Source organism: Setaria viridis, chromosome 2 (assembly GCF_005286985.2).
Source record: "Setaria viridis chromosome 2, Setaria_viridis_v4.0, whole genome shotgun sequence".
Lineage (NCBI taxonomy): Eukaryota > Viridiplantae > Streptophyta > Magnoliopsida > Poales > Poaceae > Setaria > Setaria viridis.
In genome coordinates, this window is record NC_048264.2 from 40,753,999 (window position 1) to 40,824,351 (window position 70,353).

The 70,353-nt window shown below is 47.4% G+C and overlaps 5 protein-coding genes and 1 long non-coding RNA gene across 7 annotated transcripts in view; 3 read left to right on the forward strand and 3 right to left on the reverse strand.

Moving 5' to 3' along the window:
• Positions 1-10,018: 10,018 nt before the first annotated feature.
• LOC117846285 (rab GTPase-activating protein 22) lies at positions 10,019-15,120 on the forward strand. Its single transcript, XM_034727427.2, has 11 exons — positions 10,019-11,058; positions 11,809-11,904; positions 12,029-12,132; positions 12,648-12,907; positions 12,994-13,116; positions 13,191-13,279; positions 13,369-13,474; positions 13,568-13,665; positions 14,086-14,361; positions 14,498-14,581; positions 14,783-15,120. The coding sequence occupies exons 1-11, from the start codon at positions 10,957-10,959 to the stop codon at positions 14,801-14,803; spliced, it is 1,359 nt and encodes a 452-aa protein (XP_034583318.1). The 5' UTR covers positions 10,019-10,956; the 3' UTR covers positions 14,804-15,120.
• A 587-nt stretch (positions 15,121-15,707) lies between these two features.
• On the reverse strand, positions 15,708-19,512 carry LOC117846184 (COBRA-like protein 10). Its single transcript, XM_034727299.2, has one exon. It carries the CDS (start codon positions 18,819-18,821, stop codon positions 16,791-16,793), a length of 2,031 nt encoding a protein of 676 aa, XP_034583190.1. The 5' UTR covers positions 18,822-19,512; the 3' UTR covers positions 15,708-16,790.
• A 1,730-nt stretch (positions 19,513-21,242) lies between these two features.
• Positions 21,243-24,531, forward strand: LOC117845953 (protein ACCELERATED CELL DEATH 6). Of its 2 annotated transcripts, none has more exons than XM_034727036.2 (3): positions 21,243-21,985; positions 22,959-23,491; positions 23,626-24,531. In XM_034727036.2, the coding sequence occupies exons 1-3, from the start codon at positions 21,280-21,282 to the stop codon at positions 24,358-24,360; spliced, it is 1,974 nt and encodes a 657-aa protein (XP_034582927.1). In that variant the 5' UTR covers positions 21,243-21,279; the 3' UTR covers positions 24,361-24,531. The 2 variants fall into 2 exon arrangements, with proteins under 2 accessions (XP_034582927.1, XP_034582928.1); XM_034727037.2 differs by having other exon boundaries at positions 23,635-24,531.
• A 3,469-nt stretch (positions 24,532-28,000) lies between these two features.
• On the forward strand, positions 28,001-31,253 carry LOC117846550 (uncharacterized). Its single transcript, XR_004638345.2, has 3 exons — positions 28,001-28,313; positions 29,595-30,592; positions 30,676-31,253. It is a non-coding gene; the product is annotated as an uncharacterized lncRNA (long non-coding RNA).
• Positions 31,254-63,518: 32,265 nt separating this feature from the next.
• LOC117844409 (GDSL esterase/lipase At4g10955) lies at positions 63,519-64,993 on the reverse strand. The gene has a single exon (XM_072291983.1). The coding sequence runs from the start codon at positions 64,667-64,669 to the stop codon at positions 63,650-63,652; it is 1,020 nt and encodes a 339-aa protein (XP_072148084.1). The 5' UTR covers positions 64,670-64,993; the 3' UTR covers positions 63,519-63,649.
• A 3,460-nt stretch (positions 64,994-68,453) lies between these two features.
• Positions 68,454-70,353, reverse strand: part of LOC117845552 (GDSL esterase/lipase At4g10955) — a 2,642-nt gene continuing 742 nt past the window's right edge. The window contains exon 2 of the mRNA XM_034726614.2: positions 68,454-69,682. Coding sequence (XP_034582505.1) covers positions 68,560-69,682 — 1,123 coding nt within the window. The 3' untranslated portion in view covers positions 68,454-68,559. The remainder of the gene's footprint in view (positions 69,683-70,353) is intronic.

Below are 70,353 nucleotides of genomic sequence, written 5' to 3' on the forward strand. Positions count from 1 at the left end.
TCTTGAATCCTGATATGACTAGGTTTGGGGTTAACAGTGTGGTTGATCATGTATCTGATTTAATGGCTAACCCTGCTCACAATTCTAGTGAAGTTTGTGTTGATTCTCAGGAGCAAAACACATCAAATATTGATGTACCGAAGGTCCCTGCGGATGGCGTGGAACACCATGCTGATACGAGCACGGTCCCTGGCAGCATATCATGCTCGGGGATCCATTCCTAGAAGTACGCCTGCGTTTGCTCCCCAACAATCTACACCGAACGAGTCTCCTCCTACCACGTCTCAGGTGCCCAGCGGTGCGGTCCCGCCTGGATCCCATGCTGGCCAATTCGATGCTGCGCGGCAGGGGGACAGGGTGGCAGCACCAACGCCATTTGGTCTCCCAGCACCGGAGCCATCATTACTTGCACTGGAGGAGTTTTTATCTCAAGGATCCTCTGCGGCAAGAGCTGATGCAGCTGAAGCTACACGGTCACGAACACGTCCGTAGGGTGGCATTAGAAAACCAAAGGTATATACCGATGGCACCATTAAGTATGGTTGTTTTACTTCTTCTGGTGAGCCCCACAATTTAGAGGAAGCGTTGCATGATGTTAATTGGAAAGCTGCTATGGATTTAGAGCACTCAACCTTAATGAAAAATAGAACATGGCATCTTGTCCCTCCTCGAAAAGGAAGAAATGTTATAGGATTTAAGTGGGTTTATAAGATTAAAAGGAAGTCTGATGGCAGTTTAGATCGATACAAGGCTCGCTTTGTTGCAAAGGGCTTTAAGCAGAGGTATGGTGTAGACTATGAGGATATACCTTTAGTCCTGTTGATAAACATGCCACTATTCGTATTATTCTTTCCATTGCCATGTCTCGAGGATGGAGCTTACGACAACTTGATGTTCAGAATGCTTTTCTCCATGGTGTCTTAGAGGAAGAGATTTACATGCAACAACCACCAGGGTATGAAGATTTGTCAAGACCTAGCTATGTTTGCAAACTTGATAAGGTGTTGTATGGCTTAAAATAGGCTCCCAGAGCCTGGTACTCACGGTTGAGCACTAAGCTAAGAATCCATGGCTTCAAAGCTTCCAAAGCTGATACGTCCCTATTTTTCTTTAATAAAGGAAATATCATATGTTTGTGCTTGTTTATGTTGACGACATCATTGTTGTAAGACCCACACTGAAGGCAACTATGGCTCTATTGGATGATCTCAAAGAAGAGTTTGCATTAAAGTATCTCGGAAACCTTCACCACTTCCTTGGGATTGAGGTCAATAAGGTACGTGGTGGCATCATTCTTACACAAGACAACTATGCATCAGATTTGTTGAAAAGAGTAGGCATGTCAGATTGCAAACCAATAAGTACACCTCTCTCTATAAGTGAAAAACTATCTCTCCATGAAGGAACACCTCTTGGTGAAAAAGATACAACTCAATATAGAAGTGTAGTTGGTGCTTTACAGTATTTAAACTTGATAAGACCGGACTTTGCTTTTCCAGTTAATAAGGTTTGTCAATTTCTTCATGCTCCTACTACAACACATTGGGCTGCAGTGAAGCGGATCCTCAGGTATATAAAACAATGTACTGATTTGGGACTCAATATAGTCAGGTCAGACTCTACTTTATTCAGTGCATTCTCTAATGCAGATTGGGCTGGCAGTCTAGATGACAGGAAATCTACAGGGGGATTCGCAGTATTTTTGGGCACAAATCTAGTGACATGGAGTGCTAGGAAACAACCCACAGTGTCAAGGTCAAGCACAAAATCTAAATACAAGGCCCTAGCTAATGCCACGACAGAAATTATATGGGTGCAAGCTTTGTTATTTGAGTTAGGGATAAACAGCCCAAGAGCAGCAAAGTTGTGGTGTGATAATATGGGAGCCAAATATTTGTCAGCCAATCCCGTTTTTCATGCTAGAACAAAGCACATTGTGGTAGATTAACATTTTGTGAGAGAGCGGGTGTCTCAGAAACTACTTGACATAGATTATGTTCCAACTGGAGATCAGGTTGCAGACGGATTTACAAAGGCTCTATCGGTCCAGCTCCTAGAGAACTTCAAAGTCAATCTTAACCTAGCACGGTTATGATTGAGGGCGGCTATTAGAAGATATAGTTTCCTACGTGTTGTGTCTTGTAATCTCATAACAACCTGAGACATGCATTTGGCCAAGAGATCTTGCATAGCTGTGTAGATAGAATTAGTTGTTGTAATCTCTTGTAAAACAAGATCTCTTGGCTGGCACTCCAAGTTTGTTACATCCTGTAAATCTTGCGCCATTCAAAGCGTCCATATAAACACATAGGGCGACCCTCCAACGAAGGCATGCTTTCAACCAATTGCCCTTTGATTTTCACACACACCAAGATAGGTGGCGAGGGTAGAGAGGATCCCTAAAGGTAGCACTATAGGTAAGTTAAAGGTCGATCTCTCGGGTCAAGATACTCACTTCGGGCACCGGCTTACCCTGAATTAGTCAGGCACCTCCAGCCAACGGCTCTACGCTATATCCAAACGTGGAGGATTACAAAGGACGGACAGGGCTGTCACTACCTGCTGCCTACCTCTAGCAACCCGTGGGATATAAGGCAAATGAAGGATAACCCTTAGCCTACACCACGTCTACGCTACTGATTACTACTACAGTCTCACTACGTCTGGATCCCCGTAGCAAACTATAGCACTGTATAAATACAGAGCGACAAACCCGCGAGTGAGAGAACTGATCTCACTTAAATATAAGCGCTACTAGTGTATACTATATCAAGATCTCAAGGCATACATGAGAGCATACAAGCCTATACTATGATAGCAAGGGTATATGACTAGCATACGAGCATATAAGCCAAGCATATAAACATAGTGAGGATATAAGACTAATGCATAAGAACCAAGTATAACACTATAAGAAGGAATCTCGAATACTAACTCACTTTACTCAGAAGGAAGCCAGCATCCATAGAGGTACAAGCTGAGAGGAGAGTGCCGACACCTCGGCACTTCTCCCGAACTACCCCTCACTCTCCCCCTACTCTAAGCACTAGCTAGGCAACACTTCGCCTTTGTAATAAAGCTCTAAACTACTCTTGAGTGGCGTTGGTGGTGTGTCTTGAAATAAGACCCCTCCCCTTCTATTTATATGCACTTGGGGTCAGTTCCCGAGGGGAACTTTCGAGGAATCTTCCTTAACCAACATTGCAAGGTCGGTAACTGGCGACCACCCTGGGTTCGGCCGAACCAGGGGTTCGGCCGCCTCTAGCAATCGCCTTTGGCTGGGTGGCTGCCAGGTGGGTCCTCACTTGGGTACGGGGTGTTTTGTGGTGAATCTAATCGGTTTACTCCTGTTTGTGGGCCCTTCAATCTGTGTGTTTGCTCATGATTGGTTGAGAGTGTGTTTTCTTGCTCTTGAGGTGTGTTTTCTCCTTTAATGGACCTGCATACAAATATTCACCAACACTTGTGGAATTCATTAGTAATAACTCCTACCACTACTGTTGATGATCATCTTTTATGTGTTTATGTAGGAGTTGATGGCATGGATTTGGTACTTAAGAGCCGTCAACTGACGGACGCATTTCCTATCCACAAAATATAGGAGCCACACACTAGTGGGACTATCTTGAGTTCGCTAGAAGGTTTACTCTAATTAAGTGTATGTCCAAGGGCCAGTTTGTTTCCCTCCTAGATTATATAAGTTGGATTATGATCAAGAGTAGTAGAGTAAAAGATCATCGTGGGGACAAAAATAATTTGAAATAAACTATCCAAGATTAGCTTATTTCAGATTATTTGTGGTCACCATGTGATCCTAAGGTGGTCTTTTATCATAGTACATATGACCTATAATTTAATTTATTTATACAATTTAGGTGGATTATAATCTTATATGACAGTACGTCATTTTAAGAACACTTTGATGCAAGTGGATTTGCCAACGAGATCACGAGCGCATATCAGCTGGCAATAAGAAAATTTACTCCTCTTTTCCGAATCAACTCGAAACGTATTATATGGCAACCACACGACTACACTGCTAGGCGGGTGATTGAGTAGTGTGCTTCCTTTATTTTACTTTGCCAAACTTCATTCTTTACAGTTGACTAGGTGACTAGAGATACATTATAAGGTAACACTAGCACCAAAGCCAAGAACAAGACACATCATTAACATTATTATGAAGATAATTAATTAAGCTTAATTGATCACTACCTGAGCAGGTTTGAATGGATCGAGGAACAAGATATGGAATATTCCATCTGAGGATCCGGACCACACATATGTCATCAGCTTCCTAAGTTTTCGTCTTTTCGTTTCCGCTGGTGGATGCAGGGTAGGATCGTGTCTCGGGAAAGCTGGTACGGTGGTGCCTATCGTTGATGCTTCGCGATCATCACAGAGTTAGTAGAGCGACAAGATCAGGTTGGCCGAGGACTATTGTTGTTAGAAAAATGCACGTTTTTATTTTGGGTGCCGTATAGTTGGGCATGTATCATCATGCCCCCTCTTTTCATCGTATACATCGAGCAGCCTAAACTTCTTCGTGCAACTTGGCTTTTGAGTAGTCTGCTGCAGGGTCGTCGATCGTCACACTCGATCGGTGCAGCATTTGCGTCGGGCTCGGGCACAGCACACAGCTGTAGTAGAAGAACACAGGCAAAGTGTTGACGACCAAAACTGACGGGTTTGGAAGGAGCTCCTCTGCACGCTACACGTTCAATGCTCATGTATTTAGCGTGGCATATTTCCGCGTAACACAAAGTTCCTGACGAGCGAGACTGAAACTGAAAATTAATTTATTTCTATTTCAATGATTACCTTTCGAATTGAATTTGACATAAAATTTGGTTCGTGCGGTCCTAGAGGCAGGAGATAATTTCTTTTTAAAAAAATATTTAAAGGCACTAGCGTGAACGTAGGCGGCAAAACGAAATTACTATCCGTTTCTGCGCGCAATAAGGGTTGAGGCACGGCCGTTTCTTGTCGTTTGGGGAGAGAGATCACGCGGCCGGACTTGTCTACGCCAGAGCGCCACCGGACAAGCAAGGCCGCTTGCATGCGGCATGCGGCCGAGCACCTCTCTCTAGGCCCACGAGCGCGGTGGCGGCCTGGTGGGCTGCCGGCGGAGCACGCATGGCGGCGAGCCGGCGTGTCGCCGCCAGTCAGTGTTGTAATATGTGCGCCGCGATAAGCGAAGCCAGACAGCCCGCTGCACTGGAGGTCCTGACTTGTGGAAGCTGGTTAAGCTTCATGGCTTTAAAAGTCCATCAGGCCCACCGCGCTGATTTCTACTATTAACGGCCCACGAATCTCATACAAGTCTTGTTCCCGGCACATGCGGTGCGGCAGTAGATAAGATTCTATTTATTTTTTCCTTTCCCCATTCTTCTAATTATAATATCTATTAGCTAATTACTTACCAGATGTACGATGACGTCAATTTCAACCCAAAGTGTTTAATCAACATTTTGGATTAAAAATACTATTCATCATTCTAATTATACTATTTTAGCATTTTTACATAAAATTAAACTAACACGTTTAAACTGTTAAACTAATATAGTCAACATTTTAAAGTACTAGGTTCAACATTTTCTCAACTTTAGTTCAACGATTCGGATAAACTAGATCAACATTTTGTATGGAAATGTTGAAGTAGCGTGTCTAAAATGTTGAAATAGTACAATCTGAATGTTGATTTTCAAAATATATTAGGAAAATAAAAATATACTTATATTGGATCTTATTCTGTTGCATTAATTCCAAACAACAGGGTGGTTCAAATGGATTTCAAATTGGAGTGACGGTTTAAGAGAAAATTATATTTGAAGTTTGAAATCCAAATTAGATTCTCATCCGCGTCCTCCGCTCAGTTGTTAACACCTGTTCGTCAGATTTCCACCAGCGCCTGTGAACCCGCTTCGCATCCAAGAAAATTCACAATCTCAGTCGTTGTACGGATCTCCAATCAGAAAAGCCAAGTAACAAAATAAATTTCGGAAGTCATATAGGTTGCCTGCGCTTCACTAGAATTTTTTTTATTTTTTTATTTTTTATTTTAGCATTTTGCAAAAATATATAGTCGGATGAAAAAATTGCAAAACTAGTCTACTGTCGCCGGCTGGACCAGCGATAAGGCGCTTCCACCAGCCCAGGCGGCGGTTGGGCCGGCGGAAGAGCTTTACCGCGGCCCAGCCGGCGGTAACGGTACACCCCTCCGCACCATATTTTCAAAAAATATTTTTGGATCTAAAACTTGTGTCGATTATTTGAGCACCAATATGACATCAAATGAAAAAAGTTTTAACTAAAAAGTTGTAGAGATCTACAATTTTCATATAAAGTTTATCTCCATCCAAGTTGATATGAATTAGTTATGATTTTTTAAAAATATGGTGCGGAGGGGTGTACCATTACCCGCCAGCAGCAAAGCTCTTCCGCCGGCCCAACCGCCGCCTGGGCCGGCGGAAGCGCCTTACTGCCGACCCAGCCGGCGACAGTAGACTAGTTTTGCAATTTTTTCATCCGACTATATATTTTTACAAAATAGTAAAATAAAAAATAAAAAAAGTTCACTTCACTAGCCACCCGGCAAATAGGCCCAGCTTGTTCCGAAAGACGTTAGTGGGCGGGCTTGGTCATGTTTTTAGCTCGAAACATTCTGAGCTTCTTGCCAGCCCGGCCCGAGCCTAACCTGGTCCGCATTTTGCTCGGTCTACTCATAACATGTGGATTATTTTTAGCATAAATCACGAAAGTTGAAGAGGTAATAATTGAAGACCAATTCTGAGCCATAGATTTCATGCATAGACTAATAATACTAGGAAGGGAGGCGCGCGACGCCGCGCCTACTTCGTCCATGTGCATTACGCTTGCATGGTCGTCTCGAGGATTTACGATTTTTGTTGGTTTGATAGCTAGTGCTACGAACGCTAATGGGCTATGCAAATTACGTTTTCAATTCTTATAGTACTCTTTACATATTTATTTTTAATATTTGAATGAAAGGTATGGAAGAAGTAGAGCTACTCCCTCTGTCCCAAATTATAATTCGTTTTGATTTTTCTAAATGCATAACTTTTGTTATGCACCTAGATATATATTATATCTAGATACATAGCAAAAGCTATGTATCTAGAAATGCCAAAACGAATAGTAATTTGGGACGGAGGGAGTACAACATATGTAGCAATGTAGATGACAGAAGGTACATACAGACATCAAAGAGGTTCTTCGTTATGTTTCCATTTGCGATTTAGGGAGCATACATTCAACGTATATCATTGCGAAAACGACCTCGATCAAACGGAGTAGGTACAGTAGTCCTAGAAAAGATAGATCAGTGATCCAAATCCTGGACAAAAGAGAATTAGCTAACTTTAGGCAGTGCAAGCCACATCAACTGAATGAATAATGTGGATCTAGTTCTCTTGCCTCATTGATTTTTCCAAGTGTTCGTTGAGGATGATAACACAAAGCTGAGGCAATCATAGTTTAGTTGGTATTTTGGTGTACTGCAATTAAAAAGGGCGAAAATTTTCAGAGGTTAAATGAGGGAGGCTGGTCTCTTGTACAGGATTTTTTTTTTGAACGAACGGCACGGGCTGTGCCATTTCTATTAATATAGAAGAGATTTACATGTTTATTTTAAAGACAAGGATAAAGGAAAACTCGACGCCAGCAAAGCGCCCGCCTATACTACGTATACCGTATAAGGTTATACCCCCTCAAGTAAGGCTGCCATGTGTTTCGCGCAGGTACAGGCCTTGTACAGGATATTGTTAGGTAACATATGAGGCTACGGATAAATGGGAATTAATGGGCGACTAAATTGAAATAGTTCAAAGCATCTAACTAGAAGGGGAAATTTCTGCAAACAGACTACATCAAATTATTACACCATGGAACCTGCTATCAGCGAAGAAATATCTTAATTAGGACTTAGGAGATGAAGGAAGGTGTAGAAGTACAAAAAGACTGGTACAATCAGATACAAACTTCAAGGTCTGTAAACACATACAATCTGTAAAATATGCAAAGAGGCACACAAGTGCAGGTACAAATAGAAAGGCTCATCATCATGAAAATAACTTTGGAACCCCACGCACTTTGAATCGACACTGTTTTAATAAACTACTCTAAGGAACTGAGAGTAGATAGTTATGTTAACATGGACTGACTAAGGTTCACATGGATAGATGCATACGATGAAACTCCTGCTGGTTAACAATCCGCACACTCCTGAAAAAAGGCGAAACAAAAAGCAATGTAAAGGTCATTCGCTTGCCATCTCTGTTTTTTTTTTCCTTTTTGAGAAAACGAAAGAGGGAAAAATAGATAGAGGTCACCAACAACAACCATGGTGGTCTGAGACGCCTAGCACAACAGCACAGTGCTACGGACCTTTGGAGTCTGCATTGATCTATCGATCAGGAACCTACCACAGAGGCCAACTCTGACGACACTAATTGTTTATGTATGCTCCAAGCACCTTTAGAACTGAATTAAGTTTAGATAAATTGAACATTTAAACCTATCATCATGAAATCTCCAACAAAAGCTACTACATGCCGTAAAGGATTTTTGTTGCTCTTAGAACCCCACTTGCAATTGGACTATTGGAGGCCACCATGGAGAAACAGAACAATTATTGGCAAGGTTGCTTCAGAGCACACACAGCAAGAATTTGTCAAGCAACTTGTGTATGCTACAGCTCCAACCTCCAGCTCCACATCGATTACATTCTGCACGCATACGATTGGAACTTCCTACGATCCTTCCGAATGTGCAGAAAAATTGAAAGCAGAGGAGGATAATGAGCCATGTCCTAGCAATGCAACAAAGACAGAGGGATGCATGGCGTATGGTTTGCATACACGCAGAAGGTACAGAGATCGTTAGCGGAGCGGACGGCGGCCTCGATGTCGATCCCAGTTCCCAAAGCCTTCGGCTGCGTCCACAACGGAGAGATGAGCGCACGGGAGGAAGCAGTACTGTAGCAGCTACAACCTGCAAAACCAAGGAAGATGCAGCTTACAGTTTCCCCTCAAAGACCGCTCGCGGCAGCACGCTGCTCTTGCCGCATGGCCGTGACTGGCAGCATCAGGTTGGCTCTAGCGGGGGATACCAAATTAAGGTGCTGCCTCAACATCTCCCGAGATGATGGCAAGGAGCGCATTGGTTGGAAGAGGGGGAAGGCTGTTAGCGTGCGGAGGCTTCGATTTCTTCGCGACGCAAGGACGACGCCTTGCGTTGGAGGCACGCGAACTGGCGGACATGCGGCAATCAACGCCGGCCGGCCGGCGTCGACGGCGCGATTGGCTACCAGCGCAATGCTGAAGCCACGTGGCGAGCAACTACCTATATTACACCATTTGTGTTTTAAATTTTGAAGGTTCTTTAATAATTGAGGACCGATGTTCCTTTTATGAAGATGTAGGAAGATGGAGCTTACATGTAAGAAAAAAAAACATACGGCTATGTTTAGCCAAGATCTCCACGATCATCATCTTCAAGGTGCGTCAGAACTCGTTCTTTTGGGCAAACAGAAATATATAGGAATATATAAGAAAATGTGTACATGACATGAAACTGCATTGCTATCTGAGGTCCTCTAACGCGACTTACCTAGTCACCTGTTCGAAAATGTTAATAAGGGTCTATTTGGTAGGTCTCCACTCCTCCAAATAGCCAGCTGTGGGTTGTGATTCCTCTTACGAAAAGCTGAAACCGTTTGTTTGGCAAAACTTTTCTCTTATTTTTTTTTCATGAATGAATAAAAAAGGTTAAATTTATGTTGTTCTCTTGGCTATTTACTTGGTTGTAGTGTGATTTTATCAATCTGTAGTGTGATTTCTTGTGAAATGAAAAGGACTAATTAATATAATTAGAGATTAACTAATACGGAGTATTTCTTTGTTTCTCTGTTTATTTTTTCTTCCCTTTATTATATTTTTTTCCTTATCCGATCATGCTGCACATCTATCCTCCACCGCTCCTTTCTTCGTCAGCTTCGGCCCACCGCGCGCGCACATCCGCAGCAGCGGCTGCTCCGCCCCTGCCGCTGCTTCGCTGCTGCTGCAGGTGCCCTACCGAGTACCGACGCCGCTACTCGGCTATATTGCTACTGCCCCGCCACCCCGCGCAGCGTCGTCGGCAGCCGCGCTGATCTCCATGCGCCACCGCCGCCCCGCGCTATGCCGTCGGCCACGGCGCTGCCCTCCAGGCGAGGCGAGGTAGGTGGCATGGTAGGGAGTTGGGAAAGCATCTTGGGGTGTGGTTTCCGCAAATTTCATGGGCAATTTGTTTTTTTTTTTTGGAAATGATTTTATGGGCACTCTGGTACTAGCGCTTGCGGGGATGGGCAGGAGCCAAGAATTTCATGTTCAATTTTGGGCTCCGGCCGGCCGTCAAGCTGAAAAGCAAAGCCCGTTAGTTAAAGCAGTTAACGGCCATACCTACCCACGAAATCTGACGCTGGCGTGTACCTGTCCATTTCCGACAACGCGAACTCGTAGTACCGTCCAACTATGGGCAAAGACCAAAGAATGCCCGGGGAAGCCGGCGAGCTGGGGGAGCCTGGCGGCAGCTTGGAACCGGTCGTCCTCCTCCTCCCACCCCTCCCTCCCCGTCGCTCCCGACCTCCTCCTCCTCCTAATTTAACCCCACCCGGCCTCCCCGGCTCGCCCCGACCCCGTCCCCCCTTAACCTCACCTTCCTCCTCCTCCTGCGGTCCCCACTCCCAGGAGGCAGGCAGGCTGGTTCGAGGGGGGATCGGCTCCGCGTCATCCCGCTTCATCCTGGTTGCTTCTTGGGTCAATCTTGGAAGGCCAATCGGTTGTTGGGGGTCCTTGCTGAACGCACGCCAAGGTGTTGCTATCATTCGTTCCAAGCGTCTTCGTTGGATTTGACCTCTTGGCCTTTGTGGCGTGCTGCCGTTGATTGAGCTCGAAGATGCTGAAGTGGGGGCTCAGCAGCGGCACGCCCGCGGATTCCTACTACGAGGTCCGGTCGGATTGCACGGACGATGTGCCCAAGAGCAAGTTCAAGATCAAGGTCTGTTTTTTTTTCCTCCCCCTTCATCCCTCGGTCTTTTATTTCGTTCTCTATCTGTTAGTTTAGTTATTGTTGTGTGACCATGCACATTAGACTATTTAGAATTTGGCCAATTTCGTGTTCAGGGTAAAAAACAAAGAATTTGGCTGCTACAGTTTTGGTGTGATAAAGGACGACAGAAACTATCGTCTAATAAAACTCGCAGCAAATCTCTTGCCGCCCTTTCAAAAAAAAAAGAATGACAAAAACGAAGCTTAATTGAACAGATGGAAAATTTATGGGTGCATTGCTTCAATAAGGCATAAATATATCTTCAATTTGCTGTTTAAGTTGGTGATTAATAAAGAACAAATGTTTTTTGTGCAATATTAACACTATCAAGCTTCATCTTTTTCTTAATACAATATCATTTCCTTTCAGCCTCATTAGCGCCTGACAAACGAGCTCATTCAATGCGTTCAGCTCTGTCATATCTCTTTTGTGCTGCGGAAGTCCAGTTGCTCTGCTTATGAAATAGTTACCATTAGTTCAATTCAAAGACAAAGAGACTGGGTGCATGCTTACCTGCTCCTACCCCTATACCATACCTGCTTGAAATATTCATAGCATCTTTTACTCGGAGAAAGTGTCCTTTTAGAATGCTAGGACAACCGTTGATGGTTAATGTCACTCCTGGTTTTTGTCTACAAAACAGTCCTCTCTTGTTCTGAGCAACTCTATCTTATATATTTCAGTATTTCTTCGTTTCAGGCTGGCAAAACGTTAAGTGCCCGGAAATGGCAGGCTGCATTTAGTGCTGATGGCTGTCTTGATATTGCCTCAGTCCTAAGACGGATACAAACAGGAGTAAGATTCCTCATTTTTGGAGTTCTTGTTTCTCAGTTTCATATCTGCCCCTTGTCCTACAGATGTTTCTTCTACGAATTATGATCCTGTAATATTTATACCAATCAATGTGATCTACTTTTAGGGTGTGCATCCAACAGTCAGGGGGGAGGTTTGGGAATTCTTACTTGGCTGTTTCGATCCCAGAAGTACCTTCGATGAGAGGGAAGAGATCAGGCAAATACGCAGGTACTTACTTCCTCAAAAGAGCATATGGACCATTTCTTATTTGATAGGCTTTTTTTTTGTTCTCCTTAAGAGATTTGTAAGTATTTTCCACCTTAAAGTTAAAGGGTGTGACAGTAATGCCGGTCGAATCACCAATTAAACAGTTGCTTTTCCAACTAGTTGTTCCACATTTGACCATCATTTCATTTTCTATTTTTCTTTTATTATTAAAGATAATTATTTCTTCCAAGAAATGGTAATGTGATCCCTATTGTATAGGCAAATAAATAATTGTCAGTATCATCAAGAGTATTTTAGGTTTTCGTACCCTTTTCGGATGGCAAGCTTCAGTTTGTACATAGTTATCATAGAAAGTAATTGTTCTTCATCAGTTCCTTTGTATTATCCTAGCATTGAAGACCCTTTTTCCAATACTCTGTAATAATTTATTGTTATTTTTTATTTTTAGGAATAAAAAATCATTAATAAAACATGATGTTCACTTAGCCTGAAATTTTCCCTTACAAACCACACAGGTTACAGTATGCCAGATGGAAGGAAGACTGTCGAGAGATGGATTCTCATGTTGGTAGTGGTAAAATTATCACAGCACCACTTATCACCGAGGATGGCAGAGCTATTAAGGATCCTCTGGTTTTACTTGAGGCTACTTCTGACAAGAACACTTCAGAAGGTACTCCGGCTACCAGAAGAAATGAAATTGAAGTAGATGAATCCGCAGAACGCATTACAGATAAGCAAATTATTGAGTGGAAGCTGACACTACATCAAATTGGTATGCTTTAGCCCTTCTATCCTTTTTCTCTACTTCCTTGAACCCTTTTCTCCCTATTTTTTGTTGATCTTTGAAAATCAATATAGGGCTTGATGTGCTACGCACTGATCGCACCATGGTGTTCTATGAGAACAAAGAAAACCTTTCCAAGTTGTGGGATATTCTAGCCGTGTATGCATGGATTGACAAAGATGTTGGTTACTGTCAAGGTCAGCTACATCTGACATGCAGAGGAAACTCTCAAATAAGCTTACAGGTGTACTAACGTTTATACCTCAAACAGGAATGAGTGATTTATGCTCACCAATGATAGTGCTACTCAAGGATGAAGCAGATGCATTTTGGTGCTTTGAGAAATTGATGCGTAGATTGGTAGGTCTTTCTTTTTTTGTAAATCTTCTTGTGATACATTTCTTTCATCTTTGGCATCATTCTGATTACTCTGATGTTTAAATTTGAAGCGAGGAAATTTCAAATGCACAGATCAATCTGTGGGAGTTGCCAACCAACTTCAACACCTTGCGTCTATTATTCAGGTTCTTGACCCAAAGCTACATGACCATTTAGGTAAAAAATGGGTATCAATGAAATTGTCAAAAATCCATCTTCTTTTTTCCAGTTTTACCAACAGTTTTTAACTGTTTTGAGTCCTTCACTCAGAAACTCTCGGTGGAGGTGACTACCTTTTCGCGTTCCGTATGTTCATGGTACTATTTCGGCGTGAAGTATCATTTGGAGACTCCTTATACCTCTGGGAGGTATGAAGCTACCATAGCAATACAATATCATGAATATATATAGAACCAGATAATTGATTATGTCTATTGGTTCTTCTCAGTGATTTTTTATCTACATGATTATAAGGCATACCCCTTTATGGAAAGTACTTCAATTGAGCATTCCATTCTTCTTTACAGGTGTATCCCTGTTTCCACATGTTATGTATAGTCATCAAACCAGACCAACGTAATGCCATGCCTTAGTTGTTTGCATGGTTGCGTGTTTTGTGTGCGCTTGCATAGTTGCGTGAACATAACATTGTCGTCATATCTTACGAGTTAGAAGCACATCTCCTGTTTTTCTTTTAATGTTAAGCATGCAGTGCCACTGTATATTATTAGCATCCAAATGAGTCTGTTAATTTTAACTCATGTTCTCTCAATCAAACCTGTCAACAGATGATGTGGGCTCTGGAATACGACCCAGATATATTCTTCGCAGCATGTGAAGAAGCAGGCGCAGTACATAAAAATAAAGTTTCTAAATCCAAACTGAGAGGACTGCGCCATTTTGGCAAGTGGGATAAGGATAAAGATAAGGAAAATACAAAGAATGGGTCTGATGATGGTGAAGATGGTCCTGTTCCAATTTCAGTTTTCATGGTTGCAAGTGTTCTGAAGGAAAAGAGAGAAAAGCTGTTACAAGAAGCTAGAGGACTGGATGATCTTATCAGGGTGAGAGGCACAACCTATCTATTCCTTTCTTTCCAAAATTTGATCATTCTTTCCACCTGTAGTTGGCAAATGACAACTTCAATCTATGACCGGGTTGTACATCTACAATGTAACTCTTGCTTTCCTTTCCTTTTAGATATTGAATGATGTAAATGGGAATTTAGATGCCAAGAAAGCCTGCGCAGGAGCATTGAAACTTCACAAGAAATATTTGAAAAAGGTAAGCGACCATCATGTTAGCAGTAAAGTGAATTAGTTTAAAAGTTGGCTAAACTTGTTTTCCAAAGCATGTCTATTTCAGAACCTGGAAGGTGTAACAAAGTGATAATACGTTTTTTTTGTGAAACAAAGTGATAATATATGTTGTGAATTAATTTTCTGGCATAACCGACTAAGTACAATACACTTGTTCCGTTGACAGGTCCAAGCAAAGAAACCTTAAAGGTGCCATGGAACATACCTCCCCAATGGGTTATTCTAACCATTTGAAAGTACACGACCATTTTCTACACACAATTTTGAGTGAAGTTTAACAGGACACAGATGGTAATCATCTGAACATGTCCTCATATACACTGACCCTGATGTTACCAGGCTAGTGGGTTGAGTACAGGATGAGTGCAACCGGTTGTATGTATCTCACGTTCGTTGTACTCCAGAATTTTGTTGGCTGTACAGACAGAAGGCGGTGCGGGTAGCATGCCTTGCCTACATAATTATTTCAATACAAGTTGAAATGAGCAACACCTTGCGGCAGAACTATGTTTCAAGAAAGTTGTGCCCATACTGTGAGAGTTGTAACAGTGCATGATCTTGAATGTTCTTGTTGAAGTATAGCCAAAGAGAATGTCAAGTAGGATGGCGGAGGTGTCTTAGCTATTTGTGTCGAAGTTTATCGCTACAAATTCAAACAACTTAATAATAGTAAAAGCGTGAAAGAAAATCTTAGAACTTAAAAGAAGCAGTGTTGTAACTTAATAACAGTATTATCAGTTCCAACAAAAGTCGGCTTAGATCTTGCTTATGCCCAAACCATTTTTATGACACTTCGATGTTCCTAAGTAAAAGTAAAAAACCATTTCACTCAGTAAGGAAGTATATTATATGTCTGCATCGGAAAAATGTTCCAACTTAATTAAATAGGAAAATGTTCAAAAACATACGAGTAATTCCTTCTGTAAATGTAACTTGTGTAAAAGCAAATTTAAGTCATACTATACATAGGGGTATGGTAAAATAAAGAAGAGGTTGAAAATAGGATGAGAGGAGGCAAAGGCCACGCATGGCTAGATATGGACACGAATCTCTTGTGTGTTTTTTAGTTGACGAGCGGCTCGGTGCTTCGTTCGACCTTAGGCAAGCGCAGCTTGAACGAACGAAAATTTTCGGGTTCGTGCTGATTAGCTAGCTAGAGAGATGCATGTGAGAGGTGAGTTGAATCGGTCAGAAAGTAGATTATGTGGAGCAGACAGCATGACTTAATAGAAGTTATGTGACTTTTCACAAAACAGCAGTGATATCTTATATGCATGTCACGTTTATAGAATCAGGTTCTTGGTATGTACTACTTTAGAGGACAAAGAGAAGATTCAGGTTGCATGCTGGGCTTTAGAGACAATGATGATGGCAATGTTTCACCAATCATAGATGGCGATTTAGGAGTAGGATTTGTGCTTGACACAATGCCTTCCATTTCCATCAAACTAGCATGGTTTTCCTTGTTTTCCATTGGCATCACGAGTCGTGTGATGCTTTCAGCCTAGTGCTTTTATGATGTAAAACTATCAGTAGGCCAGCAAGGTGCTTTTCAGAAGTAAGGGGGAATTTTAAGATCAACTAACGTCGATATGCTGCTGGCTCTGCTTTGAACTCTAACATCACACCTACCACCAGTGCCTGAATTCTATAGATTGACAGTAACTCATGGCTTCATGACATGTTAGTTCTAGGGAGGAGATGGAGACTGGACATATAATGTGAACTAATTCTGCAGAATATACATACGCATTTTATAAGCTTGTGTACACCAAAGAAACTGAAGTAAAAATGGAAACCCAGTGAGCATAAACATTCAACGAATACCACAGCCTTGAAATGTTACATGCCCTCCTCCCCTTACAGCCCTGAACATACCACATGACCATGACAACCATTTCTTGCATCAAAACCTGCAAATTCATCTTCTCCAGCCTCCCACCCTTCACATGATGGATGAATTGAGCCTCTGTTTTCACTTGGGATGCTTTTGTGTACATGTGCAAACTGCACCTCCTTCATTAATTAGTGGATCGTTGTAATCTCTGAACTCAAGTGGAAACAGACCCCTCCAATCGGAATTCGGAATGCGTTCAGGCAGATGCAGCACTATAAGTAAGGCAATCAATTGATCTACACAGCTCCCATGAATGTATTATACTGTCCGCTCATCATCATAGGCGCCAGGAATCCACAAGCGCCACAAGCATCACCAGCGCCGCCGCCATGGCGACCTGGCCGAGGCTCACCGTCCCAGCCCGCCGGCGCGCGCTGGACACCTTGGGTATCCTGTCGGGGAGCGCGCACTCCTCGCCGTCGAAGTAGACCCTCTTGGGGAACCCTTCCCCCTTGGCGATGTTGATGTTTGGCGCGTCCTTCCTCTTGAAGGAGATGACGGACTGCTGCTTCCCTGGCACCCTGGGGTCCGCCGGCGTCTTGCCGTCGGTGATGGGCTCGAGGTAAGCGAGCCCCGGCACGCCCTGCATGAAGATGGTGTTGTTGAAGGGCGCGTCCATCCTGGTGCCGTTGAAGGAGTAGACGTTCTCGTATCCGCTGTAGTGGTCGCCCATGGTGACGGCGGCGAACCAGTCCTTGAACGTGTAGTCCTGCCAGTTGAAGATGGTCATGCGCACCGACCAGCCGGACTTGTAGTTGTTGATGACGTGCCAGTTGATGCTGAGGCCGCAGCTGTCGGCGCAGGGCATCGGGTTGGGCACCCGCCAGTGCTTGATCTTGGCCCATGCCCTGGCCTTGGCCGTCCGGTTCTCGAACGGGATGAGCAGCGCCTCGGGCGGGAGCAGCATGGCGCGCGCGTCCGGGTCGCACGTCGCCGTGTCGTTGCCGCAGCCGCAGGCGCAGGTGTTGCAGGGCACCACCGAGTCGTTGTAGAAGGCGGAGAAGGAGACGCAGCACTTGGATGCCCGGCGCTTGGGGCGCGTGATGTTGCAGGCCACCTGCCACGACGCGACGGCTGGGGTGGAGGACAGGAGCCCCGTCGGGTCCGGGAACTCCTGGGGGCTCACCCGGATGGGCTGCCCGCACGTGTACTGCGGGTTGAGCTTCCCGGAGATCTTCCACCCCTGCGGCGGGTACAGCGCCGTGCGGTTCAGGTCGGGGGGCATCTTGAACACCTGCATCTGGAACATGGCCCGGGACTTGGACGGGTCCATGGTCGGCGGCAGGAGGGTGCCGTTCTTGCAGCAGAAGGGGACGTTGCCGACGTCCTTGTCCTTCTCCCGCTCCGGCGGCAGGTCCACGATGACGGGGCGCTTCTCGCAGTTGAAGACGGGGGTGAAGTCGAGGTCCTTGTAGTAGCCGGCGGCGGGGCTGTAGACGCAGGCGGGGCCTTCCTTGAGGAGCGTGTAGGCGCCCTTCATGCTGTAGATGAACTCGCCGCGCTTCCACTCCCAGGTGAGGTTCCAGTTGTCCAGCCGGCTGATGGGGCTCCAGTTGTCGATGGTCACCTGCGCCATGTAGCTGTTGGCGTTCGACTGCAGCACGTCGTAGGCGAAGGTGAGGTCGCCCTTCTGCCGCGCCACGTACCGCGTGCTGTTGGCCTTCTTCGCCTTGAACTTGCGGTCCTTGACGCAGCACACGTACATCACGCCGTCTTTGTGGTTGGGCGCCGGGCACCGGAAGCCGGCCGGGTTGGTGAGCTTGATGGTCTTGGGCATGGGCTTGCCGGGGGGCTTCACGCCGAACTGGGTGCCCGTGATCTCGATCTTGCTCTCGATCAGCGACGTCTCGCCGGCGGTGTCGATGGAGTTGAGGAGGTCGGCCATGGGGTACCCCGCGAAGGTGACGCCGCCGGAGACGTTGGCGGGGAGGTCGGAGCCGTCGAGGAGCACGGCGCCGCCGACGGACACGAGGATCTCCTTGTGCTGGAACCCCACGAACATCTGCCACGCCTTGAGGTCCTCGGCCATGGTGTTGAGCACCGTCGCCGTCGCCTTGAACGCGTACGGCTGCGCCGTCGCGTTCTTCAGGTGCGGGTACTCCTTGGTGCGCTCCATGAACGTGTACGACAGGAACACGCCGTTGCACGACTCCTGCGCCTTGTACTGCGGCTTCTTCTTCTCGTCCTCCTCGTCGTCGCCGCCTCCGTCGTTATAGTCCTGCGCCACGGCGGCGGTAACCACGGCGAGCAGCGTCACCGCCAGGAGCGCCCACCGCCGCCGGAGCGGCTTCGGCGCTGCCATGACCATTCAACTCGATCGCTCCAAGAACGACAACGGCGCCGACGATGGAACCAGATAGCAAGCGTCCGAGCAAATAATGAATGGATTGGATCGTAGGAGGCAAGAAGGAAGGCGGCTCCCTCGCTGGATCGACGGGGGAGGCCAGGCGTGGTGGGAAGCAAATGCGTTCCAACGGGGGAGGAGGCGCATGAAGGTATAATTAGGCATGCAGGTTTTGTGCGAGCTTTGCTAAAATTGAGGAGGTTCTCGAGCGCGTGCGCTGCTTCCATCGATGGACGCCAACGCTTGTGGTTGGGTTGCGTTGTCTCCTGGAGGAAGACGGGAAGACCGTGTCAAATGGCCGCATTTGGACACCGGAATTGGCGCGGGAGCGTCTCCCGTTATAACGGGAAGGTCGTGCGCGCGCCAAGTTTCCAATACAAATTTTCTGGCAGAAACTGGAGAGCACACGGCACTCCCCACGCCTGCATGCAAACTTCCTGTAACAATTTGAACTCTCCTGCTCTCGATTTGCATGTCCGTGAATGGTGTAGTTCTACACTTGTCACCCAAGGCGTGTCAATGTTTTTTGCCTTTTATAACAAAGATATCCATTTTATTTTTTTAACAAAATATAGAAACTTTGAAACTTAAACTCTGACGAATTTTCGCAGACAACTTGATTAGTTAGCTTGGGCGGTGGGTGTTTTAATCGTCACATCGTGCAATTATTCTTCAAAGAAAAAAGAAAAAAAAAGAGAAAGGGCCCATCGGTTTCCGTGGCCCAACTTGAAACGAAAATGGGGCCGTGTACGCTCTGGTGGTGGACCTAGCCCGGCCAGCAAGGACCTTAATTTTCGTGAATCCTAAACTTTTTTTTTCAACTTTAGTATTTGAGATTCATACTATGGAGGAGCAAGTCAATCATGAATATAATCCTTGTAAACTGTTAGATCGGCCTATCTGAAATATTGAGTTAGTTTTTCTGATTGTTGATAACTCTCTTATTTGAGTGCCCTTTCCCTATCCAAGTAGCATATGTTCTTGAGTCCTTCCTAACAAGAGCCCAGAGATTAAAAGGCATTATCTAGAACTCTACTCCCAACTAGCGTGACTCCGAGGTAAACTCTACTCCTAATTTGCCAACCCTCTTGCTAATTGGCGGCACCAAACTGATTCCGGTCATCTGTATAGCATATTTGTACATGACATGAGGGTATGTTTTCGAGAACACCTTACTCTAAATTCATTTGGTATACGACACAGAGGGATAGACCCAAGATATGCCCCCACTTAGATTCTAGATTAACCGACGACGCCGACGGTTAGGCAGTCGCTAACGGATGGTCGCGCTAGCTCCCACCTGACTTGGATGGGCGGCTGGCAGTGCCCGCGTGGCGACATCGGTTCCTGCTGTCCACGACACCGGAGGCTAGGGCTGAAACACGCTGGAAACGTGCGAGTCCCGCGCGTCCTCCGGCTCAAGGTCGTGCCGGCATCTTTTCCATCTGGCCGGCCGGCATCATGGCCATCGAGGACCCCGGAAGAGCGGAGAGAAAAGCCACGCACGACGGCCGTGCCTTTTGCCGCCTCGCCGCGTGCACCCTGTTCCGACACGGACCGCACCCACCACCTCCCGGTCCCGGTGGACAAAAAAAATTATTGGCGTCTCCATGCGGGTGGTTAAAATGGAAAGCACGTTGCTGTACGTGCGGAGAACAAAACCACGTGGTTTTCCCCGCTGTCCCTGCGGGCTCTGTTTGTACCATCCTTCTTGTTTTCGAGGATTCTGTTCGTGCTATCATGATAACTAGTACTGCAGGACTTGCACTGTATTGTAATCGACGGCTGTAAGGGATGAGCATCCAACACTGTTGGAATCGACGAATCGTATGTCTTGCTAGCTAGATCGTGCAACAAGACGTGTCTGCCAACAATTATACAGGAGTATACTACTCCACTTTCAAATAGCATATTGGCCGGCTTTATCTATTTACTATGAAGACACACATATTCGGTGAGGACCTGGTGTACTACTAGAAAATATAATTTAAAACCCACTATCAAATGCTATTTCTTTAAAAAGATACTAGGAGTATACTAATGGGATAATACTAGTGGTCTACAATGATTGTATTTTAACGACAAGAAAATATTAAATTCACTTACCTAGAAGGATGGCTGAGATCATGGCGCCGAAACTAGCAGCCTATCGCCAATTTTCACCGTGACACCATTCTATTTCAAAAAAAAAAAAATCACCATGACACCATCTGTATGTTCCACGTAAAGTCAGAGAAAGAAATGGGACCCTGAACATAATTATGAACATCACCGAGGGTCTAACACCAAGTAAATTCCATCTGCTGTACGCTTCGCAGTTCACATCAAAGTTCGAAGCAAAGCAGGTCATCAGTGGCATAAATCCAAAATAAAAACACCCACCCCCCCTCCCCCTGCTCCACCACCGACGCCCGCTCGCACGATGGCCTCGCCGGAGCCGGCGGAGGCCTCGCCGCCGTCCACGCCTACCACCACCGCGTCCCCCTGCCCGACCCCGCGCCCGCTGCCTGCTGCTGCCGCGCTGCCGACCATGGGCCCCGCGCTGCTCCGCGCGGCGCGCAGCGGCGACGAGCGCCGGCTCGTCAAGGCGCTCCTGGCGGACCCTGCCGCCCCGGACCTCGAGTCGGCCGCCACGGCGGGGGGGAACACGCTCCTCCACGTTGCGGCCGCGGGCGGGCACGCGGACCTCGCGTCGCTCCTCCTCCGCCGCGCCCCGCGCCTCCTCGCCGCGCGCAACGCCGCGCTCGACACCCCGCTCCACCTCGCGGCGCGCGCCGGGGCGCACAAGGTCGTCGCGCTCCTCGTCGCCTCCTCCTCCTCCCTGCGCGCACTGGCCCGGGCCACGAACAGGCGCGGGGAGACGGCGCTGCACGACGCCGTGCGGGGCAGCCACGAGGCCGCCGCGCGCGCGCTCGCCGCCGCGGACCCGGGGCTCGTGGGGCTGTGCGGCGGCGCCGGGGAGTCGCCGTTCTACATGGCGGCGGCGGCCGGGTCCCAGGGGATGGTGCGCTTGCTCTTGAGGACATATAGGAATGCGGAGGCGGAGGAGGAGGAGGTGCCCGTACTGGCTTCGAGCACGGGTCCGGGAGGCCGCACGGTGATGCACGCCGCCGTGCTAACGAGCTACGGTAAGTTCCTCCTGACTGCTAGTTCATGTTGCTCTGTTTATGACGAGTTAATGAGCAATTTGGAGTGCATTAAGATCTAGTGGGTCAGGTTTAGATATGCTAGTTTGTCAATTGGGGATTGAGGTACTGTGGGAAGCTTGGCTGAAATCTGGAAATACTTCTTTCGATAGAATGATCGAACTATGCGGTGGTTGGATTCATGGATTGAGTTGAATTTAGCCGTTCGTTTCAAAGCAATGATGCCCCTTTTTCTAAAGCTAGTGGTGGATGGAGTATGAGTCGGATGATTGGATTCTCTGTTTGATGTGATGATTCACGTTCACTTTATCACGCATTGAACTTTAGTGTATACCTATCTAAACTCAAACAGTTCAAATTGCTATAAGCTAGTGATAGCGATTTTGGTTAGGGTTGTCTTGGCAGCACACAGTGAGTATCATGCTGTGAGCCTGTGAGTTGTGACATTATGATTATTCTGTAGTCGATTATCAGATTATGTGGGGCTGCACATTTAGTGCTTATGAAATAGGTTTTGGCACAAATACTTATGGGTAACATTGAGTTTTGGGTGGGCAGTGAGCACTCATCAAATGGCCAGGGTGGCATATTATATATTAATCCTACTGTCCTACATGTGAATCATGAGATAGAAGATAAATAAAGGTACATGTGAAAAGAACCTTGTTGAAAAGGACATGTAAGCATGGACAGACATAGGCTTAAGTAGTATATCATGGACGGTTCTATTATTGAAGAAGTTTTTTTGAATGCTAGTTATTTGCTCAAGGAATGAGGAGTTAACAGGCTGACAAAAGTTATAGATTTTTTTATTGAACCTTATAAAAGATGAACCGTTTTTGTTGAAAATTACGCATAATCGATCAAATTTAGGTGTGATTACGTCATTACTCGAGAAAAAGTTATTTTATACTTCCATGCACCTGACATATTCACTGAAGTTCTTTCATAATAGAAATGACACAGGAATTGCTGCAGTGGAACCCAGCTCTTGTGAAAGAAGTTGATGAGTCAGGCAGTACTCCTCTCCACTACATTGCGTCTGTTGGAAATATTTCCACAATGAAGCTCTTATTGCGCCATGACACTTCTCCAGCATATATGTCAGATTCCAATGGTTTATGTCCCGTACATATTGCTGCTAAAATGGGATATGGTCAACTCATCTATGAACTCTGTAGATTCTGCCCAGATTGTGACGAATTGCTTGACAGCAGAGGAAGAAATTTCCTACATATTGCTATTGAGAATAAGAAATGGAAAGTTGTTTGGCGTTTCTCTGGTACTGCAGAGCTTGTAAGAATGGCAAATGTCATGGATTCTGAAGGCAACACGCCCCTGCATCTTGCTGTAAAGAATGCAGACCAGATGATAGTGAGTCTTCTAATGGCAACAAAAGGTGTACTGCCAAATATAGTGAACAACCAGGGCCTCACTGCCTTAGATCTTGCAGTACTGGCAACTGACAAAGGCATAAGTTATACACTGGTAAGCTTCACCGAATCACCCGGGACTACATTCTTCTTTGCATCTTCTAATTCATGCTATGGTTTGATTTAAAATTTGTTTCTTTTGTAAATTGTATCATTTGCTTTCCTGAAAGGTTGATTTTCTTCTGGTAGAATCCACAGGTCATCATTCTCCGCTGTTTGGCATGGACTGGAGCTGTTCTTAGTCCTCGTCGCCTTGATCATTTCATAGATGAATTTGGCATTGGGAAAACTTCTGGGAACGAGCTAAAGAAATTTACCAACATTGCACAGAATTTAATTGTTGGCTCCGTGCTTGTCTCAACAGTCACATTTGCAGCAGTTTTCACTCTGCCCGGTGGCTACATATCGGATGGACATCCACATGCCGGCGCACCAATTTTGTCACACAGATATACCTTCAAGGCATTCGTGATGGCAAACACTCTTGCATTTGTTGGCTCCACGCTGTCCACCATTTGGCTCACGTATGCAGGGTCAGAACATGTCCATCCGCTGCTTCGTGCAATCTACATGTTCCTCTCTGTAATTTCGATGGAGCAGGCGACGAGAAGTATGGTTATAGGATTCGCATTGGGTGCCTATGTTGTTTTGAGCCCGGTCAGCGAGCGGATCGCCATTGTGGTCTGCATGTCTACCTTCATGACCTTATTGCTTCGCAACCCATCTAGTTGGCAGCTATGGTTCTTGTTCATGCCGATAAAGCGGCGATTGGGTTGGAAAGGAGCGTTTAAGACCCACTTGCCACAGGAAACGAGGAGCCGTCTTACAATTGGTGTTGGCTCCAATTTTGCCTGTCTATTCCTGCGGAGGATGCTTGGTACGATATTTACTTACAGCTTCATCTTTCTGTTAGCATTGCTATGATGAGAACTGCAATAGTGTGCCTTGGTGTACCATTCCCGTTTCTTTAAAGAGTTGCATGAGTTGTATATACAAGTTCTTCAAGTTGCACGAGTGCTCGCCTATTTGCCGAACTCACTGTGATTCTAACTTCTGATCGACAATGGAGAAAAGAAAAGAAAAACTTCTGGTTAACTATATATCTGCACATGCCTCTATACATGATACACAGGATATACCGTTAAATACATGATACACGAAAACATGAATTTTTTTTGTGGGTACAGAAAAAAAAATGAATTCAATTGATATGACATCAAACAGTACATATATAAATGCACATCGCAATTGAGTAATGAGTATTTGGCACCAAGCGAAGGCATATGCAACAGCATCCAGAGTTTACACTGTACGATAGCCGTATTGCCTGGAGCTCAAGTTTAGGTGGTTGTCCGGTTCCCACCACTGCTGGAGGCTGTGAGAGCCGAATGCGCCGCTGGTCTTGGTCGAGTTCTTTTCCACAGCCTCGCGGATGGCAAAAGGTGTGGCTGTACTCTGCTCTAGTTCCTCCTCATCGCTCATGATGGTGTTGGTGCCACGAAAGGATGGGTTCAAGGTTAAAATTTGCATATCTGAATAATCAGGTCTCTGAACTGATCTTCTAACCGGTTAGATCGATTTGGTCAAAGTACTCCAAATGTAAATTGAACTTCACCATTATGTATCTCTCATCGAGTAGATCAAAATGTATATGTAGAATGTTCGATTTGGAATTCGGATGAGAGAGTTATGATCTCGGGAAGATTTGCACATAGGAAATCGGTTAGATCGGTTCCCAGGATGGTCAGACCGGTTGGTCTGTGTAGTCCGAGTTAGAAGTTGTATTTTGACACCGGATTTGTTAGTGTTTCGACTCCTAATGGGGCAAGACTTCCCCACCCTATAAATATAAAGGGCCACGGCCGATTGACGACATCCAATCGATCAAAACCATTATCAATCTATTATTTTGCCTTTTTACCTTTTCTCTTTGCCCTAGCTTTTCTAATCCCCATCTGCTGTTCTTCCTTCGTCTCTACAACGTCTGAGGACGTTCTAGGTTGCCTGCCGACCCTGAAACAATCCAAGGTGCGTCTGCCCTGATAGGTCCCTCTCGGGCGGGCGTTTGTTGGTTTTTTTCGCTCGCCGGCGAAACCGGTCTGACCGGCCCGTGTAGAGGAGCTGCAAGGTGATTTTAATGCCAACAGGAGGTGGTCACGGAGTGACAGTTCCATCGCTTCCTCGGCGAGCCATCGGAACTCCGGGGGAACTCGGTCTAGAATCTCCTGCCGCTGCTCCAAGTAGTCGATGAAGCCTTGGCAGATGATGTCCCTCCGGTGCAGGAACAGCTCCGGCACCCAATCTTCCAGCCGCTGGAACAGCCCCTCCATTCTTCTCACATGGGACCTCAGGAACGTGCTCCCAAATGCTGCCTTCACCGTGCACTTGGCGACGCACAGATCCCTCCTTGCCGCGTCCGACATGCGCAGCAACTCGGCCAGCGGCGCCAGCGACAGGAGCGGCGGGTTGAAGAGGAACGTCGGGAGGTAGCACCCTTCCTGGTTGCCATGTTGCGCCCCACGTCCAGCGCTATCGACGCGCCGAGCGAGTGGCCCGCGAGCCAGACGCCGTCACTTGCGCCATTGGTGATCTTCTTCAGGAGCTGCTCGACCTGCTCACGGGCCTTGCGGAAGCGGCGGCATATGTGCTGCTTGTTGAGCGCGATGCTGCCGTCGAGGTAGATGTCGTGAAGCGCTGCGGGGTCCCGTAGCATGGTGCCCCGGAAGGCGACAATGTAGTGTGGAGCCTACGGGTGGCGCCCCGCGGCCCCCGGCGGCTCGTACTCGTAGATGGCGCCATAGATGAAGCTCCGGTTGGCTCCGACGAAGAGGTCGCAGGAGAAACAATCGCACTCGAGCGTTTGAAGCAGGCGGAAGTGGAAGCTCGTCCACCACGCCGGCGCTAGCGCCTGCTTATTCTCCCGCGTGTTCCTCAGCCTCCCCTTTTCTCGATCGCTCTCCAGACCATAAGTCCCTTTAACAATGCAGGCTGCCACGCACCGGCGATGCTCGCTGCTGCACCTGAAGTCATGTTGCGTGTATAGCAATGCGTAAGAACTCTAGCTCTTTCGTAGAACCGGTACGAGTAAAAATTAGGTAATGAATAGCGCGTGAAGGCGTGCGTGCATGATATTGATCGAGAGTGCATACCAGTCGGTCTCAATCATCGTCGGAGGAGAAGAACCAACGCCAGCTCTCGCCATCATAAGCTTCGGGCCGGATTCGGCGAATACATCCCCTGAATCCATTGTTCAGTGCGAGAGGATCGGATCCGAGGCACCGGCAACTAGCGATGACCGTAGGCCAGCAGCAACAATCAGCAAGAGATCAAAGCAACAACCAACAAGTGTAGTCGCGACTCGCGAGCAATGCAAATACAATGCGTCTGTGCTTTTGCTTTGCCGTGAAAAGCCTAGGCCTGTGTGCAGCACATTTATACACTGCTGACGTACAGACGGTGTTCAGTGTTCTTCTCCTGCGCAAGTTGCAATGAAGTTAACAGTAAAAATAAGTCCACTAGGAGCTAGGGTTCAGTTACAAGCACGAGTGCAATGAACTCGAGGAGGAGAAAGGGGCTGAACCAGTACGAGTACATGATTGTGAGGCCCTGTCAAAATCATACGTTAAATGAAATTTGGTTGACCCCTTCGTTACGTACTTACGTTGTGCTGCATGCTTAAAAACCAGTCAAAAGACTGTCAGAGCACGGTTCGTTTCAAAAAAAAAAAATTGTCAGAGCACGGTTACCACAAGTGGGGCATCAAACATACAGGCATACAGCGATCAGCAGTCCACCGTACCGTACCGTGGGTTGGTAAGACAAGGGTTGTCGGCCGGTAAGGGTTTAATTTAGCAATTGGCATGTACTGCATACATGCAAAAAATTGTCTAATTATTGCTTGAACTCAACCGTGGCCTCCCTCTAGCCTTTGATGTAAAAAGTCAAATGAAACTTATACATACATACATACATACATACATACATACATACATACATACATACATACATACATACATACATACATACATACATACATACATACATACATACATACATACATATATATATATATATATATATATATTCATTCGTATTCGTATACATGCAACACCTACGTATTCGTAGGTGTTGCACGGCATTGATCGGAATTTATTACTCCCTCTGTATTGAAATATTTGTTGTTGTTAACTTTTTTTCGCAACGTTTGACCATTCGTCTTATTCAAAAATTATTAAAAACATATGAAAAATAAGCCGATGTTAAAATACTTTTGATGATAAAATAAATCATAAACAAAATAAATAATACCTACATAATTTTTTGAATAAGACAAATGGTCAAAAGTCAAAAGGGAGTATTTAGTATCGTTGCTTTGTTTCCTTTTGCTGCCGTTGACCCATAAGCAGCTACTATTTTATGAGCAGGAAAAGGGCAGGGTCTTGTTAGGGCACCAGCAATGTATGGGTGCACCCTGGTCCTAAGGTGGGACCCACCATGGATTTAACATCAACTAACACCAGAGCCGCAACGCAGTGAACCAGCACCTGAGTCCATGCGTGGGACCCATCTAGCTAAAAAATTCCCCGACTCCTTTTCCCGTCGTTGCTTCCCGCGGGTTCTCGTCCAGTCCTTCCCTATCCCGCACACCGCCTGTCCGCCTCCGTCCTCATCCGCTCAAGGATCCCGATCCGCGCCGCTGGCCGCGGCCGTCCGAGCCGCCACCACCGGCGCCAAGCATCCGACTCCAGCTTGGCCACGGCAACCCCAAACGCGGCAGGCGAATCTTTTGGCTGGGCCTAGGAGGGCGACGGCGACGCTCGAGATCTAGCCCAGCGAGGGGCCGCGCCGCTCCCACGCAGGTGCTCCGCCGCTTCGAGGTGATTTGTTCTGTGCGATATATACGTATTACGCTGCCTACTTGCTAGGATGTGATTTGTTCTGTGCGATGTCTGTGCAATGCATAGATGTGATTTGTTCCTTTTGTTCTGATAGCCTGATTGTTGACTTATATATACTGCCATAGCAGATGAAGTTTTCTCCATAAACATGTCGAGCAATGGAATATGTGCCATGTTAATCTAATTTAGAGATACATTAACCAATGTCAATACAATTTCTTATTAATTTAGGAATACAACAACTCTGATGAAAAATTTGGAAATTACAAGATACTTGCAAGGACTGGGACACATTAAACTACACAGGTTGTGTTCTAAGTTTGCTGACCACCAAATTTTTGCCATATATGTTCCACCAAATCTGACTGGAGACGTTTGTGCGCCTCTTTATCATGAATAGTATCATTGATCTCTAGGATTCTACTAAATCCATGTATTGGTCCATGGTCAAGTCCTGTTATTGGTCTGGTAGATCATCCTTCTTCATATGTGTCATCTTGATGCAACTGATAGGAGTTTCTCTCATCCTCAATTATCATATTATGTAGAATAATACATACCATAATAATATCTTCTAGCTCTTTCCTGTCCCAAAGACGTGCAGCGTGACGTATAATGGCCCAACGTTTTTGTAGAATCCCAAAAGCACACACGACATGGTCCAGTACTGCACTTTGACTTTCAGTTCCATCGTCTTGATGCGCTCAACGGTGTACCTGTATGCAGGGGCCGAACTGCAGACCATGCTGGGGTAAAAATGTTTCATGTTGATAAGAAACATTTATCAAAAAATGTTGTTCACACTGAAGATTAGCCGTATCGAGTACTTTTTTTTTGCATTTCATTAGTGCATTTAACTTCTACTCCTAGTCTCCTATACTGTTTGTTGTGTCACTTGAGTACTTGAAACCTATATATTTAGTTTGAACTTTAAAACTAATGGGATTTGTAGCCTCTGATTACGTAGCACCCTGTTTGCTCCATTCCTGGATCTGGCTATATGCATCCCATGATACAAAAGGCCCGGGCAGTCTTTATTTCCATTACTAAAAAAAGGTTGTATGCATGAAACTCTCGTTGGAGACCATGAACCGGCCGGTATTATTGATCGATAAATGCCACGGTTATATCTTACTGAGACGTTACTTTCAGTTTCTTTGCAGTTCTCTTCTTTAGAAAAGAAAGAGTAAAGTACTACCCCTATTAAAATATTTATTGCGTTGACTTTCGGTCATGACGTTTGACCATTTGTCTTATTAGAATCTGGAGATGGGAAGAAAGAGAGATGGACAAGTGCTAGAGTTTATACGAGAGACACTGTCAAATGCGCACCATCATTTGATTGACTCTTCCAGCTGTCTTCGTTTTCACGGGAGCGCTAGCTTGAAGTTTCTCAAGAAAGTATCAGACCATATATATATCTCCATGTCCACGTTTCGCTGAGAAAAGGGTCTGCCTTTGTTTCCTTTTATATATTTTAAGACTCTAAGAGAATCATCGAGAAGGGAATAGGACTGGGCAGCGGGGCAGCACAAGTGTAAGTCACTTTATTTTCTTCCAAGAAAACAAAATACATGTACACCGGTTGCTTTCTTTATTTTTTTGTTAGTGCCAATGATTGTGAAAACCAAACAAAAGCAATACTTAAGAGCTCCGTGCCCTTTTGTTAGCTCCTGATGAGTTCTGACAATCTGTTGGGAAATTAATGGATAGTTGTACTTAGAGTCTGTTTGGGACTGCTCCGCTCCAGATTTTGTAGCTCCGCTCCAGCTTCATCTTACCAAACACCTCCAGCTCCAACTATACCAACTCCAAAAAAAATGTGGATCTGGGGGGTAACTCCAAGATTTTCCTGGAGCTTCTCAAAGGGTGCTCTCAAAAAACAACTTTTATAACTCCTCTTGGAGTTGGGTAGAAATTACCAACCAATACCACCCTTTACACAGTACCGTTTTGAAGGAAAAAAAAACGACAGACACTTTTTTTCCGCGAGATCGGCCGACTCCTCTGTTCCGCGACTCGGCGGACGCCGCCCGTACGGCTTCCGCCCACCCGCCGTTGGAGATTCCGCCGCCGCCCGTACGGCTTCCACCCGCCCGCCGCTGGAGATTCCGCCGCCGCCCTCACGCCTGACTCGCCGCCACCGCCTGGTACTCCTCCTCCGTCGCCGTCATCTGGCCTCCAGCGCCCGTTCGACCCGTCGCCGCCCATGGCCGGGCGAGGCTTGGCCGACGGTGCGGAACCACATCCTCCACAAGGTAACATCGCCTTTATATGATTTATGTTTTACTTGTCCTAGTGCTGAACAAATAATAACTTATATTATCTTCTCATTTTGCAGGCAAATACTATGTTGTTGATGCGGGTTATCCTAATCGCCCTGGGTATCTAGCTCCTTACAAGGGTGAAAGGTATCATTTACCCGAATGGCATAGGGGTATGGAACCAAAGACTCCTGCAGAAAGGTTCAATCGTGTTCACTCATCTATTCGCAATGTTATTGAGAGATCGTTTGGATTATTAAAAATGAAGTGGAAAATTCTCTACAAGATGCCACCGTACCCTATGTACAAGCAAAAGATGATTGTTGTGGCTACTATGGTCCTTCACAATTATATCCGTGAACATGGAGGTGAAGACATTGACTTTGATCGGTTTGATCGTGATCCTAATTACATACCTACTATCCCGGAAAGGTATAACAAATATGCAGTTTCTCCCTTGGCGTCCGACGGGTCTACTTCGAATGCCAATGCTCCAACTATGGATGTATTTCGTGATGAGTTGGCCACCGCCCTTTCTCTTGCTTGGAACTAGTTAATATTGGTGTGGTTAATTTTGTAATTTCATTTGATGTCACATGAAACAAATTTTAATTTTTATTGGAACAAGTAATGGATCTGTTCTCTAGTACGAAAATTTTCCATGTAAACACGAGCAGTGCATGAACAGCACAGTAACCTCATGGGCACTGTAGCGCGGTACTGTAGCGCGGAACTGTAGCACAGAGCAAAACCTTTGGGCAAAAATGACTATTCCCACTGGTTCCTATAATTTTTGGAGCTGAATTTGGATCCGGTAGCCAAACAGGTACCTAACTCCCTATTTTTCTGGAGTTGGTGGAGTGGATCTGATAAAAGGTGGAGTTGGTGGAGTGGAGCTATTTTTATTGGAGCGGAGCAGTCCCAAACAGGCCCTTAGTAGACGAAGATTTAGCTAAAGAAAGTAGCACACTATTAAACGCGTAATGTGTAAGTCTAAAGAGTTGCAAAGAGAGAAGCAAAGCAATGGAGTTATAAAAACACAACTAAGAGCAAGATAAATGCAAGCTACACAAACCTGTGACAAGCGATGTGTACCAGATTGTGCCGAAGACTTCTTGCAACTCTTTCCCTGCTCCACCTAGGATCATACACATAGTCACCAGAATGTCGGGTCGACTGGGTCGAGGGTCGGGGTCGAGGGACGAGGGTCACTAGTGTCTAAAAATATGGGTCGAAGGGTGTTGGCACTAGAAATCGGTCAACCGAATCCAAGCAACCGACACACGACCCGAGAGAATCTGCTTAGCTCCTGTTCGGGTGAATGCCCTGGTGCGGTTCACGCGGCGTGCCAGCCAATCTGACCTGTTGATTGGCAAGGAAGAACACGTGTCAGGTCCAGAAATTACGATCGGCTAAATTTCCGATCGAGAGAATTTATCGGCGAATCGGCCGATTTACTGTGGTAATGAAATCGGCTATAAGACAGCCTGATCTCTATAGCCTTGTAGACAGGAAATTGCTAAAGTGATCGGTACAAAGCTTATGATAACAACACTAGGAACAGATCTAATCGGCAATAGATGAATCTAACGATAGAAAATAAAGAAAGCCGATACTACCGATTCCTAGCTGGATAACTGGTGATAAAAACTAGAAAAACAGGTAAAAACCTATGAATCTAGCAAATATCGATAACTAGTGAATAAATCTAAACGAAACAACAGCGATACGCCCGGAGTTAAAGCTTAGATATTACTCGATAAACGGAACTTACAGAATCGGCCGGAGATCAAGATGATGCAGCCCTGCCAACCCGCACGAACTCGTGGAAAAGAGAAAAGTAGTAGCGAAGTCGCTTGAAAGTAAGTACAAGGAAAAAAGTAGCTTGTTGTATTGATTGGTTGATGATTACAGATTTACAAAGGTAGCTATTTATAGCCCCGTACAGATATCTCCTTAACCGACTAGAATTCTATCCCTAATTCAAACAGAAAACGAATATCTACAAGCACGATTCGTGCTAGGTTGGTTACTCCACGCTTCGTGGGCTGATTTCCATCTTACCCTTCTACTCCTTTCCAAGCCCATACAGGCCCAATTAATCCATCCTCCTAATCGGCCGATTCCTCATCGGCAAAAGGCTACCGATTGGGACTCTGGTATATTCGACCCGAAACGAAACAGAAGTCACTGGCCGATCTCACACTGTAGCACCACTTGGCCGATTCCCAACTGTGCTTCTCCGATTCCCTTTCTTCTTGGCGCCGATTCTACTAGTGACGAAATCTGGCGTCAACACATGCCCCCCAGTTTCGGAGTAAAACATAGTCTTTTACTTCGAAATTCTTTATAACCTCCCCTCCGAAACGGCCGCAGTGAAAACATCCTTCCGTTTCGCGGTCTTCCAGCTGATCATTGCAATTTTTCGAAATGGGCGCCCACGACAGCCAGTACCCCCGAAAAACTCGAAGCGCTGGCGCGGTGAAAATTCCAGTTTTACCCCCCTTTCAGGCATCCTTTAAATAGCGCTTCACCCGCACCTCATCTTCAAGCTCACGTCTCTTTTCCCAGCGCGCGCGCCTTCTTCTTCCTTTAGCACCTTTCCCTTGCCGCCGAAGCATTCTAGTTTCACCTCCTGTTACTCCTCCCTCTTCTCTTCCAATGGCGGCTCCTTCCGGCAGCTCTCCCGCACGCGACGCCCCAGAGGTAGCACCTCCGGTGGTGGTGGCGACAACCGTCACTCCATCTACAGATGAAGGAGCTTCATCGGAGATCCCAATGGCGATCCCCATTGTGGCCCCGTCGTCCGCATCCGCATCGGCGACCACGCCGATCACTCAGAACTTCATACCAGAGGTAAATACCGAATCCTTCTTCTATCGATAATGTATTCACCTTAGATCTGTTTCTTACTTTTCCACACTCCCTTTCTTTTTTAGGCAGTTAGGCATAGAATTACCATTCACCTCACGGGAAGCCCCGGCCTTATTTGTCTTGGTCCTATGGGAAACCCAGATCCAATAGATCTCATAAATTTGGAAACCGACCGGATACCCTTCAAACGGTCCGACATGAACCTAGATCACTGGGTGGGTACTTTTAGATCCTGGCCGAATGAAACCCCAGGTTGGAGGGAGTGGTACCAACGGATGGCTGCATCAAGGAGCGTCTCATGGGAAGAGCTCAAAATCGGCCAGTGCATCAACCTCTCCTTATCTCAGATGGAGAAAAATGAGCCGTTAGTGATGGCGGCTTCTTATTTTTGGTCTGATGCACTCAATGCATTCTTATTTGGGCACGGTCCTATGACCCCCACACTGGCCGATGTGGTCCTGTTGACCGGCCTTGACATATCCTCCCCAGATACACCCTTCCACCTTTTAGCCACAACGTCACATCGGCTGGATACAAGGGGAATCGGCGGGTGGAAGGGCTTCATCAGAAGTAATAAGAGAACCGGGACCGTTGAGAACAGGGAGCACATGGCTTTCCTGATGATGTGGCTAGAAAAACACTTCTTTTGCGGAAGAGCTGCCGGTCCAACAACCAACACCCAAGCTTTAGCTGAAGCACTGTCCAAAGGAAACCATATCCCCCTCGGGAAACATCTGTTAGGGGCTGTATACCATATGCTCCATCAAATCGGCACAAGACTATCCAAGGGAGAGCCGATCGGTAATCAAGGCGGGCCTTGGTGGTTTGTCAATCTGTGGTTGAACCTTTACATGAGCAGAATCACCCAGCAGCCGGTGGACCATATGACGTTCCCCAATATCGAATTGGCAGAGGACCCCACCGAAAGTCGCCGATGCATGTCCTTCGGCGAAGCGGCGTCAGCTTTTCCAGGTTGCGCGTATTCTGCTACAAAGGTAGCCGAGTACTTTCGATGCTTCTACAATGGATTTAATGAAGACGCAACCATTTGGTTTCCGTATCAGCGAGACGACCCGATCTTTGAGCTCCCCACTTGCTTCAATTCGGCTTCCGGCCGATTTGATGAAGATCTCTATGAAGGGTTGATCAAACCGGGACTCCTACCGGCCAACTTCTTCTCAGGGAAGGATGCCCCTACATACGAATTCTACAACCCTTCCGCTGCAGCACGACAATTCGGTATGGGTCAGTTGCCGATTCAAGTGTACTTCGCTGGCCGAATCAAGTTTAGAGATGAGCTCACATCTGGCCTGGATTACGGTCGGTTGCGAGACCGAATTCCGGATTCCAGTACAATTAACTTGAACGACTGGCTAGTAGCTCCATTTGCTGTCCAGCCGTTCAAACTCTGGTGGGCCGATTGGAAGCAATTTCTCTTCTGCAATTCAGCATCGGCATACTGCAATCTTCTGGACCTGGCCAACATTGACCCAAACGCCGAGGTACTTCACATAACCGATTTTTATTCCTTTTTATTCCTCTTAACATGATTGAGTACTAATGATTTTATTATTTCTTTAGGCCGAGAATCGGACCCCTCCAACACACAGCCGCAGCGGACGGCTAATAGAGAGTCATCCATACACTACTTATCCCCTTATCGGCTATGACGCCCCGTCTGTTGACGTGATTGCTGGCCGATCGAAACAAGTTCATAAGAGGACCACTAAAAAAACCAGTCGCCGAGTCCGGGCTCGTACGGAATCAACGGATCCTCCTGTGCTCGTATCAGCAGAAACTTCGACCGCACCACCTTCTCAGGTCTTTCAAGGTGCCGATACTCAAACCATCACGCAAGCTGGGGCGGCCGCCGCGTCGTTATTGTTGGAAGTCATACAGGTAAAGCTGAGTTTTACCGCCTCCGATTGTTATTTTGATATTAACCCTTTTTTAACCTTAAATTGCACAGAGCATCCCTACGGAAATACAACAATCGGCAGCAGCTCCACCAGCCATTGATGCGCCCCCACTCCCATCCGTTGAGGTATAGAACTTATCTTACCGATTTCCTTTGGGTATTTACGTAATGTACTTATTCAAACCTCTGACACAGGCCATCGGCACATCAAGCGCTCCTCGACCGCCGATTTCTTCTCAGGGGGCTGGTCCAAGCACCGCGCCGATTATCGTGGAGTCTTCTTCATCTGATGAACCCATGGCGCAGGCCCCTGAGCAAGGCATGACGGCTTCACAAGTGCAACATGAGGAAATTCGCTTCAAAATGGTGAGTTTTTGTTTCGGCTTCTATCTAGCCGATTTGCTCTTACTTCCAGCCGATTTATTTCTTTTCTTTATTATCTCCAGGAACAGGACACCCCCGACAACAGCCTCTTTTCTTTTGCGGTCGCCCTCTCTGACGACGAAGAGGTTGCTTCTCGCCAAGTCGCCTTGAGTTCCGTTCCTGATGACGTCCGAGCCAAACTTTCCAGCATCCGATCCCTCCTTCAAGGGGACATCGGCCGGCTAGTAGAAGACGCTTCATCGATTCGGCAGCTCTTCAATGGCGTCAGCGGACGAGTACCAGAAGATGCGGAGGAGGTCCTGGCGCCGGCGGCCTTCATCGAGTCCATGAGGATCCCAGTCTTCAGAGCCCTTCGTCACATGGCTGATCGCGCCAAGCTGACCAAGACTCGCGAAGAGGAAGACGCTTTCAAGCATCAGGCTCAAGAGGCGCATCGGCGTATCCATGTTCTAGAAGATTCCCGCCCGGCGATCATCGGTGAGATAGACCACCTCAAGCGTCGAAGGGCGGAGCTTGCCAAGGAGATGGAGCAAGTGACCAAGGCAATCAGTGCCGAAGAGAACAAACTCCAAGAGCTACCGTCTGTTATTGCCGATTTGACACGGGAGAGGCAGCGCTTTGCTCATAAGGCCCTGAGACTCCATCGCAGCGCATCGGAGGTCCCTGGATCGGCGGAAGAAGACCAACGGGTTCTTGACTCTGCCGATCAGATCCGGCGTCGGGCCATCACGGCTATCGATACCCTTCTGGGTAACCTGTAAAACACTGACCGTTTTGTACGAACATTTACTAGCTTCTTTGACCGTCTCTCGCGACACCCTTTCTATTTATTGCCTTTCTTATAACCGATGGGACGTGGCCTTACCAAATTTCCACGCATCTTTTTCCATAAATACCGACCTCAGCATTTACCCCTGATAGTACCAATTTGGCCTTCGGCTTACTCTCCTCTTCTTCTCATCGGTGCGATTCCCTGTCATGGCTTCGTCGGTTTCTTCTTCTTCTGTCAACCAGGTGAAATCTTGACCTCGACTCCCTTTCTTTTTAGATCTTAGGAAGGGAACCCCCCTTCTTACTCCTTTTTGTTTTAGCCTCAACGTCTTAGTCCTGAGCTCGTGCGCGCCATTGAGCTTATCCATTCCGAGGACCCACTGACGCCGGAGGACCAGAAGCTGATCATGGCTCATCGTGAGGAGCTTCGAGATCACGTCACCGCGGAGGCTCGTGTAGTCCTGGACTTTGTGGAGAGCAACGGTCGCCGGCGATCTCCAATCGACAGGAGTCATCCGCTTCCTCCGCGAGTCGTCCTTGAGGACGCGGCGGCAGGAACTTCGCGCCCGGCCATGGATCGGAACCACCCTCTCCCGCGTCAAGTTGAAGTGGAAGTTTCAATGAAAGAAATAGAAGAAGAATACCTCCGTCTCATGATAGAACTAGGTCGGGCTGAGAGGGAGCGCAAGAAGAAGAATAATTAGTCATTGTATTTTTGTATTTTTTGTTCTAAGGGTGACTAACGTTTTGTCGGCCATGTAACCCGTCGCCCGTACCGAATGAATGCAATCGGCCGATCCGGTCGACTATGTTTTTGAACCGATTTGCATCGGTTATGTGTTTGAACCGATTCGTATCGGCTAAGTGTTCGAACCGATTTGTATCGGCTAAGTGTTCGAACCGATTTGTATCGGCTATGTGTAGTTGTGTCGTGGTTAATTCCTACGCCCCGACCCATATACTGGGGTAATATCTCTTTATTGGAGGATTTTGCCTGACCATTGGCTTGGGCGTAATACGGAGAAGAATTTAACAATTTGATTCCCATATCGGTTGTAAATTCCTCGAACTCCCCCGATGTGAACATTGTTCCTTGGTCGGTCGTAATAGTCTGGGGAATACCGAATCGGTAGACGATGTGGTCCCTTACGAAATCGGCCATGATAGCCGATGTCACGGCTCTTAACGGGATTGCTTCTACCCATTTGGTAAAGTAATCGGTGGCCACCAGAATAAATTTGTGCCCTTTGCCTGTGTAACGCCCGTAAAATACACCCGGTTAAATCACCCATTAAAAACACTTTCCAAAAATTTTCCGACCGCCGAGCTCCGTCAAACCCTTTCCCTTCCGTCGGACCCGCCGTCCTGGCCCCGGCCCGTCAATCCTCCATTTTCCAGCTCCCCGTAATTTTCGCCGCGTGCCCGTCAAGTCCATCACCGCGCGCAGTCGAATCCCGAAATTTCCGCCATCTTTTTTTTTTCCTCCCTTCCCTCTCTTTCTCTTCCTTCTTTCTTTTTCTTCCTCTTTCTTTCCCTTCTCCTTTTTCCTTCTCTTTCTTCCTCCCCTCCCTTCCTCTTTCTTCTCTCTCCTCCTTTACTTCCCTGGCAACCCCCCCACCGGCCCACTGCACCAGGCGCCCACGCGGCACGCGCGCCGAGGCGCTGGGGCGCGCCCGCGCCCGCGCGCCGCGCCGCGCGCCGCTCGCGCCGCCGCCGCGTCACGTCGCCCGTGCCACGCCCGCTCGCGCCTTGGCGTCTAGCGCTTGGCTCGGTGCGTCACGTCGTGTCGCCGGTCACCGGTCGCCGCCCCTGTGGCCTCGTCGACCACGCCGCCACGCCGTCCACGAGCTTCACCACCCCGGCACGCCACCGGCCAAAGGTCCGACCGCCATCATTGCCTTGGCCCTCGCCCGCCCGCGCGCCGCGTATAAAAGGAGGGAGCCGAGCCTTCACCTCCACACCCTCACCACGAGCACCTTGCCTTCCTCCACTCCCACCACCAGAACGCCGACGGCCATTTCTTCCCTCAAGCTCCTGTTGCCTCCAGGAAGAAGAAGGGGTAAATCCCTCTCCTCGCGATCCAACCCACCAATTTTCCTGATTCGCGAACAAGTCCTTCCACCATTCCAAAAATAATTACAGATAGGCCCCTGCTCTCGCGGTTCAGTCCTAAACCCCGTTTTAAAGCCCCTAATACTCCTTTAACCCGTCATTTCATGCGCCAAACTTCCTCCGATTAACCCCAAACTCGACCACGGCCTCCTCTCATATATTTCCGCCAAGGCATATCAAAATCCCATGAAAATACCCTTCCTACCTATTTTCCGTTCATGTTTCCTGTTCGGAGCTCATCGGGTAAAACCCTTTTTCCTCTTTATTTATTGTGTGCTCGTTTGTGTGTGCCGTAGATCGCGGAGTACCCGAGGAGGAGCGCGAGGAGGAGTTCGACCGCGAGCCCGAGCCCGAGGACCAGTACCGCGAGCAGGAGCTCCCGGAAGGCTTTGAGAACGGCAAGTCCAATCTCACCCTTTGATGCATATTTAATACCCAGATTTTCAGACACAACCTATTGGCCTGTTTTATAAAATGCATATTGTTTTATCGCAAGACATGGTTGGATAGCCACCCCTTGATTGTTATGACTATTCCTTGTTGTCCCATATTTATCTCTAAATATGAGTTGCTCTGTTTAGATGGTAAATACTGCTAGAACGCTTAGGAACTCATTATCCAAATTCAAACTTGACTACACCTGTTTACTCGGAAAATAATGTGTGAGTATGTTTAACTGAGGAGTTGGGTTTTTCGGGTGCAAAGAGAGGTGGTGGATGAGATGGATGGGTGTTTCTTGTGTGGAACGCCGGGTTGATAGGCTCGTACCTTAGTGGTTGAGCAGAGTGGGAGATATCCATCTTGTCATGGCTAAGGACCGAGTTGATGTGTCATCCTGCCTAATTCCATCATCGTACAACCACTCGACCGTTGTATGGGCAACGGCTTAGCATAAATCCCACTAGCTAAACTGCTAGGCTTCAGGTGTGCTGGTGAGCAACGGGAGGCCTCGGAAAAGGACTAAGCTCTTGGTGACTTAGGTCCCGGTTACGGCCCCGTGGATGGGTTGCTAACCCCTTGAGCGCTCTTATGTTGACTAGTCAGTGTTGGCTAAGGTGGGTAATGGCTTTGTTAGGATCCGTACCGACACTAAGGTGATCGCGATACGGTACCCTACTTGTGGGAAAAGTGTACAACCTCTGCATAGTTAAAACGTATCCGGGTAGCCGTGTCCACGGCATTGGACGAGTTACGGCTCGGTCACACAACTAGCTTTTGGGGATGACTGGTGTTTTACTGCGTGTGTGGGTGTGTGGAATTTTGGAAGTGTCCGGCAGGTGTGCCATGCGCTACGGCGGACGGGGAGTCCGGTAGCGATAAAACTTGGATCCTTTGTGTAGGATCAACCCCACTTGATATACGGTTACTAAAATGTTTTCATGAAACTTCTTTGAAATGAAACCCTGCATGTGTCTAAAATTTAGCTTTACTGCAAATAAACCACAGCTTATTCCTTGTTTATTCTTATGCATACTCTGTTGTATCCCCCTCCGTGGATGGGGTTGGACTTGCTGAGTACTCCTGTACTCACCCTTGTGTTGTTACTTCAGAGGAGGATCCGGACTTCGTCGCCGAGGACTTCGAGTAGAAGGTTGCGTCTGCACCCAACGCTGCCTGCGGTGTTGGCCCTTTTGCAGGATGCTTCCGCTGACGCTTAGCTCCGATTGCAGCCCGGAGTCCGACTGGACTGCAACTTGGATTTGTGTTGTTATCGCTTTAGTCTTGCTTTGGGTGTGGCTTGCCCGCCCGCTCCTTCGGGAGCTGTACGGTTTCTGAACTATCTGTTGAATAAATGTGTTATCAGCCTCCTGGGACTGATAATTTGGATCACATTTAGTCTCTACTTATGTGGGGATGCTTCAGGTGGTATCAGAGCCGTCGTTGGCCGTAGGACTTAACCATTAGGACTGGAAAAGCCTTTTTGACCAAATTAAATGATTTACAAAATTTCTTGCTACCCCTGCTCAATTGCAAAACTGATTTACACCCCGATTCTTTCCAGATGGCCGGAGAAGGATGGACCAACAGCCACTGCCTGGAGGAGCCCGGTTTTCCCAGGTTGCTGTTCGCCTGCATGGACCGCCTCGGGATTTACGAGCGCCCGGAGTACTCCAGCAGGGAGTATGAGGACCGTGGGACTCTCCGGTGCGAGATGACCATCTTTGTGGGCAGGAGCAGCCGCTTCCCCGACATTCAGCCTTGGAATGTGTCTGCCACTGGTTTCCGGCGGAAAGACACTTACCAGGTGGCAGCTCGGAAAGCCCTGCGCTACCTGTGCCAGATCTATGAGCGGCACATCGGACGCACACCGATGAGGTTCTACCCGCCTGTCAAGAAGAACCGCCCGGTTTGGCTGGCCCGGGTGAGGACTTTGGAAGGACGTGGACAGCGCGAGGATGACCCCACCGTGCTCCATATGGCTGCTTATCTCCTCACTTTGGATGAGCTCTGCGATGAGCAGGCCGCGCATTTGAAGCAGCAGATCCGCAGAGCCGAGGATGCCGAGATTATGGTGAGGAGGCTCCAGGTGAGATTGGTAGCAGCTGAGGCCCGAGCCGCGGCCGCCCAAAGCAATGAGGCCCTCGCCATCGAGGCCCTCAAAGAGGCCGAGGACCAGCACGCGCAGGCCCTGAAGGAAGCCCACCGCTCGGACCGCACACGGAGGAAGATGCGGATCGTGGAGGACGACGAGGCCCCAGTATTGGATGGAGTCCCTCCTTCCCAGGGGTCCAGAAAGCGGAAGAGCCCCGATGCCACACCAGCACTACCGCCTTCGGAAAGGGACTCTGAGGTGGCCAATGAGCTCCCTCCCGCAGGTGGGACCCTGAGAGATGAGGTGCTGGCCCTCCTGATTCCGCCAGAAGACCACTCCGCGCAGTGTGCAGATTCGTCCCGCGAGTAGAGTGCCCAGCCCAGAGTTGCCCGAGGGAGTGGAGTCGTCATGGTCCGTGGCCCAGAGTTGTACTCCAGAAGCTATCCCGAGTCTAGACTTGTACCCCCCAGTTGTGTTGTTGTACCGGTCGTGTAGCACGTGTTTTGGCCCTACCCCAAGTGTTGTAACCGCCCCGGCAAAATTAATAAAATCATTTGTGCTTGTTGTTTGTTAGTCTGTGTGCTTGTCGACAGGAGGTGGATTCTGTCTCTTCGAAAATTCGAAATAATTAACTAAACATCACCTTAGTATCCAAATCCAAGTCTCATGAAAGTTCGCTCAATCTGCAGATGCCTCCCAAGCGTGCCACCAGGACCTCCCCGAGTCAAGCACGTGCCACTCCCAGTGCAGAAAGGCAACAGGAAAGGTAGGGACCACCACCAATAGTGCACCATGAGGAGCAGGAGGTGAATCAGCCCGAGGGCAGGGGAGAGAGTCAAGTGGGAGCACAGGAGCCACCGCCCCCACCGGTCATTGATCTGGTACAAGTCATGAACAACCAGACCCTTCTGCTGGAAGCCTTGGCCAATGCCATCACTCGCCAGAGGCCCCGCGGACAGGGTATGAATGAGAAGCTGACAGACATCCTCCGCACCAAGCCGCCCACTTTTGGCGGGTCCATCAACCCCCTGGACGCAGATGACTGGCTGCGGGTCATTAAGAGGAAGCTAGAGCCATTCGGCTGTGAGAGCAGGGACAAAGTTCTCCTGGCTGCACACCAGCTCACTAGGACTGCTTTAGCTTGGTGGGAGAACTACTGCACGGCCGCCCAGGATGCCTCCACTATCACCTGGGATGAGTTTGTGACAGAGTTCCGCCGCTATCACATTCATGCGGCTACCATGAAGCGCAAGGCGGATGAATTCCGTGAACTGCGCCAGGGCAACAAGTCAGTGGAGGAGTACACCTATCAGTTCATGGGGTTGGCCCGCTATGCTCCAGAAGAAGTAGACAAGGATGAGAAGAAGCAAGACATGTTCAAGAAGGGCTTGAACGCAGAACTGAGGACCCTGCTTACCCCTCAGATTTACCCTGACTTCAACACCCTGATGAACATGGCCATTCTGACTGAGAGAGCCAAGGCAGATGAAAGGAGGGACAACAAGCGCCGGTTCCTGGACAGCAAGGCCCACCAGCCGGACAGGTTCCAGAAACCAAGAAGCTTTGGCTACCCCATGCCCAGGTCCCAGGCCCCCATGCAATACCGGATCCAGTCTCAAGCCTCCGGTTCCCATCAGACCAATGCCCCATTCAGAAGCCAGAACCCTGTCAAGGCCCCACAGAACAGCGCCAGTCAGGTCACCAATAACGGCAGGGCATGCTTCAACTGCCGTGAGCCAGGGCACTTCATTGCCAACTGCCCCTACGCCAACAAGCCAGCTGCATCAGCCTTCTCCAACGCAGTGACTGGGCCAAGGGCAGCAGTGTCAGGAGCCAACCGTGTTCCCGTCCGCAGCAACAACCCCAGCCACAACAACAACAACAACAACAGCCAGCAGATGAGGCAGCCCCAGCAGACGTTTGGACGAGCCCGCGTCAACCACATCAGCGCGCAAGAGGCTCGGGAAGCTCAGGGCGTTGTACTCGGTGAGTTTCTAGTCAGCTCAGTATTGGCAACAGTACTCTTCGATTCTGGAGCATCACATTCATTTATATCATCAAGCTTTGTGGATAAGCACCACATACCTACAGTACTACTAAAGGTACCCCTAATAACCCGGACGCCTGGAGCCGACATCCAGTGTCGACTAGGTTGTTCCCGGGTAAGGATCAATTTAAGTGGGGTAGAATTCCTAGCAGATCTAGTAGTACTTAAGTCTAAAGGAATAGATGTGATCCTTGGAATGGATTGGTTAAGCCTACATGATGGACACATAGGATGTGCTGATAAGGTAGTGCGCCTAATTAATCAGGATGGCGTACAAGTAACCTGCCACACCCGAGGGAGTGGGCCCGACCCAATGGTTTTTAGCATGGAAGCCAAAGTCATAGAAGGCGTCTCGGTAGTGAGTGAATACCCGGATGTTTTTCCTGAAGAACTACCTGGAATGCCTCCGGATAGGGATATAGAGTTTGTGATCGACCTTATCCCTGGAACCTCCCCTATAGCCAAGAGGCCCTATAGAATGGCAGCATCTGAGTTAGCAGAGCTGAAGAAATAGTTAGGTGAGCTGCAGCAGAGTGGCTTTATCAGACCTAGCTCATCCCCGTGGGGAGCCCCAGTGCTATTTGTCAAGAAGAAAGATGGAAGCATGAGGATGTGCGTGGATTATCGTGCACTAAATGAGGTCACCATCAAGAATAAATACCCCCTTCCCAGAATAGATGACCTATTTGACCAGTTAAAAGGAGCCAAGTACTTCTCCAAAATAGATTTGAGATCAGGGTACCACCAGCTCAAGATTAAGGAAAGAGATATCCCGAAGACAGCTTTTGTTACCCGGTATGGCCAGTTTGAATTCACAGTGATGTCCTTTGGGTTGACCAATGCCCCTGCTTATTTCATGAATCTCATGAACAAAGTGTTTATGGAGGAGTTAGACAAGTTTGTCGTGGTCTTTATCGACGACATACTTATTTACTCCAAGAGTGTCCAAGAACATGAGCAACATCTGCGAGTAGTGCTGGAGAAATTGAGAGCCCACCGACTTTATGCTAAATTTAGTAAATGTGAATTTTGGCTAGAGAAGGTGGCATTTCTTGGTCACATCTTGACCGCAGAAGGAGTAGCAGTCGACCCCGAGAAGGTGGAAGCCGTCTCCAACTGGCAGCAGCCCACCAATGTTAGTGAAATCAGGAGTTTTCTGGGTTTAGCCGGGTACTATCGGAGGTTCATTGGAGGATTTTCCAAGATAGCCCGCCCTATGACAGAGCTACTCAGAAAGGACAAGAAATTCAATTGGACTGAGGCATGTGAGAGGAGTTTTCAGGAACTGAAGTGAAAATTAACGACCGCCCCAGTGTTAACCCTACCGGATATCCAGCGGGACTTCGTCATTTATTGTGACGCTTCTCGCCAAGGGTTAGGGTGTGTCCTGATGCAGGATGGAAAGGTAGTAGCTTATGCCTCCCGTCAACTTAAGCCCCATGAACAAAATTACCCCACCCATGACTTGGAATTTGCAGCCGTAGTGCATGCCCTCAAGATCTGGAGACATTACTTGATCGGAAATAAGTGTGAGATTTACACTGACCACAAGAGCCTAAAATATATATTCACCCAACCAGATCTGAATCTAAGGCAAAGAAGATGGTTAGAATTGGTCAAGGACTATAATCTGGAAATTCACTACCACCCCGGTAAGGCCAATGTGGTAGCAGATGCATTAAGCAGGAAAGCCTATGGGCAGATCGGACCTAAGGACCCTCACTTACAGGAGGAAATGGCCCGATTAAATGTGCACATCATTCCTCAGAATACCAGCCGCAAGCTAAGTGTTCAGCCCACCCTGGAAGAAAGAATCCGAGAGGCCCAAGGCTCGGACTCGGACCTGGTGAGGATTCGCAGGCAAACCGGAGAAAACAAGGCCCCAGACTTCAGAGTAGATGAAAAGAGAACCTTGTGGTACAAGGATAGGATTTGTGTACCCAAGGAAGGTGAATTCCGGCAAACCATCATGGATGAGGCCCATAACTCAGCATATTCCATCCACCCGGGGTCCACCAAGATGTACATGGACTTAAAGCAAAAGTACTGGTGGAGCGGGATGAAAGCGGACATAGCCCAGTTCGTCGCTCACTGCGATATTTGCCAGAGAGTTAAGGCCGAACATCAGAAGCCAGCCGGGTTACTGCAACCACTACCCATTCCAGTTTGGAAATGGGACGAGATTGGCATGGATTTTGTGGTGGGATTGCCCAAGACTCAGAAAGGTAATGACTCCATATGGGTGATAGTGGACCGACTCACTAAGGTTGCCCACTACTTGCCCGTACGGACCATCTATGGTGGAGAAAAGCTAGCGAGGCTCTATGTGGACAACATAGTGAAGTTGCATGGTGTACCTAGCAGAATTGTTTCGGATAGAGGGACCCAGTTTACCTCTAGATTCTGGAAGAGTCTTCATAAGGCTATGGGTACCAAACTGGACTTTAGTTCAGCCTACCACCCCCAGACCGATGGCCAAACAGAGAGAGTAAATCAGATCATGGAAGACATGTTGAGGGCATGTGTCCTTACTTATGGCAAGGATTGGGAGCAGAGTCTACCTTATGCAGAGTTCTCATACAACAACAATTACCAAGCCAGCTTAGGCATGTCACCGTTTGAGGCCCTCTATGGAAGAAAGTGCAGGACCCCGTTGATGTGGTCAGAGGTGGGAGAGCGCACCCTGGTAGGACCTGCCTTTATCAAGGAAGCAGAAGAGCGAGTAGCTGAAATACGAGAGAAGTTGAAAGCAGCACAGTCTAGACAGAAGAGCTACTCAGACAAGAGGAGACGAGAGTTGATTTTCAGTGAGGGGGACTTCGTGTACCTTAAGGTCTCTCCGATTCGAGGTACCCGGAGGTTCCAAGTGCAAGGAAAGCTGGCCCCTCGGTATATCGGACCATACAAGGTGCTAAAGAGAATTGGAGCGGTAGCCTACCGTATTCAGTTGCCCGAAGAAATGTCGGATATCCACCCGGTATTTCATGTGTCCCAGCTAAGAAAATGCCTGAGAGTACCAGAAGAGCGAGTACCGGTGGAAACCATAGATTTGCAGAAAGATCTGCGATATCAGGAGGTACCCGTCAAGATTCTGGACACAGTCACCAGAAGGACAAGGAATTCAGCAGTACGGATTTGCAGAGTTCAATGGAGTAGGCATGGTGAGGAAGAAGCCACTTGGGAACGCGAGGATGCGTTGAAGAAGGAATTTCCCCATCTGTTCAGGACTCAGCCGAATCTCGAGGACGAGATTCAATTTAAGTGGGGTAGGTTTGTAACGCCCGTAAAATACACCCGGTTAAATCACCCGTTAAAAACACTTTCCAAAAATTTTCCGACCGCCGAGCTCCGTCAAACCCTTTCCCTTCCGTCGGACCCGCCGTCCTGGCCCCGGCCCGTCAATCCTCCATTTTCCAGCTCCCCGTAATTTTCGCCGCGTGCCCGTCAAGTCCATCACCGCGCGCAGTCGAATCCCGAAAATTCCGCCATCTTTTTTTTTTCCCTCCCTTCCCTCTCTTTCTCTTCCTTCTTTCTTTTTCTTCCTCTTTCTTTCCCTTCTCCTTTTTCCTTCTTTTTCTTCCTCTCCTCCCTTCCTCTTTCTTCTCTCTCCTCCTTTACTTCCCTGGCAACCCCCCCCACCGGCCCACTGCACCAGGCGCCCACGCGGCACGCGCGCCGAGGCGCTGGGGCGCGCACGCGCGCCGGGGCCGCGCGCCGCTCGCGCCGCCGCCCGTGCCACGCCTTGGCGTCTAGCGCTTGGCTCGGTGCGTCGCGTCGTGTCGCCGGTCACCGGTCGCCGCCCCTGTGGCCTCGTCGACCACGCCGCCACGCCGTCCACGAGCTTCACCACCCCGGCACGCCACCGGCCAAAGGTCCGGCCGCCATCATTGCCTCGGCCCTCGCCCGCCCGCGCGCCGCCTATAAAAGGAGGGAGCCGAGCCTTCACCTCCACACCCTCACCACGAGCACCTTGCCTTCCTCCACTCCCACCACCAGAACGCCGACGGCCATTTCTTCCCTCAAGCTCCTGTTGCCTCCAGGAAGAAGAAGGGGTAAATCCCTCTCCTCGCGATCCAACCCACCAATTTTCCTGATTCGCGAACAAGTCCTTCCACCATTCCAAAAATAATTACAGATAGGCCCCTGCTCTCGCGGTTCAGTCCTAAACCCCGTTTTAAAGCCCCTAATACTCCTTTAACCCGTCATTTCATGCGCCAAACTTCCTCCGATTAACCCCAAACTCGACCACGGCCTCCTCTCATATATTTCCGCCAAGGCATATCAAAATCCCATGAAAATACCCTTCCTACCTATTTTCCGTTCATGTTTCCTGTTCGGAGCTCATCGGGTAAAACCCTTTTTCCTCTTTATTTATTGTGTGCTCGTTTGTGTGTGCCGTAGATCGCGGAGTACCCGAGGAGGAGCGCGAGGAGGAGTTCGACCGCGAGCCCGAGCCCGAGGACCAGTACCGCGAGCAGGAGCTCCCGGAAGGCTTTGAGAACGGCAAGTCCAATCTCACCCTTTGATGCATATTTAATACCCAGTTTTTCAGACACAACCTATTGGCCTGTTTTATAAAATGCATATTGTTTTATCGCAAGACATGGTTGGATAGCCACCCCTTGATTGTTATGACTATTCCTTGTTGTCCCATATTTATCTCTAAATATGAGTTTCTCTGTTTAGATGGTAAATACTGCTAGAACGCTTAGGAACTCATTATCCAAATTCAAACTTGACTACACCTGTTTACTCGGAAAATAATGTGTGAGTATGTTTAACTGAGGAGTTGGGTTTTTCGGGTGCAAAGAGAGGTGGTGGATGAGATGGATGGGTGTTTCTTGTGTGGAACGCCGGGTTGATAGGCTCGTACCTCAGTGGTTGAGCAGAGTGGGAGATATCCATCTTGTCATGGCTAAGGACCGAGTTGATGTGTCATCCTGCCTAATTCCATCATCGTACAACCACTCGACCGTTGTATGGGCAACGGCTTAGCATAAATCCCACTAGCTAAACTGCTAGGCTTCAGGTGTGCGGGTGAGCAACGGGAGGCCTCGGAAAAGGACTAAGCTCTTGGTGACTTAGGTCCTGGTTACGGCCCCGTGGATGGGTTGCTAACCCCTTGAGCGCTCTTATGTTGACTAGTCAGTGTTGGCTAAGGTGGGTAATGGCTTTGTTAGGATCCGTACCGACACTAAGGTGATCGCGATACGGTACCCTACTTGTGGGAAAAGTGTACAACCTCTGCATAGTTAAAACCTATCCGGGTAGCCGTGTCCACGGCATTGGACGAGTTACGGCTCGGTCACACAACTAGCTTTTGGGGATGACTGGTGTTTTACTGCGTGTGTGGGTGTGTGGAATTTTGGAAGTGTCCGGCAGGTGTGCCATGCGCTACGGCGGACGGGGAGTCCGGTAGCGATAAAACTTGGATCCTTTGTGTAGGATCAACCCCACTTGATATACGGTTACTAAAATGTTTTCATGAAACTTCTTTGAAATGAAACCCTGCATGTGTCTAAAATTTAGCTTTACTGCAAATAAACCACAGCTTATTCCTTGTTTATTCTTATGCATACTCTGTTGTATCCCCCTCCGTGGATGGGGTTGGACTTGCTGAGTACTCCTGTACTCACCCTTGTGTTGTTACTTCAGAGGAGGATCCGGACTTCGTCGCCGAGGACTTCGAGTAGAAGGTTGCGTCTGCACCCAACGCTGCCTGCGGTGTTGGCCCTTTTGCAGGATGCTTCCGCTGACGCTTAGCTCCGATTGCAGCCCGGAGTCCGACTGGACTGCAACTTGGATTTGTGTTGTTATCGCTTTAGTCTTGCTTTGGGTGTGGCTTGCCCGCCCGCTCCTTCGGGAGCTGTACGGTTTCTGAACTATCTGTTGAATAAATGTGTTATCAGCCTCCTGGGACTGATAATTTGGATCACATTTAGTCTCTACTTATGTGGGGACGCTTCGGCCTGATGGTGGGTAAATTTGGCCGATAAGATCTATTCCCCATCCCCTGAACGGCCATGGTTTAATGATGGGATTCATGGCCGATGCGGGTGCCCGCTGGACATTTCCGAACTTTTGACACTCCTGACAACCCTTATAATATTTGAAACAGTCTTCGAGGATCGTAGGCCAATAGTACCCATTGTTCCTGATCATCCACTTCATCTTATGTGCCGACTGGTGTGCTCCACATACCCCTTCATGGATTTCTCCCATTAGAGTCTTGGCCTCTTCTGTCCCAAGGCATTTGAGAAGGACTCCGTCGATCGTTCGGTAGAACAGGTCATCTTCGAGCAGTACGTATTTGGTGGCATGAAAGCGTACTCGTCGCTCCACCTTTTTAGACGGATCCTTCAGGTAGTCGGCAATTTCTTTACGCCAGTCGTCGGCTGCGAGTTCTAAAGCCATAGCGCCCAGAATCGGCCGATACCCAGATGCGTGCTGGGCGAGTTTGTTTGCTTCTTCGTTGCGGTCCCTTGGAACATGCTCGATTACTGCCGATCTGAAGTCTTTTAAGAGCTGTAAGCAATCTTCGTAATAAATTCTTAATACGTCATCTTTGCATTCAGCCCTTCCGGTTAGTTGATCCACAATAAGCATAGAATCTCCGAAGACTTCAACAGAATCGGCCTTGACTTCTCTCAATAGTTGTAAGCCTTTTAATACAGCTCTGTACTCCACTTGATTGTTAGTAGCGGTGGTTTCTATCGGCAGAGAAAAATCATAGCTTGCCCCCCGAGGCGATATGAGAACGATGCCGATTCCTGATCCGGCCCCACATGATGACCCGTCAAAATATAAAGTCCAAGGTGCCAGTTCTACGAGGGCAATCTCTGGTCCGCAGTGCTGGGCAACGAAATCGGCCATGACTTGGCCCTTGACAGCTTTTGCCGATTCATACCGCAGGTCAAACTCTGATAAAGCTAAAATCCATTTGCCGATTCGACCTTTCAATATCAGCAGTGATAGCATGTATTTTACTACATCGTCTTTGCATACGACTACACATTCTGCCGATAGTAGATAGTGCCTGAGTTTGGTGCATGAGAAGTAAAGACATAGGCACAAACGTTCCACCGGAGGATATCTTGTTTCAACATCCAGGAGTCTTCTACTGACATAATAAATTACCCGCTCCTTGCTTTCAAACTCCTGGACTAGAGCCGATCCATTAGCTTTCTCATCGGCTGATAAGTATAGTTTAAACGGCTTACCAGTTTGAGGGGGAACCAACACTGGTGGTGAGACCAAGTATTGCTTGATATCTTCCAATGCTTTATGCTGCTCTTCTCCCCATATAAACTCCTGGTCTGGCTTTAGCTTCAAAAGCGGCGTGAACGCCTGAATCCGTCCAGATAGATTGGATATAAATCTTCTGATGAAGTTTACCTTGCCGATTAGAGACTGCAGTTCGGTTTTGTTTTGTGGGGCCACGACTTTGTTGATGGCCGCTATGGTTTTCCGATTGATCTCTATGCCTCGTTCGTGTACCATGAATCCTAAGAACTGTCCGGCGGATACGCCGAAAGCACATTTGTTGGGATTCATCTTAAGGCCGTGTCTTTTGGTACACTCTAGCACTTTTCGTAAATCGGTCAGATGCTCTTCATGTCCTTTGGACTTGACTACGACATCATCGATGTAGATCTCCACCAGAATGCCAATGAGCTTGTGAAATATGTAATTCATGGCTCTTTGATACGTAGCACCAGCGTTCTTCAAGCCAAAAGTCATCACCACCCACTCGAACAAACCAAGGTGGCCCGGACATCTGAAGGCCGTTTTGGGTATATCCTCTTCGGCCATAAGTATTTGATTGTATCCGGCGTTTCCGTCCATGAAGCTAATGATTTTATGCCCCGCGGCAGCATCGATCAGTACATCGGCCGTTGGCATGGGGTAGCCATCCATCGGTGTGGCCTGATTAAGATTCCTGAAATCAACGCAAACGCGTAGCTTTCCATTTTTCTTGTATACTGGCACGATGTTAGAAATCCACTCGGTGTAACGACATTGCCGAATAAATTTCGCTTCGATTAGCCGAGTTATTTCAGCTTTTATATCTGCTAGAATCTTGGGATTGCAGCGTCGTGCGGGTTGTTGGTACGGCCGATACCCTGGTTTTATGGGTAGCCGATGTTCAACAATGGATCGGTCTAAACCGGGCATCTCGTGATACTCCCAAGCAAAACAATCCTTAAATTCCTTTAATAAATTTGTCAATTTACACTTGTATTCTGGATCTAAATTTGCACTAATATAAGTCGGCCTTGGTTTGGTACCATCGCCTAAATCTATCATCTCTAATGAATCAGCCGACGTGAACCCGTGCCCTAGCTTCCCATCTTCTCGGGCGAACTGATCCATTTATTCTGAGTCCTCGGAGCCGACTGCTCGGATCGGCTGTAGGCCAAAATCGGTGACCTTCAAGAAATCGGTCTCCCATACTCTGCCAGATATGCACCTGACGATTTCGCAGCTCCACTGCTGCATGTCGGCTGACGCGATGCTGTACGCGGAATCGGCGTTGACCACCTCGATGTTATCGCCGACCCATTGCACGAGGCATTGATGCATTGTTGACGGGATGCAGCAATTTGCGTGTATCCAGTCTCGGCCAAGTAGCATGTTGTAGGACCCCTTGCCATTAATAATAAAGAAAGTAGTAGGAAGGGTCTTACTGCCGATGGTGAGGTCGACGCAGAGAGCACCGCGAGCGTTTGACACCTTGCCCTCGAAGTCCTTGAGCATCATGTCTGTCTTGGTCAAGTCGTCGTCGCTTTTCCCAAGTTTCCGGAGTACGGCGTACGGCATGATGTTGACTACAGCTCCTCCGTCTACCATCAATCTAGTAAGGGGGCGGCCGTCAACATGCCCTTTAAGGAACAACACCTTCATGTGTTGTCATTCGTCATCTTCGGGCTTCTCGAACGTGGCCATCATTGGTTCCAAGGCCAACTGTGCTGTTTGTTCTTCTATTGCCGATACATCCTGTCGATCGGCGGGAGTCATGAATTCCATCGGCAGTATAAAAACCATGCCGATCTCGGCTGCCGATTCGTCACCCGCCGATTCGTCATCCCTTTTATCGTTTCTTTTGGGGCGCCACACCCGAGGCCTTCCTTCCTTCTTGTCTGTCGTGCTCTCTCCTTCTTGCTATTCCCATTGGCGGAGACGTTGGATTCTTCGTTTTTGAGACTTGGTCAATCCATCGGGACACCACCTGGGGTTTATTGATATCCCCCCTGACTTGGCGCGTTCCCACTCCGGTTCGCGCCCTAACGGGTTTTCATCTGTCACCCGAGCATCGGCCATCTCTTCAAGCCGGCTGTGAACATTGGTCTTGTTTTCTGACCGGTCATGCCGATCAGTCCTACCCCCCTGCCTATCATGGCGTCTAGCTTCCGACCGATCATATCGGTCACTTCTGCCCCCCAGCTGATCACGCACAGGAGGGCGCTGGTCATCTTGGTTGCGCCAGTTCCTGCTGATCGGTTCTGGCCTTCCGTCTCTGGAGCGAGACCTGTTGAACGGCCGATTGCCTCGATATGGACCGTTGCATTCCGGGCAAGTATCGGCCGAAGGTAGCCTGAGGTTGTTTTCCCAACAGTGAATGAAGAACGGGCATCTCCAATGTTCCTCGTGCCGACGCATTGCTTCTTCTCGGGATCTTGAGCGTTCATGCTGACGTTGGTACTTCTGGAGCAGGAACTGGGAAGTAATGCATGGCCCTTCTGACTCACCATCGTCGTCCTCTATCCGTCGCTTCCCCTTGACATCTTCAGGTGTAACTTGATTTCTAGGGTCGACGGCACCACTCTTTTTGGCCGATTCGGATGTCAGCACTTTTGTCTGGAGTGAATTCTTCCCCGTATCAACCATGTTGGTAGGAAAGGGGTGTTGGTCAATCTTCATTGGCTTGGCCGATTTTGTCGGCACCTCAAATTTGAGTCTGCCTTGCTCAATGGCCGACTGTATCTGTTGCCTGAAGATCTTGCACTCGTTGGTATCATGGGATGTGGCATTGTGCCACTTGCAATACTTCATCCTTTTTAATTGTTCGGCAGAAGGTATTGTATGGTATGGTGAGAGTTTAATCTGCCGTTCCTGGAGGACAAGATCGAAAATTTTATCGGCCTTAGTTGTGTCAAAACCGAATGCTTCCGGCTCCTTTTTGCCGAATGGGCATGATATCGGCTTCTTCCCCTTGATCCACTCCGCAAGTCCGACTTCGACATCTTCTTAATCCTCTAACTCTTCCAGTAACGCCACTTTCTTTTGGAAATTCCTCCGCGGATCGAAAGGACGCACCTCCTGTCCGGACAATCGGTGAACAATCTGGCTCAGACTCTCGAACTCCTGTGAAGCATACCTTTCTTTGATGTGGGGCAGAAGGCCTTGGAAGGCTATATCAGCCAACTGCGCATCGGTTAGAGCTAGGGAGTAACACTTGTTTCTGATTTCCCGAAACCTCTGTATATACGAGGGTATCGGCTCATCACTCCTTTGTCTGAGGCTAGTCAAATCGGACAGCTTCATCTCATGCACCCCGGCATAGAAGTACTTGTGGAACTGTCTTTCTAAATCGGCCCATGTGATGATCGAGTTTGGCGGCAAAGTTGTGAACCACTGGAAGGCCGAACCAGACAGAGATGACGAGAACAACCGTACTCGTAGGGCGTCTTGCGTAGCTGCTTCTCCGCATTGGATGATGAATCTATTCACATGTTCTACGGTCGAAGTATCATCCATCCCCGAAAATTTAGTGAAATCGGAAACTTTATACCGATGGGGGAACGGCAATAAGTCATATGTAGACGGGTATGGTGTTCTGTAGGTATAAGTTTGCACTTTCGGCTTCAAGCCGAATTGCTCTTGCATTACCTCCGCAATACGTGCCGACCAATCTAGCTGTTGTTGGTGTATTATTGGCTGAGGCATCAGCACATGCTGGTAAATCGGAGGCTGAATAAATGGAGGCTGATTGAAAGGTGGTATCTGAGTGTAAGCCGGTGGTGTAGTAAAGGTCGGCTGTTTGAATGAACCACTCGTTTCATCATATAGCATGAGCTCTGCTGTCTTGTTGACCTCTGGAGCGACAGGCTGGTATGGTGGTATGGTCGGCCGAATGGCCGCCTGGAAGGATGCCTGGAATGGAGGATTTCCTTGACTGGCCGACTGATTCAGACCGGCCGTGGTTGATGGTGCCCCCCAGGGTGATGGGCTGACTGGAGGTAATTGTGCAGAGGACAGTTGGATAGAGCCATATCCCAAAGGAGTTGATGATGCAGAAGCGCCTGAACTCCCGACAGAAAAGTGAATCGGCTGTGAAGCCGAATTCGGATAAGTCTGATTTGGTGGAATTGGCTGAAAATATGTCGGTCCCCTGTACCCTTGAGGTACCCCACCAACGAAGGAATTGACAACAGCGTTGTGCACCATATTGGAAAGTACCGGGGATTAATCAATGAAGGCGTGATGAATAGACTGTTGAATCATATCGGACATTTTATCCGAATCTTCAGAAATCGTGATCTGGCGGGGAGCGGGGAATGGAGTTTTCTTGATGGTCTCCCCACTTCTGGAGCGACTGAAGGACTTCAGGCAAGCTTTCCGGAACTGAGCCGTATACTTGTCCAGCTCTTCCTTCTGGTCGTCCTTCAGATCTGCTTCCGTCACCTCGATGACGTTATCTTCGGAGACTTCAGCAGCTTTCGACATACTGGCGGTTGTATTTGTCCCACTGGGCGTGCCAAAAGTGTGTTGGCGCTAGAAATCGGTCAACCGAATCCAAGCAACCGACACACGACCCGGGAGAATCTGCTTAGCTCCTGTTCGGGTGAATGCCCTGGTGCGGTTCACGCGGCGTGCCAGCCAATCTGACCTGTTGATTGGCAAGGAAGAACACGTGTCAGGTCCAGAAATTACGATCGGCTAAATTTCCGATCGAGAGAATTTATCGGCGAATCGGCCGATTTACTGTGGTAATGAAATCGGCTATAAGACAGCCTGATCTCTATAGCCTTGTAGACAGGAAATTGCTAAAGTGATCGGTACAAAGCTTATGATAACAACACTAGGAACAGATCTAATCGGCAATAGATGAATCTAACGATAGAAAATAAAGAAAGCCGATACTACCGATTCCTAGCTGGATAACTGGTGATAAAAACTAGAAAAACAGGTAAAAACCTATGAATCTAGCAAATATCGATAACTAGTGAATAAATCTAAACGAAACAACAGCGATACGCCCGGAGTTAAAGCTTAGATATTACTCGATAAACGGAACTTACAGAATCGGCCGGAGATCAAGATGATGCAGCCCTGCCAACCCGCACGAACTCGTGGAAAAGAGAAAAGTAGTAGCGAAGTCGCTTGAAAGTAAGTACGAGGAAAAAAGTAGCTTGTTGTATTGATTGGTTGATGATTACAGATTTACAAAGGTAGCTATTTATAGCCCCGTACAGATATCTCCTTAACCGACTAGAATTCTATCCCTAATTCAAACAGAAAACGAATATCTACAAGCACGATTCGTGCTAGGTTGGTTACTCCACGCTTCGTGGGCTGATTTCCATCTTACCCTTCTACTCCTTTCCAAGCCCATACAGGCCCAATTAATCCATCCTCCTAATCGGCCGATTCCTCATCGGCAAAAGGCTACCGATTGGGACTCTGGTATATTCGACCCGAAACGAAACAGAAGTCACTGGCCGATCTCACACTGTAGCACCACTTGGCCGATTCCCAACTGTGCTTCTCCGATTCCCTTTCTTCTTGGCGCCGATTCTACTAGTGACGAAATCTGGCGTCAACAAAGGGGTAGTTTGGAATGATTGACCCCAATCAATCCGGGTCGCTGAAACCGAGTCGATGAGCTATGACTATGATACAAAAGTTCTATACAACGTAGTAAATAAGAAAAGAAAAACAAGAAAGAACTGATCGATCTGGGTTGCGTATGATGGCCCGCCAAGCCTATTATCCATGTTATGAGTCACGCAAGCAGCTGCCTCCCCGCCTCCTTAGTGTTGCTGCTCTACTCAGGCAACTTATCACCACTGGCCACAAATCACTCACCGTCAACCAACACTTTGCATGAGGCACTAGTAAAATCGATTGTCTATGTCCTCCTCTTCTCTCCATTGCTCTCAGATTCGTTGGAGAAGGGTCAATTTGATGTTGATTGCTGTGGCTCCCCAAGTTATGTTATATTGTCCACCAGCAGGACATCTTCTTCAATTCAGGCGGCATCCCACATTAGTAATGCTAGTCTCTGTCATCTCCCCTCGACATCTTCTTCAATTTAGGCGGCATCCCACATTAGTAATGCTAGTCTCTGTCATCTCCCCTCCCCTGTTGCTTAATACAGCCCACTCGATTCAGGCTGTGACCCTGCTGCTATGGAGCGATGACCCATGCGACATTGACCCTGCCCGACCCTGACCCTCGATTCGGGACGGTGATCCTGTCGGTGTTTAGACCCGGCAATCTACCTACGGGGGTGCCCATGGTAGTGTTTAGTGCGTGGGGCTTGATAAGATCAAGAACTCGAAGGTGAATTGAGACACATGATTTAGACAGGTTCAGGCCGCTAGATTGCGTAATACCCTACATCCTGTGTGTTGGTTGTATTGAATCGCTTTGGAAGGGTCTCTGCCTCGCCTTATATTGCTAGAGGCAGGGCAAAAGGTCGGTTGTTTACAAGTCGGATTTGACTAGATGAGTCCTACTCTATTTGCTAAGAGTAGTTTCCTAATCCTCAACTGGTTTCTTTCCTCCACGTAGACTACATCGTCCTACACCGTAGCCTCCATGTCTAACACATCTCGGTGTCCAACCCTATATTTAGGACTGTCCAAACCTTCTGGTGGGCATATAGATGTATGTATGATAAGCCTCCGAGTACTTTTTAACCAAATGCAACAGTTCTGAGTACTTTTTGTAGACTTTTTCGACTAGTTATCAGTACTTTTTGTAGCCATGAGCATTCCAAAGGCAACAACAGCTCTATTTATAACCAGGGCAACAAGCTACCATCCATGAGTGCTACAGAAAGCAACCATGACTGCACAACAAAGTTCCCAGGGCACTAGACCCCAGTACAGTACCCACGTGAAGCCTATCTTTATCGTATGGAATCTGGAGTCAATGCTCACATGCGACTCGTCCTTTTTACAACCAGACAAGGAAGAACAGTACTCTCATATGTACTTCCTGACAAAACAACAATAATGCAAGTCTTCCGCTCCGAAGAGTTGAGGGAAAAAGCTGTATCACGAGAAATCTTAGAGACACTACTCAATGGTTACTACCGGATAGCTCGAGTACCCAAGTACTCAACAAATCGCTTCCGAAGAGGCTCATAATAGTAGCCTTGTGCGCAGACACTCAACTTGGTCGAACGAGCAGAATCAGGACCAAAGTTTGAGATGTACTAAACATTGCAGATAACTAGTCGAAGAGCAACAAATCGATTAAAGACTTAAAGTTATACACATAGGTATTCCATTACAGGACTAATGTTTTTCATGACCAACAAAAAAAGGGGGGAAAAGATAAGTCTACTACAGATCCAAATACTTGGCCACCTCTTTAGCGATGGGATCCACCTCTTCCAGATACTGCTGAAAGACTTCATTAGTATAGTCCCCAGCTATCCCCTCCGTGACAGGAGACAGGTCGGCCTTAGGGTAGAAGGACTTGACAAAGCCTAGCAGCTGCTTGGACATAGATTTCGCCATCCCTTGGATATAACTGGTGATCTTCGCTGGCGCATCTCGGAGCTTTTCCACTAGTGGGCGAGGTTCTGCGCCTTCAACTGGGGGCTCCACCATATCAGCCAATGGCTGAGCCACCTCGGTCCACTGCTGGAGTTCGTTTTGTTGTGCCTGGATGGTAGTCATAGCTTTGACAAGACTAGCCTCACCATCCTGGCGCATCTTGGATTCCTTCTCCAGATCATGCTCCATCTTCTCCACTTCTCACGCCAACTTATCATGCTGATCAGTCAACAGGTAGAAGGCGTTCTTCCAATCAGTGACAGAGTTCTTTAGCACAATTTCTTAATTTTTATATTCTGCACAATGGAAACAAGACGTCAATCAAAAGACTACAGATTATAGACAGACGGAGGCCGCAAATGCGAGTACTCACCTTCAATCTTGTGGTACAACGACTTGTTACGGGCAACGAGGCGATCTTTTTTACTCGCAAACTCTTACCTCTCCGCCCGAAAGGACGTCGCTGTACTGTCAAACTTCATCACAAGCCGAGATGATTGCAGTCATTCTTCAGCCAGTTGTTTCTCCAGTACCTCAATCCGACGCACGGCTTCATCATATTCCTGCAGAAATTGAGCATTCCGGCGAGAATGGTTGATCAGGTCCTGTTCACCAAAAATTAGTATTTGGAGGATGCGCAGAAGAAACCTTGCAAGATAAATAGTACAAAACCAAAATCAGAATTTACCTCGGTATACGACACGACACGCTGGTTCATCTCCAGAATGGTAGCCACTGTCCACGGATCCAACAGGGGGCTCTCGAAGGCCTGGACCTCCTCAGGCCGCAGCAGACCCTCCATGGCCGACTCGCTCCTTGTGCCGGGTACCGAGACTAGCTCGCGGTCTATTGATGTCCCTGCCTCAGATGACGTCCCAGTTGTGGTAGCCACAGCCTCAAGAGTCCATGCAGCCTCGAGCTCAGAGACTCCGGGATCTGCAGCGTTGAGAGGTATCGCGTCCAAGACCTCCAACATGGGCGGATTCTGCACAGGCACAGCTTCAGGGAGTGCTCTGGCACCGTAACATCCCTCAGTGAGCTGATCACATCACGCATCAACACAACAACAAAGGATGTGGCGCCCACCTCTGGCGTCAGAGCCGGATTCTCGGCTGGGACTATGGTAGGCGCGGGGGCTGGATCTTCAATTGAGCGGCTTGCGCCATCAGTTGTTGACCCCGAACCTGATGCACCAATGTCCACATTTGAGGATGTACTACACAAGATAGAGCATAAAAACGGAAGACAACCAAGTACTTGATACAAAATTGGTACTCAAATAACAACAGAGTACTCACCTGGTGGATCTCCGCAGCTTCAGTGACGGGTTCCCCACCAAGCGCATCGGTTGGACAGTGGGGGTGGACACCCTTGGCGGGGCATGCGGCAGCATTTCCTGGGTGTACCAGGTAGGGTAGTCCTAATTTCATCCCCTACGAGTACCTCAGTACCCGCAGGGTTCACTTCAGCAGCGGGAGGCTCGCAATCATCCCCAGCATTAATGTCCTCCCTAGCGGCTGGAACTTCAGTTGGAACGGTATCGGCTGCCATCTCCATTATCTCGACTACATCATTGGCCGCCTGCAGGAAAAAGAAGTCATGATCAGTAGTCGTGGCATTACTATACAAGCTTAATCATACCCGCACCTCAGGGTCTTGCCCTTCCTCGAAGGTTATTATCGGCGGAGGAGCATCCTCGATGATGCGAAGACTACGCGAAACGCGCCTTTTGACAACCGCCGTCCGTCACCTCCTCAGTGGTAGGGCTAAACTAGCATCAGCATGATGCTTTGACGCGCCAAAGGATGCTCCGACCTACTCCGAAGTATGATGCTGCACAACAAAATCCTCAGCAACAACCGTGTCCGAGCTACTAAGGGACTCGGTCTCTTCGTCGTCCTCCTCCTCCTCCTCCCGGGTGGCCCCAATTACAGAGCAACCCAGTCCAAAAGTACGCCGCATGTTTTTGCTATCATCAACACCGGGGGGAGGAGGGGGTGAAAAGAACATGAGTAGTCTTCCTACATAAAGGGAAACAAGTTGGCAAAGAAGGTCAACAACTAATAGGTACTCGGGGGCTACAACCACGGGTACTTACTTCTCTTGGCAGGTCGGAAGCATTGAAGGCCTGACTATCTTGGGGATATCCTCGGCATTCTTGAACATACGCCCCAGTCTCTCCATCACTTCATTAGTGGAGATCTCTTCAGCGACATCCTGGACGGGTCATTAAGACCCGAGTACTCGTAACCCCACGTGTGGCGGAGTTGCAAGGGTTGTACTCATCTCTTCAAGAAACTGAAGGCTAGCCCAATGCCTATCAGTCCCTTCATCTTTAGATCGGCGATCCTGGCCAGAAATTCGGGTACTTGCATACTTTCCCCGGTCGTCAGCTCGTCGATCCACCTACTTTTTCTTCAAGATCAAGATGAAGACAATACAAATGCAGATTGACCCTCAGCCGAGTAGTAGTCAGGGTCCTTGATCGAATCCGCGTCGAATTGTGATCTGGACAGGGTAGCTTGGTAGATAGCACCCGTGTTTCGGAGTCCAAACGGGAATCGACTTGGGTCGTAATCCAATTCGCATGATCGCTTAAGCGCTAGCTCGTGAAAACCAGTCCGACTAGCGGGAGAAGTCGATTTGTAGTTGGACTCGTCCCCCCAGCCTCTAACTAAGTCAGAAATTGAAATTTCACCAAATTTTTTGACGAGATCCTTCAGAGTTTGATGTTGGAGCTTCATGGCATGATGCTTCTTCTCCAGGGTTGGCGCAACGTGGCGGTGAAAGTTTTCAGCGCCATCTGCGGTGCAAACCTAGGAGTCGAAGATGAACGTCACGCCCGCTTTGAATGCGATGGTTGACTTGATGATGACTTGGGCCATCGACTTCTCTAGTGGATTCTCAACAAGAGCCCCTACCTGGCGCGCCAGCTATCGGTGTTTAGACCTGGCAACCTACCGAGGAGGTGCCCGTGGTAGTGTTTAGTGCGTGGGGCTCGCCGAGATCAGAAACTCGAAGGTGAACTCAGACACACGATTTAGACAGGTTCGGGCCGCTAGATTGCGTAATACCCTACGTCCTGTGTGTTGTTTGTATTGAATAGCTTTGGAGGGGGTCTCTGCCTCGCCTTATATTGTCGGGAGCAGGGCTACAGGTCGGTAGTTTACAAGAATATTAGTTGGATTCGGTTAGATGAGTCCTACTCTAATTGCTACGAGTAGTTTCCTAATTCTCGACTAGTTTCTTTACTCCACGTAGCCTACACCGTCCTACACCGTAGCCTTCATATTTGACACGTCTCGGTGTCTGGCCCTATATTTAGGACTGTCCAAACCTTCTGGTGGACCCATAGATGTATGTACGACAGACCTCAGGTCAAGGAATGAGGCATCGAGGGTTGGGATGGTGACCCCAAGTCAAGGTCAAGGAACGAGGCATCGACCCCGAATTCTGTGACTACGATCATGCACACTCATCTTGATTCAGTTTTATTTGTGAATTTAGTGCTTGGCCCTTTTTCTCCCAAAAGCGAGCTTTTGGCCACTCACGGAAGCATGGAACAAAATTCTACCAAACAGGGACAAATAGGTATGGGTTTGTATGCTTGAAAGCTAGCTTGAGCATCTTTCACTAGATAAACACAAGACCCCAACTCTCTGCCATCAATATAAGATTAGATAACTGTTCTTAGCTTCAAGGGCCATACCATTTAGCTTTTGTTATATCAATTCATTGCGTGGATCTTGACCTAACACTTTTCCATTTCAGATTTTTTTTTCTAATCCAAAATCCAATATAAACGTTACGCTTAGATGATATATATACCACTGCCACCTAATAAATTATTCAGGCATGATCCTGATACCATTGGACTATAAGCGCCAACTAGCGGATTCAAAGAGACGCATTACTCCCGCAATGTTACAGAACATACGCACGGAATATAGAGCAGTGCACAAATCTTACTATTACTTTATTTTGGAGCTTCCACTTTAATCCCCACGAAATGATGAGCTAGAAAGAAGTTAATTTCTCGAAATTTCCGTATAATTCAGGAACATCCAGCCATCAATCTGGCAGATTCTTAATCATCATAGTCTTCTGATTTATTATGTAGACCATGTGTACATATATGGGTGAAGCGATGAGAATATAAATTTCCAAATTAAACACATAGCTCAAACTAAAAGTTGAAATAAACATGTGTCAATAATGCATGGAGGTGCGACAAGCATGAGAAAAATGTACAGACTGATTCATAATTGAAGTCTATTACAACCGGATAAATATAAGTATGTTCTACATGAATATTATGTCAAAATACTCAACGGATGAGAAAGACCAAGGTAAGCAATTAAGTTTTCTAAGATTTATGTCTCTTAAAGTTAATAGAGCCAATTCCCTCTATACCATTAAAATTTGTATCACTCCCTTGTGTGCCATCAAAATACTTCACTTCCCTTATGTGCCATCGAATAAAAATTCAAATCCCCTGTGTGCCATTTGGCTGTTAAGTTGGTATGGAAAAGACGATGTTGCCCCTCACAAAATAATCAAGTTAAATTTGGCTCATTTTTCTTACTTGCTAATATATGTTGAGGTGCAGCTTCCCATATAAATGGAAATGTCCAGATACGTACAGGAAAGCATAGGAACCAGCTACTTATTAAGAGTTGGCTGCTAGAATGGCTTGGACTTGATGCTGTCATCACTTCAGTAGTTCTTGAGGTCCCCCGTTCAGGTTTTTCCGCTCGGTCGCTGCACGCCTGCACCAGGCCACTAGCCCCGCCGCACTCGCCAGGCCCCCGACGGTGCGCACATCTAGGCTCCTCCTGGCGCAGCCCCGACAGCACGCCCCCTAGCCTCGAGGTCGCCCAGCCCCGGCCGCGCCGATCACCACCGCACTGGCGCGTCATCCGCCTCCCATCTCTCTCTCTAGCGAGGGGTAAAATTGACATTGCCCAGGGTGGAAGTGCCTACCCAGTTAACGTTTCGTGTTACAAATTAACAGAAGCTGACGGCAATGTCATTTACAGGATTGAAAATTTCATTTGATGGCACACAAGGGAAGTAATTGTTTTTGATGGCACCCAAAGGATTAATATAAATTTTGATGGCAGAGAGGGAATTGGCTTAAGTTACCGGTCCGAGGGGGCATGGGTTGATGGACTGGTCCGTTAATTTGTAAATGAAACGAACTTAACTGATCATTTCAACAAGGACTAATATGTGGAGTTATTCCATGAATTGACAGGAGTGAGGTGGGCTAATATGATGTGTTGACCTTAAGATATTTTTCCAAAGAACCTCTTCAAAAGAGCAACAGGAGTTCTGACATTTCAGTATAGAAGAAAAGAGATTTCATTGTAGAAGAAAAAAGTGAACCCAATGTAAAAGAAAAATTAGGTTAAAAATCTCATAATTAGGACTTAGCACTAAATTTTAGTATTAGACATTTTTTATTGATAATCTTTAAAACATCAACATAAGACAAAATCACTGAACATTTTATTGATAATCTTTTAACATCAAGAAGCACGAGAATTAGGACTTAGTACTAAATTTTAGTATTAGACACAACAATCACAAGGTATCATTTTAGTACCGCTGATGCCTTTTAACCATAGAAAAGCTCAGCCTCAGCTCCATGATCGCTGTACCGCCTGGAGCTCAGCCTCAGCTCGCTGTCAGCCCTCCACCACTGCTCAAGCCCGTGTGCGTCGTGGTAGCTCGCATTCTTCCATAGCCTCGCCGACGGCAAGAGGTGCGGCCGCACCCGCTGGTCCTCACCGCTCTCCGGGTCGGTGCTGTGGATGCTTATGAGCATGTCACGGAGGGACAGCTTCATGGCTACCTCGGCGACGGGCCGGAGCCGGTTCAGCATCTTGTGCCGCTGCTCGAAGTAGTCGATGAATCCCTGGCAGATGATGTCCCTCTCGTGCACGTACAGCTCGGGAACCCATGGCGCCAGCGTCTCGAACAGCGTCTCCATGTCCCTCTCGTGGGGCCTGAGGACCGTCGTCCCCAGCGCCGCCTTCACCGCGTAGCTCGTCGGGTAGATGACCCTCTTCGCCACCCTCCTCATGGCCTGGGGCAGCATGCTGGGCGCCAGCGACACCTGCGGAGGGTTGAAGAGGAACGCCGGGAGGTTCCACCCCTTCATCCTGGCCACCACGTCTCGCCCCACGTCCAGCGCTATCGACGCGCCGAGCGAGTGGCCCGCGAGCCAGACGGCGGCGCTACCGGTGGCGCGGCCGTCGGGGGCGATGGAGTCGAGGAGTTTTGCGACATGGACACGGGCATGGCGGAAGCGTCCGCAGGCGTGCTGCTTGTTGACGAGAATCCGGAGGTTGAGGTGCATGTCGCCGAGGTACGAGGGGTGACCGGGCATGGTGCCCCGGAACGCGACGACGTAGCGCGGCGCCGACGGGTGGCGGCGCGCGCCGACGTGCTCCAGGATGGCTCCGTAGATAGAGCACGGCCGGTGGGCTCCCAAGGTGAACAGCTTGGTCTTGGTCTTGCAGAACACGCACTCGCACTCGTACCTGAGCGTTTGGAGCCGGCGGAAGCCGAAGCTCTCCCACCACGCCGGCGCGAGCGGCTTGCCTGAGTGCAGCCCGGATTCGTCCCTCTCCATGATGTAAGTCCCGTTAACAATGCAGGCGGCGACGCAGCGGCGGTGCTCGTCGCTGTCCCTGAAATCATAGAACGCGGTTAATCTCAGAAATGGAAATGGAAATTTTTTGTCCGATCTTTACCGAGTTCAAGTAACGGAAAAGCTGATGAATGCATCAAAACGATCTGGCATACGTGCATACCAGTTAATAACCTTCATCTGGCATACGTGCATACCAGCTCTCTCCATCATATGCTTCGGGCCGGAGTCGGCAAATACGTCTGAACCCATATCGTGCAATGCGATCGAGCTGAAGCTGAGTACGTGCACAGTGCAGTAGGCCAGTGTGCTTCTGCTTTGCCGTGAAAGAGCTATCACTCAATGGTGCGTATTTATACACAGGAGCTGGAGAAGCAATTTCAAGTGTGGCTGCTGATGATCCATATTTTCAAAGATAAATGGTTGTGTGCATCCTGAATTATTCATGATTGATGCAGTGACGTAGAGGTAGGAGAGATTAATAATTACCTCCATTATCTTAAAAAAAAAGGCACACAAAATAACTTGTGTTGGAGTACGTTTGATATTAACAGGATCCGCCGAATTAAATGCGCAAATGTCAGAGAGGGTATCGGACCATATCCAACCATGTATCCATGTCTACGTTTCATTCCACGAAGAAAGGGTCGTCTATCTTTGTGCTTTATTTTAAGACCCGGAGAGAATCATGGAGTAGGAAATAGTGGACGTACATTGATCGGGTGAGTTCTAGATCCTACTTATTTGGTGGTAACTAATGGGTAATATGATAGTAGTATGCAAATGAACATCTATAGAAATGGCACCAATCTGGTGACCGTTCGTTCAAAAAAAAAAAGATCTAGCTAAAAAGTATGATATAACGTGCATCAGCTTAGAACTCTAGGAGAAGAGAAGCATAGAAATTTAAGAAGGAAGGTGAATAATATGCATACAGGCCATGCATCACCCTCCATGCTTAAATATATACTAATTTTTAGGATAAGAATGGTAATTCAAAAATGAACTAATTTGCTTGTCTTAAACAACATGTATTTAAGGACAGAGACAATATAAATTACATAAACAGTAAAAGCGATGCATCGGATGGCCTCGAAGACTTTGCAAGTCTTCCCTACTCCACCTTTAGTGCCCAACACAGTAATAATAATCCATTCCACTAGTGATTTCTCTTTTCTGCTCCAAAAGCGAGCATGAAGTGATCACTCACAGATGTGTGGAACAGATTCCACTAAACAAGGACAATAACTATTGTTTCATATGCTAGAAAGCTAGCTTGAGCATCAGTAGCCATTAGATAGATATCAAGGCACATATGCATAATAGGGCAACACTATAGGATAAATTATATTGAACCCTCTATCATCTCTATAAGATTCTACGAGAATGTTCTTAGGGGGGGGGGGGGGGGGGGGGGGGGGGCTGCAAACTGCCCTCCGTGCAGCCCCCTCTTCTTAGCATCACTTAGCTCTACATATTTTCCATATCAATCCGATATTGGATCTTACCTAACACCGCACCTTTTCATTGTAAGAACTATTAATATCAATATATCGATATCAAGTTTGTATCACAAAATTATATATTAATAGTTATCTTTTACATAAGTACAGTATGTGTTTGGTTGTGGCCTCCTTGCGCTAGCTTTGGTGGTTTGGGCTGCCGAGATCTTGCTCAGCCCAATTGCAAGCAAGAGAAAGTGTTTTTTTTCCTGGGATTCATTTAAAAGAAGCTCACCTACTCTTCAAAAAATGAAATTAAATCATAAATAATATTTTAAATTAAATACTTTCATCAACTTTTAAAGGTAACAATTCCTTTTTTCCTTAAAGATTGTTAAACAACTTTAAAATAACTTTAATTTCTTACTAAATTTAGAGATCAATGATCAAGACTGTGTGTACTTCAATATAATTCATACCTTGCTCCGAAAGGAAAACCGATAGTACAAGGTGAGCATATGTACCCATATGCAAGTACATTTTCTTTAAACACCATCTTTCAATACCACACATGCAAGTCCGGAAGCTCCTTTTGAAGCCTCCATGTGAAGCCACCTAGGATCCTAGGTGGACACTCTATTTTCTAGAGAAAAATCTTAGAAATTCTAAAAAAACAAAACATCTAGCCATCAATCGGTAGACTCAAGTCATCATAGCCATTAGATCTATTATGTTATTAAAAATTACCCACCTATGCCATTATAAAAATAGCCTAAAGTAACCTATAAATATATATCTACCCCCACCTCTACCATTATATAAAATAAACTAAAGTAACCCCTCATCAAAATTACAAACTTCTGCCATTATATAAAATAAACTAAAGTAACCCCCTAATCTTCATCAAAATTACCCAATTCTACCATTATAAAAATAATTGAAAATAACCCCCTAAATTTGAAAATAAATTGCCCACCACTAATACTAAAAATAATTAAAGTAACCCCTAAAGTTTGCATCTATATTACCCACTTTGCCATTATAAAATAACCTCCCAAATTTACAACTAATTGACCACTACTACTACTTCAAAATTAACTTAAAGCAATCCCTTAAATTTGCATCTATATTACCCACATATGATATTATTAAAAATAATATGAGGTAACCCTAAATTTGATTTCAAATCACCTTAATTAAAAACAACACCAATATATGATTCTAAATCGTATATTTCCTACACTATTAATATATGATATAATAATTAATGTATATACGCATGATGTGTATGTTGCCATTTATATAAAGATATAAAGGAAGTTATGAGAATATAGATTTCTATGTTACAATTATAACTCAAACTTAGGGTCCATTAAACAAATCCAAGCGCATACTCGCGATGCAAAGTGGAAAGTTAAAGATTATAAATGTTGATGGAAACATTATAGAGTAATTCCTAACTAAAATCTATTATAATCGGATGAAGATAATAAGTATGTATCTATATAAGTATTATGTTCGAATATTTAACAAATGAGAGATAGCTCATGGTAATAGTTTTGTAGCAATGTGGCCTCATTTTTCATCTATTGGGGACTCCACATTAGTTCTCACAGACACGCTAGAAAAAAAAGACAAATCCAAGATATTTTCACAAAAATCAGAAACTTTAATAATCATAGTCATTAGTCATGATATTTTCTAAAAAGTTACCACCTCTATCATTATGAAAATATTCTAAAATAAACCCTAAACATATATCTAAATTATAGACCTCTGCCATTATAAAAAAATAATCTAAAGTAACCCATAATCTTTAAAAAATTTACTCATGCATACCGTTATAAAGCATAACTTAAAATGACATTCTAAATTTGTATCTAAATTACCCACATGTGACTTGTAAACATCTAAATCTTAATCTAATTATCTTTATTTGCATCATACAGAAATGTCCAATAGTAAACTAATATATGATTCTAAATTACCTATTTATATAATTGTTAATAAAGAAATACTAAGTTAAGGTATATACGCATGATGAGTGTCACATGTAGATTATTTATATATGTATGTGAGGAAGTGATGAGAAATATTAATTTTTATGGTAAACACAATGTATGGAGGTGCGATATAAAATGAAAAAAGTGTGAATGTAGATGTGTATAGAGTAATTACTAATTAAAAATCAATAACAACTGGATAAAGGTAAGTACACATCTATATAAATATTATGTTGAAGTATTGAAAAAATAGGAGAGCAGTAGGTAAACAATTTTGATTATTAGTTTGAAGTTTAATTTCTAAATAATTTTCAAATATAATAGATTTTAACAACATTAGCCCGTGCGGCAGCACGGTTTGATAGATTAGTAAAATCAATTAACATTAGAAGCATCCACTGAATCACTAAATCAAATAGCTAGATAATCAAGAGAACAGCATATAATAAGGCCATGCATCTACATTGAAGCAGGCCATTTGTATAACTTGTGGGTCAACACTAGCTCCGGGCCTTGTTGGGGCTGCCACCACTGCCGGAGCTCGTGCGGGTCGCTGCCGGAGCTCGTGCGGGTCGCTGCCTTCGCTCTGGTTCTTCCACAGCATCGCGGATGGCAGGAGGTGCGGCCGCTCGTTCTGCGTGCCGAACAACACGGAGCGGCACATGTCCCGGTACGACAGCGTGGTGCCCGACGCGGCCACCCGGGGGAACCGCTCCCGCACCCGCTCCCGCTGCTCGAAGTAGTCGATGAAGCCCTTGCAGATGAGGTCCCGCTGGTGCACGTACAGGTTCGGCACCCACGGCGACAGCTGCTCGAACTGCTCCTCCATGTTTTTCTTGTGGGGCTTGAGAACTTTCCCCAGCCCGTGCTTCAGGATGTAGCTAGAGGTGTGCAGACCCCTCTTCGCCACCCCTGCCATGGGCAGGTTGTCATTGATCACCGCGGCCGGCGACACCTGCGGCGGGTTGAATAGGAAGGTCGGGAGGTTCAGCTTCCTATTATTGGCCATAATATCACGCCCCACGTCCAGCGCTATGGACGCGCCAAGCGAATGCCCCGCGAGCCACACCGCGGGGCTGCCGGCTCCCGGTGGCGTCGCCTCCCGGACGGAGTCCAGGAAATTCCTGACCTCTTCGCGCGCATGGCTGAAGCGGCCGCAGCTGTGGTGTGCGTTGAGCAGGATTCTGAGGTCGAGGCGCATATCGCCCAGAGTTGTGGCATCCCGCCGCATAGTGCCCCGGAAGGCAACGATGTAGCTTGGAGCCGACGGGTGGCGGCGCGAGCCGTCCGGTGGCACGTACTCGAAGATGGCCCCGTAGATGAAGCCCTGGCTTCTGCCTGCAACGATGTGCCGGCCAATCTTGCACAAGGCGCATTCGCACTCACACTCAAGCACGCGAAAGGGAAGCCGGCCGAAGTGGAAGCTCTCCCACCACGCCGGCGCGAGCGCATTGGCAGGTTCCTGCCTCCCGTTGGTTCGATCGCTCTCCAGGACGTAGGTGCCCTTAACAAGACAGGCGGTGATGCACCGGCGATGCTCCTCGTTGTCCCTGAAACCACGAAATGCGCTCGGTTGATGGCCATTGGATTTCAGGATATATCAACTAAGGGCTGTGTTTGTGATATATCTATATATATATATATATATATATATATATATATATATATATATATATATATATATATATATATATATATACACACTAACTGCGATAGTTTCATCTTGTGTATGAGTTGGTACAATTCACAAGTTATTTCATACGTGAACCAAATGATCCTAACACATACTATGAGATTTTAATTAAGAGACAGGCAGTGTTGATACTAAATATAATGTCACTGTAAAATTTTGATCCAGTGTAAGGTCACTATGAGATATAAGAGTTTTGCCGAGTGCAAAAACACTCGACAAATAGTCCTCGGCAAAAAATTTAAACGGCAAAAAGCTCACTTTTTACTGAATGTTTTTTATCGGGCACTCGATACACGTTGCGAGTGACCAAATCGCTCGGCAAAAAATTTTCAAAAAAATAAAAAAAAGCCCCGCTGCCGACACCACGCCGCCGCCACGCTCGCTGCCGCCACCACCAGCACCGCTGCCGCCCCACCCGCACCACCAGTACCGCTGCCGCACCACAACCACGCCGCCGCCACGCACCACACCGCCTGCCGCCGCCACGCACCACGCCGCCCGCCGCCCAGATCCGGCCGCCACCGGCCG

Excerpts from the sequence above, each read along its gene's own strand:
- LOC117846285 (XM_034727427.2), top strand. The coding sequence starts at position 10,957 with ATGCTGAAGTGGGGGCTCAGCAGCGGCACGCCCGCGGATTCCTACTAC. Across the intron at positions 12,908-12,993 it reads GCTGACACTACATCAAATTG|GGCTTGATGTGCTACGCACT; the intron begins GTATGCTTTAGC and ends AAATCAATATAG. Across the intron at positions 13,666-14,085 it reads ACTCCTTATACCTCTGGGAG|ATGATGTGGGCTCTGGAATA; the intron begins GTATGAAGCTAC and ends ACCTGTCAACAG.
- LOC117846184 (XM_034727299.2), bottom strand. The coding sequence starts at position 18,821 with ATGGTCATGGCAGCGCCGAAGCCGCTCCGGCGGCGGTGGGCGCTCCTG.
- LOC117845953 (XM_034727036.2), top strand. The coding sequence starts at position 21,280 with ATGGCCTCGCCGGAGCCGGCGGAGGCCTCGCCGCCGTCCACGCCTACC. Across the intron at positions 21,986-22,958 it reads CGCCGTGCTAACGAGCTACG|AAATGACACAGGAATTGCTG; the intron begins GTAAGTTCCTCC and ends CTTTCATAATAG. Across the intron at positions 23,492-23,625 it reads AAGGCATAAGTTATACACTG|AATCCACAGGTCATCATTCT; the intron begins GTAAGCTTCACC and ends TTCTTCTGGTAG.
- LOC117844409 (XM_072291983.1), bottom strand. The coding sequence starts at position 64,669 with ATGGAGAGGGACGAATCCGGGCTGCACTCAGGCAAGCCGCTCGCGCCG.